This window comes from Hirundo rustica, chromosome 3, assembly GCF_015227805.2.
Source record: "Hirundo rustica isolate bHirRus1 chromosome 3, bHirRus1.pri.v3, whole genome shotgun sequence".
NCBI lineage: Eukaryota > Metazoa > Chordata > Aves > Passeriformes > Hirundinidae > Hirundo > Hirundo rustica.
In genome coordinates this window covers 60,858,772-60,930,860 of record NC_053452.1, presented here as the reverse complement: position 1 = coordinate 60,930,860, position 72,089 = coordinate 60,858,772, and the positions used below count along the sequence as shown (strand labels likewise).

General features: G+C 38.5%; 1 long non-coding RNA gene across 1 annotated transcript; it reads left to right on the top strand.

Annotated features, from left to right (window-relative positions):
• Positions 1–33,722: 33,722 nt before the first annotated feature.
• LOC120750569 (uncharacterized) lies at positions 33,723–37,227 on the top strand. The gene is made up of 3 exons (XR_005700049.2): positions 33,723–33,910; positions 34,192–34,341; positions 34,931–37,227. It is a non-coding gene; the product is annotated as an uncharacterized LOC120750569 (long non-coding RNA).
• The last annotated feature ends 34,862 nt before the right edge of the window (positions 37,228–72,089 follow it).

Genomic DNA, 72,089 nt, shown 5'->3' with positions numbered 1-72,089 from the left:
GGGAGAAAAGTGGTAGATGTCTTATATATACTGAAATAATTTCATTATGTGCTCATACAATCCATCCAAGAAAATACATGCTCACAGAAATTAATAGTTATACAAGAAAACAGGAGCAAGTGTATGTTGCATGCCTATGGTTATGAAACATGAAGTCCAATCAAAATGAACCCAGGAGTGAGAATCCTCATCAGAAAAGACTAAAAGCATGAATGGAATAAAAAGCATCAGGTTAAACTGAAGCAAGTATGATATGTATTACAATTAAGAGGAAAAGAATAACTAGAAATCTGCATAGAAAATAGATATTCAAAACCAGTGCTCCTCCAAGTTTTTGGAAAATTGAGTTCTTTCTGGATCATTTGCTCTCATGTGATGATTTACATTGAAAATATTCTTTCCTTCCCAGGGAGAATTACCATAATGTTCGTAATCAGCTCCTTTCTTCTCATGAGAAGTTACAGCCAAGGTTCACAACGCACTCTCACTTTCAGGTGAAAAATTCTGCTGCTCACATCTTTGTGGTCTTCTTGATGCTTTTTCATGAATTCCCACTTTCCTCCCTGCCACTGTATTCAAGGGACGCTGCTCAAAGGTTTTCAGCAGAGGTGATTTTAAAGAAAGGATGCTTAATTTTTGTCATGAATGATGTTGGTGTACCTTTTTGTACTACAGAGCAGGAGGACAGATTACATTGTCCATTCCACTCCATTCCAATCCATTCCACCTCTATTTTTCTGTAGTACCTGTGAATGAGATGAAGTGGCTGATATCATTCTTCATTAAACTGGAAAGCTCACTGATGAATAAGTAAACACTTATCTTAGGAAGGGCTGTAGGTCCCTGATTTGTCTCTTTCTTCTGATCAATTTTTAAATTTAATTCTATCCAAAAATGCTGAATTCTCTGGAGGAAAATAAGACTATTTTCTTCTTATACTAAAAAACTTTCTCAGTTCTTAAATTTAGTGTTTTATCAGGTACACTGGCTTTTGCCAAGGCTTTCAACTACCCAAATATTTTCATGGTAAGAATGAAGATTAGATTTTTTTCAATAGAATAAAGCATCTATCCTGAATGTTTTGGTGAACATCTACCAAGAAGAAATGTTATTATGAAGCATAATAGACAACATCCACCTAGATGTTTTCCCCTAATACAAACATTGATCTAATTTTGCAGGTGGGCATGGCAGAAGGAGGTGGTAGATCACTTCAGACTGCCTTTTTAAATGCACTGGTCTTTTTGATTTATTTCAGTGGAGTTGCTCTGATGCGAACTACAATGATAAGCTAGCCATATGTTCCGTATCTGGAGCTATATTCAAGTTTGATTTTGCTAATTTAAGGTCTCTAAGCATAATTTAAGGCTTACAAATTATTCTTCATGTGCTCAAATTTTCTTAGCTATGTAATAAATAGAGAGAATCCCACACTGAGGCATGCATGTGCTGCAGTGGTTTGTTGAAGGTGTAGAGTCAGGGGACTTCTACACCAAGAGCCTGCTTTTCTTCTTTCAGCTTCCACTAGGATAAGTCACAGATTTTCTAGCTTTATGAAGGCCAAAGCATCTTCTCCTCCCTCCAAAATCAGGGGAAGTCTATGTCCACCACAAAGAACACTTTTGAAATTCTTCTTCCCTCTTGTATGGTGGAAAGAACACTCTCTTCACTTTCCCCTCTGTTTTTAAAAATCGTGTTATTTATCTTTATAACAGCCTTGCTAAATGTTTTCCTTGAGGACGTAGAGACAACAGAAAGGATGCACTCAGTGTTGCAAATACATTTCTGAGTTGAAATTCAGAAATGCAATTCCAAAACTATTTCTGACTAGGGAGCTTGATACCTTTGACACCTGTATCCTAATCTCATCCCAAGCCCCCTTCAATTCCTGTCTGAATCTAAGTGCAGCCTGGATCCCTGTTACCACTTACATTTTTGTGCATGTTTAACTTTGCTGATGAGAATGTCTTCATCAGCCTCAGCAGGGCCACTTGTAGCAGAAAATTAGGCACATGCATAAACATTTCTAAGTTTGCTACAAATTGTGCTCTTCTCAACAGTGCCTGTACAGCAAACAGTGGCTCGTCTGAGAGTCTAATGGTGACATGACACACATTGTCAAAGCAAGAAATATCAAAATTTTGGTCATAATTTGCATGCAAAGTGTTGAAACATGAACAATGTTATAGTTTAATCAACAGAAATTAAACCAGATCAAAACCGGAGTTCTTCAAACCTTCTATTAATAAAACTCCTACCGTGACTCCCTGCCATTGATCTCACATAGAGATCAGTTTCTGGGAAATTGATGCCTATATATATATGTATGTATGTATGTATGTGTGTGTATATGTATGTGTGTATATATATATAGTGTCAATGCTTCAAAGGCTTATGTTCATTTACCTGCTCTTTATTTTATTATTAGGGAAGCATCTTCTCTGTTTTCTCCTTGCCTTGAGTGACATGAATCTATTTGCTTGTCTTCTGTACTATTTTTTTGAATAATTATGCTAAATACTAGAAATGCCAAAGAAAAATTCAGCAATCTGCTCATATGTTCCTAATAGCTCCCTTGCTGAGTAATGGAATAATACTATATTCAGAGTAATTCAAGTTATATAACTAATGGATACATAGCACATTAAAGATAAATCAAATCTTTGTGCAGTGTTCTGTGTTTTTAATGCCATCCTGGAACTCATATCAATGACAAATATATAACAAAAAGCAATTTTTTGGATTCTGTGTATTATTTTGAAAAATAGGAGGGAAACTGCTCAAAAGAAATACAACCATATGTCAATATGAGAATGTGTTCTTAAAGGCTGATAAACCTTTTCCATATAAGTATGATTTATAAATCAAAAGTTGAATGAACCTTCTCTCTTCCAAGAATACCATCCAAAGAGCACTCCTCAGCTACTTTCAAGGGGCTTTAAATAGGTTTTGTGGTTCACCCAAGAGAAACCTCAGTGACTTTAATAAAAATAAGCTGTACTGAGGCAGATGTCAGTGCTCAAACCAAGGATTATATTTTATCAACAGACCTCTTGGGTGCAGAAATAATTTGTTCATGTTTTCTTGAAGAAAATTATTTTCTTGCAGTACTTTCCATTCTTTTGTGTCCTGATGCTGTCTTACAGAATATTTTTTATTCACTGATAGAGATGATAAAAACTAGAAGTAATTAGCGGAGCATATCTAAATGTGTGCATTCAACTGGTAGAAATGTAAACACTATTTTATTTTCCTAGGGTAGCTTTTATCCATGCCAGCACTGAACTTCAACAAATCTTCAAGAAGCCACAGTCAAGTTAAAAAATATTATTATGCCTATAATACCTACCCAGGTGTAGAATAATAAGCATATGTGTGAGGGGTTAAAGCCTGTTTTGCAGAAGAAATGGCTGCATGGGTATCAGGCATATGTGGTGGTATTCCTCTGTGAATCAGTACCACAGCAGAAAGCAAATCCATTACTCCTGCCTCTGTCCTCTTAATTTGTTCACATTTGACTTATTTGACTTCTAGTTTAAGACAGAAAATAAAAATACACTGGGTATCTTATTGATCCATTTCTATATACATATAATCTAGCTTCAGGCCAGGGTTTTGATCACTTATGCCTTTTTCTGGAGACACATCATGGTAACTTCTGCTGCTTAAAACCCAACAATACATTCCCAGCACTATATTTTCAATAATCATTGTACAGACTAACAAATGAATTTATGAGTGAAGGCACATTTAGAAGGGAGAAGATGAAGAAAAATGGCCATTTTTTTGCAATTACAGAGCTCCCAAGACAGACATTCTCTCAAGCTGGCAGGAAGATTCTTTTCCTTTTATATGTACAGGCTTCACTTGCACAAATTTGAGTGATTATCGATTTCAGCAGGGAGGTATGTGCTTCACACTGCATTGTTACTTTCATCACACATAAAACCCATGGAAACTTTGGTGCTGATAATAATAAAGCCAATTATAGGAAGGGCAATAAGATTTTGTAGATGTTAAGGTTATATGCATTATTCATACACTATGAATGGAAAGCACTGAAGTCCTCAGCTGACTGTGGAAGCCTTGGAGGCTCTAATAGATGGTTAAATATTTTACACTGCATTCATAGGGTTAGCAGTGTCAAGTGAAATCCATATATTTTCACGAAGTTGTAACATTAGTATTATAAGAAATGGGTACTACACCAAGTTTCTTAACAATAGCTACTTTAGTAGTTAGTTTTCCACTCCCTGTAGCTGGTTCCCAGGATCAGCAGTGGCAGTTCTGCATGTATTTATCTCTCTTCACATGTCTCCTGCTGCTCATTGACCTTAATGGTCCTTAGAGAGGAAAGTGTCCTGAATTTCTCTACTGGAAGAAATAATTGATGACCGTGAAAAACTAACAGCGTTTAGTACTTCACAGGAGACATTTAAAAACTTAAAGAATAGTGTCCTTTAAAAACTGTTTAAGAAAAATACCTGATGAGAATCGGGTTGGCTTTGCATTTAAACTGTTTTCTGGACAAAATTTCCTTGACACTTCTTTATCCAAGGGTTTACCTGTAGTGTAAAACAAATTGGTAATCTAGGTCTAGGTTCACATTCTCCATACAGTCCCACCTCACAGCTGCAATGGGTAAAGTGAAAATTCATCTCAACTCACCCCATTGTAACTGTTGTTTTTATTGACAGGTTTTGACTAAGGAGTGATTACTCCAGGAGGAATGGAGGCCTCTACACTCTCGCTAAAGGAAGGGCGCTAGAATTTCTCTCACTCTTTCCAGGGAGAAATGTTCTTTTTGCCATGACAATAATCCAGAGAGTAATAATACCATATACAGCCCCGTGAGTCAGTCTTTTCTGCTTCCAAACTATGTAACCAACTTCCAGAACACACTTTAATACCCTTTACCTTCTCTTTTAAAACAACATATATTCTGATCCTGATTCTGATAAAAGGGCATAGTTTAAATCTCCAAATATAGCATCAAAGATAAATTTAAATTATTTGATAATGGTCAATCTGCTGTATTTTTCATAACTAGTGGCGTAAGACCTTTGGCTGATGACTAAGCCAGAATGTCTTCAGGAGTGGGATTTTATTTGTTGCACTGGGACTAGTTTAGGCTACCATTGTAGGAGATACCTGGGGCTTTAAGTCTATATTTTAAGGTACTTAGACCATGAATGCCAGAAGATGATGCACTGAGACACCTGACTCCGAATCATGGAGTTAGTTATTCCTTCCTCTTTGGCCTCATGGGCATCAGAAGGATCACTGACGTGAAGGTGCTATGTCAGTGTGTGAGACTAAGAGCCACTTCATTCCTCACTGGAGAAAGTGCAGACTTCAGAGAAGGTTGAAGGAGAACGAAATTTAGGAAGTCATGAAGTCCTTCTCGCTGCTGCCCAGACTGGCAAAGCCAAGGTTGTCTAGTGAGCAGATCAGGTGGGCACATCCCTGACAGAGCCCTGCCTGGCTGCCCTCAGCCAGGGAGAGGGGCAGCTGCAGACAGCCTCAGTCGCAGTCTCAGCCATATTTGTTTAGTAGTAGTCTGCTGGTTTTCTACTGTTTGTGTCACTTCTTATACATCTTCCTTTTCTGTTTCTATCTCTCTTGCTGGATAAGGTCTTGTAAGCTTTCCTCAAAGAGAAAGTTAACAGAGTACCTGCTCTTCCCCTTGTCTAATCCTTTTTCTGACTTCCCCTCCTACAATTCTCTTCTCTCACTTTCTGGCATATAAAGAGATGGAGATATCTGGGCTGCTTTCCTTTGCTTTCCTCATCTGCACTTGAACAAGTAACTTTCAGCTGCCCTTTTCTACTCACAGTTATTTCTTTGAACCCTTTTTACTCATGAGTCAAACCTAACTAAAATTGATCAGTGAGTGTGCTTCTCCCTTCAGGCTGTCTGCTCTTCTCTGTTTATATAGCAGCTCCTTGACTGTGCTGTGCACTGCTGTCCTGGCCCTCACATACCTCCATTTGGCTTCCATGTCTTGCTGCTTTCATTCACTGTTATAAAACTTTTCTTGAACAGATTGGGACACCGCAGTTCTCATTTAGAACTCTGGTAGTTTCACCAGTGGTTCGGTTCTTGTACTGAAATCACTCGGTTCTGTGGAAAATATTTTCTCATATGATCTGTATATTCCCCCATACATGGAGCCTGGTTGTCACAGGTCAAGAATGATCCTTTTCATGCATTTACAAAGCCTTTGACCCAATGGGATCATCGTCAGCTCTTCACAAGGGCTCCTGAGAGCTGCAGAAGCGCAACCTGTGCTCAGAATTAATTGATATGTGTTAGCTTTTTGCTTAGCATGGCCTGGGGAGGCAGATTCCATCCTTGAGACTTTCTCTTATGGTTGTAGGAATTTGCTGCTGCAATGTTTCCCAAAATCTGGACCTGGAACTAAGCAAATATTTTTATAATTGAAATCTTTAAACCACCATTAACTGTACTACATCCTCAGTAGTGATAGCTATTTTCTTTGAACTCCTCCAGATTAAACCAAACCTAATTTACAAGAAACTTTTCAGGTTGGTTGCTCATTACTGCAGAATTAGTTCCTTTTGAAATTTTGACAATGAGAATTCAAAGTACATAAACACTGCTGTGATTTTTGAAACACTGCTTGTGCTTCTATTGATCATACAAGAGAAAAAAGTGTGTCTAAGCCTTAGCTCGTTATGAAAGTCTCTGAAACTCTGGAATTTATTACTCCCATGTTGGCTAATTAGTTTGCATGTAAAATTTTAGCTTTCGTTACTGTCTTCTCAAACGGCAAAGTTTGCCTTACCACGACAACCATATTAAGTGGATTTTGTAATGCCTGACTACAAACAGAGCATTTCCTGATTTTGTGCTTCTGTGTTGAAACATTTGCTCAGCACTGTGTATTATTTTACCAGCATTGTTTAAAGAACTTTAGCCAACTCCAGGCCATTATTTGGAGCCATTTACTTTTTCAGCTGAGTGTACTGAAAGTACACAAAGAGAAGAGAAGATTCAGGGTTCCAGTAGGAGCTGTTTCTAAATGGTTTGCAAGGTTTTGAAGGCAGCTGCCTCCTGTGAACTGCTGTATGAAGGGCATCTGAGGGGGTGGCAGACATATACAGCCCTCCTGCATAATTTCTAGCTCTACCTTTTGTCTTGGCTCCTTCTCCCATTTACTTACCTTACTGGATCCATGACACTCAGAAAACAGTTCCAGCAGACCTGAGCGCTTGCAGTGTCCTCCCAGCTCTAGTGGTTATTACAACAGGCTTTCCAAAATAATTCAGCCACCTGCAGGCCATTTTCTGCAGCATTTGCATTTTCAACACACCATGCCTGATTCCTCCTATTTTCATAATTATTGGTCCTGCAGCCGTTTAATTTTAAAAGAAAAAAGCTTTAATTTGGACTTTTAAATTATGCTGGGAGTTAGCAGTGGGTGTTGGGATCAAATCTGCTCCGTCTTCTCATGGCTATCTGAGAAAAGAAACTGTTGCTCTGGCAGCAACATCTTTAGGCATGTTGGTATTTCAGCTGCAAGTACCAGCTTCTCCACGCCTGCACTTGCCACTGTGGGGGAATGAGAATATTCACACTCGTTGGAATAAAATGGAAAGAAGTATACATTTTTCTTTTTGGTTCAAAAGAACATAAAACTTAGCTCAGTTTCTCTGTTTACTCTACAAATAAGCCACAATATTTCCTTTATCAGCAACAATTATGCTTTGGTCTTGTATTTAAACAAACCTACTAACCAAAACTCTTGTATTTTTACAACATTCAAGTAATTTATTCTTATAGACAGAGTGAAATTGGGAAAAGAATGATGAAAACTAATTATGGAGTTTGGTTAATAACTTATCTAATGAAACAGCTAAGAGGTATAGTTAAAAATGTTAAGTATAAGCCAGTCTTAAGCAATTTCTTCCATCAACCCAGTCTGAAGTAAATATCCACAATAGTGGGCTATATGGTGTGGTAGATCTGGTCTTAATTAGATATTAACCAGCATTAATGCATGGAAAACTTTTACTGACACCTCTTCAGATGAGAGTCTGACTCTGATCTCCTAGAAATAAAATTATTTCTGTCTTGGGGAACAGGCTGACTTAAAAGGAAAATAATATACTTATAAGTAAAGGGTTGAAGAAGCCTAATTTGAACTGAGGGACCACTATCACTGTGTGTGTTTAATTAATTAATATTAATTCTATTAATAATAGGAAAACTAGCACCATTCTTAGAAAGAAGTTCTAATCCTATCACTATCAATATGTGTGTAATTTAGAGATTAAAACATTAATTCTTTGCAATTCAAATGACCTGCTGCATTCCTTGTGTCCAACCATAATGTTTTTCTCATGGGATAACTTTAGTGAGAAGTTCCCTGTCCTGCCTGATGAAATGCAAGGTCTTGTAATAGAATTGTGTCCTACTTTGGATTTTTTTTTTTTTTTTTTTTTTTTAATCAGGTGAAACTTTTCCATTTTAACATTATGTTCAGGGAAGAAACTATGCAATTTCTGGTCAGATGTGCTCTTCATGTGCTTAAGCTGGTTAACCAAGGCTTCATAAACAGAATCACACTAAGAACAATTTCTGTTCAGAATTCTTCAGAATTTTTCCCAGGATGTTTTGTTTCTGCAAAATGATATATGTACATTTTATTTATATTAATTATAAGTAGAAGGTGTGATTTTTCTAATTAGTAGAAATGTTTCACCAGCACCAAGCCAGAAGAGCTAGAAGTGCTGCATACTGTATTATGCCATATATTAAATTAACTTTGTTTCTTAATTTACACTGAGTAGGCAAATCTGTTTTGTCCAAGGCTTTCTCTTTCCTAATTTGCTAACTAAATTATCTCTACATTTTTCCTTGTTACTATAAACTAAATATATGGATAATTTCTAAAAAAAAAAAAAAAAAAAAAAAAAAAAAACCCAAAAAAACAAAACAAAACAAAAACAAAACAAAAAAACAACAACAACAACAAAAAAAACCACAATAAAACCCACAAAAACCCCAAAACCTCTCAGAGGTAACCAAGAGACTTAAAACATTTATTTTTCATGTCAGAAAATAGATGCAGACACCACAGACAATAGATGCAATGCATGTAAAATTTAAAAGATGCTTATATTGTTGCCTAACAAAGCTTGAAACCTTATGGAGCCAGACAGATCTAAGTTGTTTGCTACAAGCGTCTTTCATTTCAGGCCCAATTTATTCTGAGTTAATATTTAATTTTATGTTTTAGATGTTATCATCACAACAAGTTACAGGTATGTGTTTTCAGCGTGGGGATGGATGCAAATGACTTACAGTTTTTTGTTTGTTTGTTTCTTGATAAAACTGTCAAGATTTTCCTGAAACATTCTTATTGCATAAAAAATTCACTTTGATAAGGGTTTAATAAGGGCTACAAACTATCATTCTGCCCAACTCATGCCATAGCTGGACACAGGCAAAAAATAGAAGTGAACTTGATTTTTATTTTGTTTTCACTGGAATCATTGCTGATGTAGTCCAATATGTCTAGCTGGCTTTTCTATAAGTGTGTCTTGCTAATATATCTTCTCATACATGGGTGTGCGTTTATGTCAAGGTGAAGGGAAAATACATGTGAATTTAGTGGTGTTTTCAAAGTTAAAAAACAAAAAAATTTCCTCTTTGAACAATTGCAGTTCCCTTGAATTGAGCATGTGGCAGGGATTAACCAGCAAAATGAAATTAGTCAGAACAAAATGTATCTTCCACTTCCTTTATTTAATGTGGTTACCAGAATTCCCTAAAAAGCTTATTTTGACAGTGTCCAGAGTGACAACTGTATGTGTAGGGAACATACTATAAATATTACATAAAACTGACATGAAATGCTGCTTCATTTGGGAAGGAATTTTTCAGACCTATATGCTAGCACAATTAACTTTTGCAACTTTAGGAAATATCCTTCTGAGGTGTTGTCTCAGGAATTTTCTGAATATTGTTGCTTTGCAGATATGAGGGAGCTTGGGAAAAACACATCTGTCATACAGAGACATGTTCAATGGCTTTTCCCCTACACTTTCTGTGGTAGTAAAGGCAGAACTTTTAAATTATTTATATACCATTCCTCCTCTCTTGTTTGAGAAGACAAGTTAGGCCAAGATGTGAAGAAGAAACACTGCTTTGATTCAGGGAAGAATAATACTGCAACCGTGTTCTTGTTTGCTCTACACATCAACCCACCTCAAGACTTCCCTGCACTGCAGCCTTCTTTATAACCTTCCTAGCATCTCAGCACATGTGAAACCTATTACAGACTCTGAAAATGTCTTTTAAGTAATGTAGTAGACTGTCTGGTTTTAGAAAAGGGGAAATTAATTCCAAGGATACCTGTGACTTTATTTTAAAAGGAAAAAAACCCAAAACTCAAAAAGTCTTTAAAAGGAAGACGTCCTTGGCACTGGGCACAGTTAAAACACAACATGACCTGTTGTTTTGATGTTTGCTAGCCTGAAAAAGTGTGATCCACAGTTCATGAACATTTTTTCTTTATCTTCAGTGCACTCTGACTAGCTTCTAAGTATAGAAAATAGCTAAAATATTTTTCCTTAAAATAGTTACTGTGTATTAAGTATCTGAAACACATGCTCAGCACATCCTTTGTCCTAAACATAGTAAAATGCCATGTGTTCATGTCTGCTCCAGAGTGTGAATCCTTTTCAGTCTTACAGCTCTAGTCTCTCTCTCTTTTTTTTTTTTTTTTTTTTTTTTTTTTTTTTTTTTTTTTTTTTTGGCAGGCTGCTTTTTTTCAGATTTTATTCATGAAAGTATCTATAGCCTCAATTTTCCAGGGATCTGCCTTTCTGAGATGAAGATGGAACTGCATCTTCTGTCTCAACACCGTTAAGTACATCAGCATCAAGACAGAATTCGCAACAGAGGTTTGGGTGGTCAGATTGCTTAACGATTAAGGAGGGAGAGGTATCTGTAAGTCAGATCTTCAAAAACTCTGCCGGCAAGATTTACCATTGTGGAAATTTCTGGTATGTTAGTAGAGCCAAACTTCAGAGTATAACTTTCTTCCTGAGCAGGCTGTAATTTTCACTTCCTCTGGGTTCAGGTTGTTGCACGCCAGAGACACAAGTAAATGCAGAGTACTGACAGATGTAACCAAGAGGAAATGCCTCAAGAAGAGTGAAAAACCAGACCAAACTATTACTTTCTTGAAACATTCTCGGAGCCTTTGATACTTTACAGCTCAGTCTGAGATGAAGTCTTTGTGTCTAATAGATGCCAACGATTTCACTTCCATGTATTTGTTCAGTCACACACACAACCCAGTTTTGCTGCCTACAAACTGAGATGGGCAAAACCAGTACAATCTACAGAAGGGTAACTCAGGACACCTCAGAAAGCTTCTCTGTTTACTGATCAGTAGAAAGATACTAGGCCTAAACTTAGCATGCATGCATGTTCCCAGCTTTTCCTTAACATCCTGAACTTGACTCCGTCCCATCAAAATCCACATCAGAGAATAAATAGCAGCTCTGGCTTCTCATGCTTAGCTGAAGGCAGAGATCTTTAAACATTAGCTCAATGAAAGGATCTCGTAGGGAGAAGTGCATAGTGACCAGATGAGGTCACAATGAAATGAGATGGGAAGAGATCTCTTCCTGATTAGGACTAATAGCTTGAGCAGGTCTCTCTGAGAACATCTAGTGTACGAAGTCCAGGAGTGCTGATATGTGATGGAATTTTCCCACTGTGATGGCTGTACCTGGAATAAAAACAAAGTGATAAAAATCTACTCAGTAGCTTGATCCAAAGAGGTTGGTATAATATAGAAAAAGCACTGAACATACATTTTGCTGCCCAAAAGACCAAATTTATGTTTTGCTCATGTACAGACTGAACTGTAAATCTGTTTCTGTGTGAAAAACTGGCCATCCTAGTAGAGCAGAAGTTTGTATGAAATGAATTAAAACAGAACTTCCAATTTTTCTGCTAACAGGGCATAAATCCACTTACTTGACCAGTTAATCTAGTGGATATGTGGAAACATCAATTTTCTTTTTCTCTGATAGATTTTATATTTTCTAAAGCAAAGTGATCACACAGCTCCTTTCAGAACAACCTGAGAGGAAAAAATCAATCAAACCATTTATCCAACAGAAGGATGCAGAATGGAAATGTTTCAAAAGCTGAAAATACCTGGTATCCCTCAATACTTTAAAAAAAAAAAAAAAGGGGGGGGGAGGGAAGAAAAAAAAAAAAAAGTGTTATAAGGGGGTTTGAATCATCCTCCCACAGTACAGCTATTGCAGAACCAATGTTTGTTCATCTTTCCCTTTCAGCTGCTACTATTTTGACTAGTTGCATAGACAATCTGAACAATCACCTGAGCCAAATTTAGTTCCATTGCAGAGGGAGTATGTGATGTGAATATGAGAAGGCCCAATTTCATTAAACTGCCCTTTTTTCAGAGCAATTTCTGTTTCAAAAAGAGAAGAATACATGAGTAGTTCAACATTTCTCCTTTTATGTTGACATAGGTCCCACCTTCCTCTTGCTATCACCGATGTTCCTATTTATTCAATAAATAGGACATCCTATTTTCAATCTAAAGTGGAAAATAAGGAGGCCTTTTGTCTTTGGCCTAAAGATCCAAGTCAATCAGAGCAGTTCCAACTAGGATGAAATTTGTGTTTTACAAGAATAATTTTGCTATGAGGCTCCTGGATTGAGAGGGGAGGGGAGATGCAGGGATGAATAAGTTTCTTTTGAGAATAGTCTTTCAAGCAATTTGTACTTGCATAGCTGAGCCTCTCTGTTGCGTTTCTCAGGATGTCTGGCCAGATGTTGATTACTAATGCGTCACTAATGATTTTGCCCTAATAAGAAAAAAATAATCCCTCCTTGTCTGCCAGGAATACCACTTCCCAGTCCACAATTAGAGGTCTGGAACTTCAAGGGAGAAGCATCAAAACCACCAAAATTTGGTAGCAGGAGTAAACTTACTTTGTTCTGGTCTCATACACTGGGCATTGGTTATGAGCCACTCAGACTGAGCTGTGTCTGCAGTGTTGCCACTCCTGATTTCTGCAACTGACATCAACATGAATGTATGCAGGAGTTTTCTTCCAGTCTGTTTCCGTGTTTTCCTTCTATTCAATTAGTAAGAATAAGAATTTGTTAGTTATACCAAGCTAAAAGCTTCTAAACGTTTATTATATCCTCTGAAGGTCCCCAGTCTTCCCTCATTTTTACATTTCCCAACATGTACAACAGAGACAAAATTGTACCCCGATTTATTCTGTCTCTGTGAAAATGCTTATCTCTTACACGTGTTGATTTCAGAAATAACCCAAGTAACACTGCTCAAAGCTTCTTTGAAATCCAAGAAGTTCTTTTAACAACATCATTGGAGGACTGGTTTATTTTAATAATAACAGATACTGATACTGATATGCACCAGGAGTCAGTTATGGCTGGTCCAAATGGCTTTTAGAGCAAAGACAAGTAATTTAAGTAATAATTTGTGATAGGAGTGGCTTTGAGTAAAATTATCTCACATTTGCAGCTTGTCACTATTATTAACTGCTCCCTACCTCTGCTCTCTGCTGTTTTCTGAAAAGTAATTGCTACTGCTATTTTAAAGACCAGAATATATTTAGGTATTGTTGTTTATCATTGTTTTCCTCATTATATATTTTTCAGTTACATTATACATATAAGTTTGATATCTGCAGGATTTTAATACAAAGTAAATATATTAATATGAACCGAACTCAAGATATATTATTCTTGGGACTCCTTCTTTCAAAGCTGCAGTGGGACCCCATTTCCTGGTGGAAAAACATCCACATGATCAAAAACATCACCACTTGGCACTAATTGGGAGACCTTGTGGAAGTTTGGGCAAAGACCAAGGTTTTAATAAGCAAGTAGGATGAAACACCCACTCAACACCTTGCACTGGGTTTCTCCATGGCAGTGTTAGACACATTGTCAGGGCAACTGGTAGAAGTTGCACTGTAGTGCTTTCGATAATGAGAAGGCTTGTTTCCCTGGAATTGCTATTCTGCAACCTTGCACTAAAATCTAGTTATTCTTAACTCTGTTTCTAGGAGCTCAGAAAGAAAGGCAATGTCATTTTGTCAGAAATAACTCCAGTACAAAATTCATCAGCTACAGTTCATTGGAGACTGCTAATTAAATAATCTATATCACCACTCAGTATTAATTAGCGATTTCCAACATCTATAGACTAAAGAGCCTAATCAAACTTTCAGTCAGTTCCTACTGTGATTCTCTTGTGTCCTGAAAACTGCTCAGTGTTTTCCTGCCTATGAATTCTTTACTTTTCAATTACTTCCCAGTAAAGGATTTTAAAAATCAAAGTGCAGCAGATGTTTCAGTAGCCCAGGAGACCCCACAAGGATGCTCTTCAGCACAAAGCACTCTGCAGGACACATTCACAGAGAACTGCATTGCATTGGATGTGTGAGTGGATTTGTGTGGGAAATTATTGCACCTGAAACTTTCTTTTCGCTTTCTGCCAGCACTGAGCATGGCTTCACGTTGCATGAAAGAGGAATGCCGTTGCCTCTGAAGAAAGATCAGCCCAGTGACAAGATGGAGCATAACATTTCTAATATTGCCTGAAGAGAGCAGAAAGCAGAGTGCAAGGGCAAGGAGCTGCCACCAGCAGCCCTCCACTGTGCTGGGGGAGGGCTGGCTGGGGAGAGCAGGGGGGCATTTAGGCTGTATTTTACAAGAAACAGTGAGCGCAACTGACTGGCTGGGAGATATTGTTAGCTTTGATTGGTGGTATAAACATGCTTTTTAAAGAAGCAATTCAAGCACAAGCTTTTTAAAAGCATGTGTAACTATTCCTGGTTTGTTTGTGCATGTGTGGTTAATAGCTCTTGGCAGACAGAAAAGGAAGCAGGAGAGACATAAGATTAAGTCCTGGAGTTCCCAGCCACCACACAACCTGCTGCTCTCCTCTCAGGGGTGCAGCATCCTCACCTTCTGGAGAAGACATGGGCTTGTCTCCCATCAACATCAGTGTCTCCAAGCTCCCAAATTTCCCCCATATCTTATTACACTGATTTTTGCCTGCAGAGACAGCCTGGCTCTTAGTTATTTGGGTACTCACATAGCATAGATAAAGGCTCTGCTTCAAAAGAATCTGATCCTAATAATGCTCCTATACATGAGTAAACACAGACTGGGACAGAAATTACTAAATTGGTAACAAAGCCTGATCATATAAGTAGAGCTTTAGTTAGGATATTTTAAAGATATTAATAAATTTAGATTTTTTTTTTTTTTTTAATTACAGTGGTTCTGTCAGTGATTGTACCCTATCTAATCACTGTTTCCATTCTTCCAGGGGTGTGTCTGTGTACTTTAACAAATGTGTTATAACAAAACTCTTAATAGAACTTTTTCTCCTTAACAATAAAAAGAACAGTGCATGGAATACAATGTGATGCCTTTTCCTCCCTGCACCTGCATTCATGCCTCCTACACAAGTTGGCTAGAGTGGGTGCAGGAGATTTAGCTATCTAAATTATCATCAGGTATATTAAACTCTGCCACTGTGCTCAGGGCCAGCCACGCTGATTCACCAGTACTACACATCAGCCTTGCCTATGTTGGTCTGTGAGGGACATCTGGGGAGGGAAGCAAGGACACAAAGGCACTGGCTTTGTATGAAAGAAGTATTTATTTTTACCAATTTTCCAAGGTTGGTGTTTGTTTGTTTGTTTGTTTGTTTTGATGTGGTTTTTTTGGTGGTTTTTTTTTTTCCTTTTTCTTTTTCTTTTTTCTTTTTCATTCTGTGGTACTGGTGCTGGATTTTAATGTCAAATCAAGAAAACACCAGCACTTTGCATCAAATGCAATCATGCTTGTATTCATGACAAGGGTCATTAATATCAGCAGAAAAGTTGGGGTGAATATAGAGGAACTGATTTAATAAAAAGAGGGTGAGTTCATGCTAGATATAAAGAAGACATTTTTTATGAGGCATTGGAATGAGTTGCCCAGAGAAGCTGTGGATGACCCATTCCTGGAAGTGTTCAAAGTCAGTTTTATGGGGCCCTGAGCAACATGATCTAGTTGAAGATGCTCATTGCAGAGGTGTTGGTCCAGGTAGCCTTTAAAGGTCTCTTCTAACCCAGACTATTCTGTAATTCTATGATTTTCAATTTTGCAACTATTTGTAGTTTCTCTTAGTTACCTGTAGCAGCTATAACAGAGGGTAAGTCTTTTAACTCTGTTTTATCTTTAACAACAATCGTACATAAAATGTGGTGGTCCTTTAATAGCAATGTAACAATCAACCCAATGAAGTGTAAAATCAGTGTTATAAAGCCAGATGTTGTTCCAAATGAAGTTAATTTCAAAAGTGTTTTCTGTTGATTAAATATAATGTTATTAACTCCTGGGCCATAGACATACAAAAATAATGTTGACTCTTTACCAATAACAAAGCTTAAGATGTTTACTTCAGAAATATTTTTTCTATTCTCAAACAGATCTCTGACTACATCATGTTTGTGTTATGAAATCAGATGGAGAAAACTAAAAATTCTTGAAATCATCCCCTCCTGTTTTGAGAGAGATCAGCTAAGAGGCAGCAAACTGCACCAGTGTAACTCACCTCTCTGGCTGCACCAGTAGGGTCCTAGAGAGCCCAGCCTTATGTCTCCTGCATGGTGCTGTGTGTAATTGCCAGGCAGCTGACATAATTTAGAGTGGTCCTGATTTTGCCCTAAGCACTTGCCAAAAATATCTAAACCTTTTCAGAGCATTCTCAAGATCTCCAAGACTATACACATGCCCTATAACCATTTCTGTCCTGCCCAGATCCTCCAGATCTAATCTCTTTATTGTCAGGCTCTGCAGCAATTCAATGGTTAGGAATTGTCTTAGCACTGTTTCTCTTGGCCAGTTATCCTCAGTGGCATTTTCAGCCTCTTGATACTGGCGTGTCCACCAGGGAGGCTCAGTCCTGCTGGAGCTCTCCGGGCTGCCCTCTCTGCTGGCTGTACGAATGCTGCTGCTCCTGTGGATCTCAGGAGCACTGAGTTTGTTATTAAAAAGCCTGTCTTGGCTGTTTTCCTAGACAGTGCCACTATCTGTCTTCTTTTTCTGAAAGAAAGTTATTGAAGTCTAAAAAAAAATAGGAAATGCTGAACAGGAGTTTTAATGAAATAGACACCATGCAAACTTTTAGGAAACACAAAAGAACAGATGTTTCTAAGTGAGAGGTGCTTAATCCAAAATTCATCGCACTGTGACCATTGTTTACTTACCTCTGGTACTGAACATAACCATAAATCTAAATTTTGGAAATCAGGCAAACAACAGGAATAAAGTACAATACACTTTGTTTTGCACAATATGAAAAGCCGGAAACCTGGATTGTTCTGTTTCTATGTTCTTCACAGAAAAATGAACTGAATATTATGATTTCAATAACTAGGTTTTAAATAACAGAATAACCAAATAACTAAAAGGTGCAATATACTACTGGTAGTTATGAATTCACGCTACTCAGGCAATAAATGGTAATAGCAGGAGCAGCTGCTGTTCTGGCCACCTCCTGCTCTGTGCTCATGGTTGGTGTAAACTCCATCATCCCTCTTGTCCTGTTGGGATGACTGTTGTGGTTTTCCAAGAAATATTTACAACCCCAAATGAAATTACAAAACCAGAACCGGTGTCATGAGTGTGACAGTAGGATTGCAGATAAGAAGTGGGTTGTTCCTATTGTTTTGTGCACAGGCAGTTTCTTACCCGTATATTAGGAACTGAGGCAGCAGGCAAGAGCTGAGTAGCTGCAGTGTTCAAAACAGCAGCCTGTGGAGTGCAATATTGAAACGTCTGCTTGGCAGACATGGCCAAACTTAATGCTTCAGTGATGTTCCTTCCAGGAAACTTTGTATTTCCCTGCAGTGCTGGTTACTTGTAACTTTAGATCATACTCCTGGCCCAGAAAAAATGGTAGAGCTTGTGACAGTGTTCGCTGCTGAGCTGCAGAAAAACTGGTAACAAGGCGCATGTGGTGGCCTGCAGCCCCTTCAAACTCCAGTTCCTGCATGTAGACTCCCCAGAACTGCTTGGTCTGAAATGTTTGGGACTGCTTAGGATTTAGCTGTTCTAAGTAAGAAAAAGCTGATCTGGCTCTAACTTTTTTGCTGCCAGAAGGAGGGATTGTAAGGGGTACTGTTAATTCATTAAATGCTTATGAAAGTTATGATCACTTGGTAACTCTTTTCCTCCCCTAGTTGTCTTTACTTGTATCCCTGCAGCAGCAGAGCTACAATGCAAATATTAACAAGTATGAAGAAGCAGTCTTTTAAGAACAAAACTAAACTAATTTATTGAGTATGTGTCAGTGAAATTGCTTTCCAAAGCAGGTTAGCAGCCTTGAAATTTCCCAGAGATGCAATGACTGACTTAAATTGGAACTGAAAAGAGCATCCTATGAGACATATTCAGCATTAGGATTCATTTCCCTCCAGTACTTAATTTCAGGTTTTTTTAAATTTTCCAAGAATAAACACATTGTGTTTCTTGTCTTTCACATCAGGAAGTGAAGAAAGAGTTTGAGGATTTAGGATTGCTCCTAACTAGGTTTAGAATTATGACTATTTGTTCATCTATTAGAAATTTCTTTATTCTTTGAAAGGAAAAGAGAATGTTCCCAAGTCAAATTAGACATACTAACATTCTTTTACTCTTGTAGTGAGTGCATAAAGGTAGCTGGGAAATACACAGTTATTGACTGTGTTATAAGCACATAAATAAAATGTAGTATGTTTGGTGGCAGGGCTTGGTTTTGCAGTCATGTTTGACTGTGGGAATTCCAGGATAATTGGAACAGAAGGAGACATCGATGAGTTTTTGTAGTTCTCCACTGAGTACCAAATAAGAGAAATATAAACATTAAACAGTAAATCAAATGTTGAAAAAATAAATAAATATGGAACAGATGGGGAAAAGATGTGTCCAGCTGGCTCATGACACTCATTTTTTTCTTATTTGAGCAGTAGCCACATGCAAAGTGAGTTAGGTATTGGGCTGAAATTGTATTTTCCAGTGTCACACTGTGTCCACTTTCTTCCACAGACCTTTTGGATAAATCAGAGGAAAAGTTTCTTTAAAAGGATTTTATGCAAGTAATCAAATAGACAGGGTGTTTCATGCACCTCGCTTATGAGAAAGTTAAGTGTCAGGGCCCATTGCACCTTTGATGACTTGCACGTCATCATAATCGTCATAATTTTGTGATTCTGCCCAACTCTCTGCCCCTTATCGTGAACTTGTTGACAGTTCCCGTGTTCTCAAAATCTGTGCTCATGTGCTTACTGTCAGCTTTTGGTGGAGCAAAATGGACCTCCCCTCAGTACAGGAGCAGGCAAACCCCCCCAGCCAGGGGGTCACTGAGGTATTTCTTTGAGAACAAGTCTCCTTCTGCCTCTGCTATGGCTGTTGGTGGTGTGGATGTTTTGAGGGCTAGCGAGCTGAGGGCAACATCTTCAGAAGAACACCATGACTTTAGTGAAGCCTTGAACTAAAATTATGATTTTAAATTACAGAGTACAAATACTGTGAATCAAAGTATTTACACTACCTCTGTTGGAGAATTCACAGCATTATGTAGGAGGGTAAAGAACTACTTCAGCAAGACCAGGTATTTCTTCTTAGTGTTACTGTATAGACCTTAATTTTATTTAGCCAATCTTGAGAAAGTGAAGTGGTACAAAAGCTAAATTCTTGTTCCAAATGCAGTCAAGTAAATATAGTGCAACTGATACTAATGTTTGGCCTAGTTGTGCAAGGAATTAATGAGATGGCCCCAATAAGCATGTCATGTGATTTATAGACCTCAATTACAATCACTAAGAAACAGTTTGTTCTGATGAAGCCTTTTTCTGTGCAGAGAGGAACGAAAAACAAACACTCTAATTATGCTCATGACATTTGAGAATGTCACTATTTTTTTTTTTTTTCTCAAGGAGTATGCAATTTGATATACCTGCAGTGATGATTTCCAGTGTAAATTATTCTATGATATTATGATTTGTACATTAAAAAAGATCACTGAGCAATGAATTTAGAGAAGCATAACGTTGACAGAAAGACAGCAAGAAAGCAAATCTACAACTACAGTGCAAGAATTGCCTGATGCAGTTATCACTCTTGGCACGTTCACTTCTATCATCTGTCACTAATATAAAATGTGATTCGTACTTGGCTTTGTTAACAACTGAAAAGTTTATTATTTATTAAAAAATTTTAATTGAGCAGCATTCTAGTAAATTAAGACTTGAAGTCCAGATATGTTGATTGATAAACAATTTCAGATAAAATTTTGGAGTCAGACACGGCTAATGTGAATTCAGAGCAAGTACATCAAAGACACTGAAAATACAGACATAAATGGACCTCAGGGACATGCCCAGTTTGTCTTGAAGCCACTCTACTCTAGTGAGGAAACACTTACTAAAATCACTTCACCCTTGCCATCTCCACCAAGCAGATGCCTCATGCAAAAACAACTTCATAAATATCAGCATTGGCCTCTTTCTTTTAACCTAAAACTGATCCAGCCTTCAGTGGCTTGTGGTGAAATCAAACCAGCACTCCAAGATGAGGAGCACTCAGCCCACAGTCTATGATTCAATCCAGCCCTTGAGAAAATGACTCATCTGGCCCACTGGCCCTCTTTCCAACTGCCTCCTTTAGGCACGGAGCTTCAGGCACATGAATTAACGCTCTTGACTGCCATTTTTTCTCAGCAGCCTTTCCTGTATCTCACTGGGGGTTGTATGTGGGGCACAGGCTGCACAACATGTGTAAAGCTAAGCTCTCCTCCATGAAATCCCCAGAGAATCTCCACCTCATCTTCTGTTCCAGCATCTCAAATTTTTACTGGGAATCGTGTCAATACCTGTCACCAGCTGACTAGCTTATAAGCTTATCTTAGTCTGTGTTGAGCACAAATCTTTCATTCTTCCTCTAAACATTTGGTGGCATTCAGAGAACAAAAACAGGTAGAGACAATGCTCTAAACCTCTGATGAGAATATATGTAGGGGAGAAAAAAGAAAAAACTCAGAGGAAAGAGGATGATGCACAAATACACAAAGTCAAAATGAGTCTTCACTTATTTTTCTTGCTGATAAAGATAGTGCTTTTAAGATTTATGACTGCACATAGAAATGGATTTCACGCTTATGGGGATCTGCCTGCTCTGCAGTATGTACTTAGTTATAAATCCAGAACTCCAGATACTCTGCAAAGAGGTAGGAAAAAGCAACACAGTATTACTTTAAAAAAAAAAAAAAAAACCTACTTCAAAAAAATTTCCAGTTCAAAAGGTTACACAAAATAGACCTTTCTATTATATTTATGCACAAAATCAAAGACCCATGCCTTTACTTCCAAACCTACAATAATAAATTCTGCTTCATGAAGTGAATTTTATTTTTTATTGAGGTATCAACTTTTACACTTCTATTTTGCTTTGAAACATTTGCATCTGTTTGTTTCATATTTTGTCAGGCTTTTCCAACATTTACGTTTTTCAAAACTTTGGCTGCCATAATATCTGGAAACAGATTCTTATATTGACATTATCTTCTTTGTGTTCACAGTCTCATCCTTGTCAGATACTGGCAAGACAAGCCAAGTGATCCTGTTACATTTCCTCATAACATGGTAAGTTCAGCTCTATCTGCAGCACAATTCTCTGCTACATTTCTTAGCTCTTGCAATGGGGAAGACCACATTCTTCCAGGTTCACTGTGTTGATTGTTCTTTACCACGTGTTCTGTATCACAAATTTGTTTTACGTGATCTCATATTTCCCCAGTGGTGTTTTGTTGGCAAATATTTATGACTCCTAAAGGAGCAGTACCTGTGAGGGACTTTTCAGACTTCTGGGATCCTCACAGGGAGGAGCTACAAGCCTCCCAAGTCGTTGGAGGTGGGGAAATTCCTGGTGAGTCTGTTCAGAGACTCATCAAAAGGAAATGGTGTAACTTTGTTGAGAACAGTAATATTAGTGTAAGCATGGGGATCTGTGGGCCTGATACTTCTGGTCTAAGAGACTTTAGCCTGCTAGCTGTGCTTAACTGTTTCACAAGGGAAAAGTTCTCAGGAAAGCTTCTCAAAACAATCTTGGCAGACAACTATCCTTTCCCAAAACAATCTTTCTCCAGGTGGTGTTTTGCTGTTTCTCTAGTTTCACAAATGAGATTAGAGAGGTGTCGTTCCTCGTCACCAATCATGTTAAGTCTATATTGGAACATCTTATAAAAGGTGGTAAGAATTAGACAATAAATCCTTCTATACTCTTTCCCTTCTGAAATATTTGGAGTCTTCCGTCTTTCTTTTGTGTCCTACAGCGACAGGGATCCAGAGCAGTTTTTGGCACAGAGACAGGTCAGCCTTCTGAAAAACAGCAGATGATAAAGAGAGAAAACAGTGTGAAGAGCTGGACAGCTTTTCTGTGTAGGTGGTCATTTATATTCATTGGCAGGCATCATCTAATGTGAGACTGAGTTATTGCATATCACGGATAGTTTTTTCCATGGATTGCCCAGTCCTTCAAATAATGAGATGCTAGCAGCGCCGCAAGCATGTCCTTCGTACCCCTGCAGGGAAGTCACTTGGCTGCAAGGATGTCCAGGTTTCAAGGATCAGGCAGGGCTTAGCAGCAAAACCCCTTAGGCTGAGATTATGTTTTGCTCAGTCCCATTGTCATACCCAAGGACTGGGAGTACTTGAGGTGGGAGAGGTTACCGTCTGAACAGACACTTGGACTGCTCTCCTGTGGAGCAGGTGCAATGCAGTTTTTCCTGTTGGTAAGTGCCTTGAGACACAGACTGCTTATTGGTGGGGTTAGCTTGTCTCATGATAAAAATAAAACACAGATCACTTGCTGGAAACTCTCTTTCCTGCAGAAGAGCTCCCCTAGCATGACACTGATGCAGTGGGATGTCATGGCACTAGGCTTCGAAAGAGAATTGTAGTTATTACACGTAATGTTCAAAAAGCTTTGGTGTCATGTAATTACAGCATGGAATGGTCAAATAGTTTAGTGTTGTAATTCCAGCCATTTTGGGAATTGAATTACTTTTGTAATCAGTGGACGGGATATACAGTACAAACACGTTGCTAACACAACAATTTTATGACATTACTCTTCACTCCCTCAGTTTAGGCAAGCCTGATCATTTCACAGGCTGCAAGCAGACAAATCCTGATTGCTGTTCCTGTAGATAACATCTCTACTGCCACTGAGCAAAATGAGGGCCCTCCGTAAGAGTCCAGGCTACCTGGTGGTGCTACTCATTCTTCCACTTCCAATGATTTAAAACCAGGGTCCCCCCAGCATCTTCATGTGGGTGGGACTCACCACTGCCAAGTCACCATCCCTCCTCTTCAAAGCACAGAGAAAACGTGTGTACATGCTATGTAGCAAACAGAGGTTTTTGTGGTCACCCGATCTTTCCAGCGGGCACAGAGATCTGTGCATTATGTTGTAACAGAGCTGCCTATTGAACAGAACTCTTCAAAGAGAGTTGGTAGCAGAATGTGTCAGCAGCGATGGCTCTCAACTTGAACACTTCAGGTCTTCTCTTCCCAGATATTAGGAAAAAATTCTTTACTGTGGGGGTGGTGAGGCACTGGAATAAGTTGTCCAGAGAAGCTGTGGGTGCAACACCCCTGAAAGTGTTCAAAGCCAGGTTGGGTGGAGTCTTGAGCAACCTGGTCTAGTCAATGGCATCCCTGCCCATGACAGTGGGAATTAGACTGGATGATCTTTAAGGTCTCTTCCTACGCAAACCACTCTAAGATTCTACGATCCTACGCTTTTACTGTGGTCAGCTAAAAAAATAAATGGAAAAAAAGTATTAACAAGGTACAACATTATAAAGCACAGACAGAGTTATTACTTTCTTCCTCATTTTGTGAAATAGATGATTAAAAAGTCTGAACTCCATCTGTTCCAGTTTGAACTATAGCTGTATTTTCATGGAATGCTCAATACTGGAAGAATTCCTCAAACTTAGGTCTGTATTGGTAGTCCCCAATAGAACACTTTTTTAGAAGAATTTAGGTCACTAACTGAAGATTTCTAAAGTTTAACTGACATTAGGATCAAGATAATAAATTATGTGGGTGGCATATGTTTTCTACTTGCAGTGCCATTCTTACTGTGGTTAAAGGCAAAAAAAAAAAGAATTTTGGAAGACTAAAATATTCATTGGTATGCATATGCTGGAAAAAACATTACTTGGAATGATGCCAAGAGAATTTACATTATTTTACTCTTGTAAAATGAAGGAGGTACAAAAACCCACATTATTATTGTTCTTCTGATAAGGTTTTACAGCTCTTCAAAATGAAAAGTACTGAGGGAAAATTATGTTATTTATATTAGCCATGATATAAAGCATCACAAAAATGGTAACCTGTAAAAGCAGCGATTTGTTCACTGTATTAAACACTAACCAGCATATCTGGCTGCATGTTTTAAATCACGAGGTAATTGTGGATATTTAAATGAATGGGATATGATTAGATATACTAAACCTTAAAATCAAACACAAAGACTGAAAAGTAATTAGCAACTCATTCCCCCATGTTCAAATAATTGAGCGATGCACTCTAAGAAACAGAAGCATGCACTGTAGTGTACTTCACCATGGAGAACTGAACCTGAGACAGGCAATTATCATAAACACTCAAAATAATTGAACATTTAAAGAACACATAGATGCCTTCTAAAGGATCATCTGTTGTAACTATGCCTTCAGCTAGACGGTGTGCAGTAGATGTATACAATTTCCTTCAGCTGATAGAAAACATGACTCCCACAGACTGCTATGCTATTAAGTACATAAAAAGGCAAAGCCTCCCTTGTATTCATCCATCTCCTACACAGCTCAGTCTTTTCACAGCTTATTTGAAGGAAAAAGATATTTTCAATTTCGTTATTTACACAATTGTCTCACACAAGTTCCAAATGTATGCCAAACAGAGTGGCTGCTACGTGGTTAAGAGAAAAGGGCTATTACGAGACAAGGTGGTGAAGCAGTGACTGTGCTGGAGCCCTGCAGGCTGTGCTGGGCTGTGGGACTGACACCGGGAGCATTTCAGAACTTGTGCTGGATCGCAATTTGATGTGTTTTGGATTTACATCTTTTACCTTTTATCAGCTACTTCCTCACCAGCTGCCATCACCCCAGTGAGAGTATTCCTGGTTTTGAAAGCAACAGCCAGTTGTACCAAACAGACTCTTTTGTGACCCCTTGCCAGCCCTCCTTATTCCTCTCCCTGGAACAAACCAGCATAAAAACGGAATCACGAGAACACAAAGAGATAAATTTGGCACATCTTCTGGTCCAATCTCTATTATTCTTGTTGCTGATAGATTGCTGTGTACTTATCTAGGGCACTCTTTTTTTCTACTTCATACTTAACGCTTTCACACCTTATGTCCTGATGTGCTCAAACGCTCTTGCTCTGTCTTGCTAATTTACCAGTTCTGGAAGCAATCATGAGGGTGGAATGGAGGCAAAGCCAGTGGTGTTAAATCCAAGTTTAAGAAAGCATTTGGAGCGCTGAAGGGTTTGAAGGCAAATGTTTGTAGTCAAAAATTTAGCCATTACCTATCTGACAGTTCAGTCACATCAAAAAGGAAAAAATATTTACCGGAAATATTGAAGCCATCTCAAACAAGAAATATTTAAGTCGTCTCAAGTAAGAAAATTTGAGAAAAGGGAAAAAGATTACAGGACAGAGGAAAGAACCAATATGAAATCAGGGATGCCAGGCCAAAGGCTGGAAAAATAAGGGGAATGGGAATGACCTAGCCTGCGGTGGAAAAAAATTGAAAGATTTTAAATAAGGGAACTTCTCAAGTCTGCAGCCTACTGTGTAATGAAAGCAGATACCCAGTTGCAAATGCTTTTACTTTGTTAGACTAAGAAATTCTAAGGTTTTAGCACCAGGACTATTTTGAGAGATTCTCTTAATGCACAAAATATCTAAGTGCATCTAGCTTTAGGATGTCACTAAAACAGTTGTTAAAAGAGTGTGTGTGATGTGACTGCATGAGACTGCAGGCAAAGCAGAGGATGACCTCAGCGAATCAGGAAGTCTGTTCCAACTTTGTATTCCCATAGGAAATCTACTCAAAAATAAATCTACACTTTTGAAATTATGCATTTAGAGAAAGCTGCAAGGTTGAAATCCTCACTGTAAAAGGAGCATTTTCTGCAGTTCTTTAGGGATGGCAAAAAGAGAAGCAGAGCAAACACTGCAAAGCAGTATTTTCTGCACATCAAGGAGAATATCTGGGTTATCACTTTTCCCTGGGTTTTACCAGTCTCTGGTGCTAGTAAATGAGTAGCCTATCTTTAAAAGAAGAGAACCTGTCAGTTTATCCTAGCAATCATTTAACAAGAATAGTCTCAATCCCACACTGCAAATTCTAATCTCTGGCAAGACTGTGATGTGTAAATGACAATAAAAAATTCTTATTTTCCCATATTCTTTTGCATATATTGAGAAAGGAAGTTTGATGCCATTATGCTGATGAACACTGGTAGACAATAACAATTGTCTACCAGGGACACAACAGAGATCTGGTTGCTAACATCAATGAAACAGCTTAAAAGAAACCCAGAATGGTTTGTTTCAGTCTCTCCTTAAGAAGCTATTCAGACAGAATCAACATTCCGAAGTCATTGTACTTTTACAAGGTGCACAGGTGAGTGGAGGGAGAAAAATGGTTTTAAAATCTTGTCAGGATGAAATCAAAGATTTTATATAGGTAAGCTAGAGAAATCCGAGGACAAATGTAATGAGTGAATGTTTGAATATGTAATAAAAGCACATCATCTACGACTTCTTGCTTTTGAATTTACATTACGGACTTTGTTTCACAAGAGAATGTCAGCGGTTGAATTTCAATGCAAAAAAAATCGACACTTCCCTGCACAAATACCTACAGTTATGTTTTGGTATCATTCTTTGTTTCCTTTCTGCCTGCCCTGGAAGCTGGGATGCAGAGGATGGAAGCTCAAAGTGTCAGAGCCTGTGATAAGAATATTTAGTACATACATACACATACTCATATGCTCCAGTGTGCATGGGATATAAAGTTGCCCTTTATATTTTGGGGTCTGTCATTCATCACATTTTAATGTGCAAGTAGTAAAAAGACCCTTTTTCCTTATCTTCTTTGGTAAACATGGATTCAGAAATGGTGAACCACATTCGATCACCAAGGATTCCAGTTTCTAAACTCTCATTACAGTTCTCAGCTGTGCCACAGCCTATGGATGGGACAAATATCTATTGCTACAATTACTGGTGCAAAAATAAATATGAAAAAAGAAAGTCTGAGAATAATCAAACACCATCATATCATATAATACAAATCATAGATATATAAAAAATAGAGAGGATCTTAAATATGAAAAGAAATCCTCATACTTCTTGACAGTAAATAAATAACACTGATTTTAATCACAGATGGAAGACTGAGGAACTCAAACGGACAGATCTGATAAGCTTCAGGATGCATTTATATTTAGGAGATGCATCTTGTTGGTTTACCTTAAATAGAAAAGCAACATAATCATAGTATCTCTTAGTATAAAAAGCAATGAATTTGTGAAACTTCAAATGGTTTTGAATGTATATCAGAGCCCACATACCAGCCTTTCAAATTTGTTAGAGATCAACACACTGGAAGAAATAATTTAACAACTGAATTCTACAGTAATTATCCATGACATTTTTAAAATCATTCTTTCCTCTTTTGTTTAAGAAACGTTCATTCAGAGGCTTATACTTTTCAACAACTGGACCCAATATGTTACTCTAACTGTTGCTGATGAAAGAAAAGTATTTTTAATTGTACTTTCTGCTTCAGCATCCAGCCCTGACTTTTTAAACATATGTCGGGAGGAAAAAGCAAGAAAGAGAGTGCTCTTTGACACCCTGGGTACCAACAGAAAAACCATCAGTTCACTAAAATTTGGAAACATTTAGACAGTTGTAGCTGTGTTAGGAAAGTAAAAAATCTTTCTCATCATTCCATGGTAAAAAAAGCTGAGGGAAAAAAGTTATAATATGAGAGCAGGGCAGATTAAAAAAGTATTTTGTGGCCTGTTTTCCCCAGTACAGAATTACATACAAATGACTAAATGAATACAACAAATGCTTTTAATTTTTAATTCTATTTTAATTCAAACAGAAACTGAAAAGAGAGAGGCCTAAAGGCACTATTATTAAAAAGTTATTATAGACAAAAATTTCTTCTAGAAGTATCTTGGATTATATGGAATTGTGGGTTAAAACAGCTGTGAAGAATTGACTAAAAAGGTTTGTTATATCTCTAACCATTTAATCAGTTTCAGCTGTAATATAGATAAGTCTCACATATCTTTAAAAGGTGATATTAAGAAAGTTCTTTATAAACTGAAGACCCAGAGAAATAGGGTAGAAAGAGGAAAAGATGATTCACCTCGAAAGAAGATTACTCTGTGTCTTGTACAAAACCTTTTCAACTGCAGTGAAAATATTCCCTTTAAATGACAGTGCACCATATTGATCAACAAAGAATTGGAAACGCTACAGGAATAAGAGATAAAGTGCAATTTAACACAATAGGGGCAGACAGAAAATTGCAGATCCTCACAAATTGGCTAAAGAGTATTATTTAAATAACAGGCAAGGAATTACATTGCAGTAATGAATTACAAAGAAGAACTGAGAAGTACTGGAAAAACAGAAGTATCAAAACCTTCCTAGCACTGTGAAACTTCTATTTTCCACAAAGGAAAGGCAGAGGTATCTAGCTTGCTATCAGCAGAGTTTGTATTGCAAATCATGAGAGTTAATGTATAGATTTACAAATTCTTAATTTGATCTTGGGAATTCTCTGCAGCATCTGAATTTTTTTTTTTTTTCTCTCATCCCAACCTGTATTCACCACAATACTGTTTTTTAAGTTTAATATGCAAATTTTATAGTTGACTCATGAACACTGAAGAAGGCCCAAGTTAACACAGGCATCTTTCTGAGTGAAAATATAGGATCAAATCTCTTCCATTTTTCAGGAAGTGGTATTCAGATACCATATGAAGTGGAACATAAAATATGCCTGGTGGTATATAAAACACATCTTCCTTTAAACATCAAAAAATATTCTTTTTAATTTTTTAGCTTGATTAGCTTGGATTGTTTTGATTTCTTTCATGACACCAGCTTTCTCTCTTAGTGACCTACTGCAAAGGTGAGGCTGTGTTTCACTAAGTGTTTGAAACAGCTGCTACTGCTGAAGTGGAGCTGTGTTCATGCCATTTTTTAAGAAAACAACTTTTCGTTATATAATCTGAAAAACAGATGCAAGCCAGAGTTCCATTCTTCTCTCCCCAAACACAATCTGCTTTTAAACTGCAAATCAATCCAACATGTCTCAGATGTCTGCCTCCAGCTGACTTCTCCCTTTAAACACAAACAGTGCAGATTCCCGAGACCTGTTACTCTGACAACCCTATAATGCCATCCTTTAGACTCTCCAAGCTCTGTAAATCTTTGTTCCACCACAGCTTGAAATGGACCAGTCTATTTTCACTGCTCAAGATATGGAAAGCTATAAAACCAGTTTCCACCGTAAACTCATCAGCTTGCAAAATCGTTTCCGTCTGACCTAAGCACCCATCAATGAAGCAGCTAAGTTGCAGCTTTTAACATCTTATTTTATTTGCAATCTAATTACTCAGTGCTTCACATCTACAGCTGGGGAGGAAAACTCCATTAATTTCAGTAGTGACTCAGGCTGAAAAAGTGCTGGCCCAGTAGAAGGAGAGGTGACTACATGCACTTGTATGAGGCACACCAGGTGTCTGACAGATGGCCTTTCAGCATCTTCAAGCACCTAGTGATACAAGGATCAGGCACTTCCAAAACACATTGGTGCAAATCACCAAACTCTGACATATGGAATAGCATGGAGGGGGGTGTGCGCATCACAGAGCCATCTTTAGGAGGTTAACACTTGTTTTTAGCCACCAAAAACCTTGTTTTTAGCCTCCAAAGTTTCCAGTGCCCTGCCACAAAGAAGAGAGATAGCCATTCTTCACAGCAATGGCAGCCTACAAAAAGGTCACTACTTGTTACAATAATTAGCAGCTACAGGCTATATATCCAATGTTTTTTTTTTTTTTTTTTTTTTTTTTTTTTTTTTTTTTTTTTAATTAGAGGGGAAGGAGAGGCATTAATAATTTGGTGTGTTGGAAGCTGAGTGCTTTTTTCAGCCTTAAAAACAATGCAAAGAGAACACAGTTTATTTTAAAAGGGGCTAAACGCATGCCTTGCTAGCAGCAAACACGAAGAGCTGTTTCCATAGAAACAGAGGTTGGTATTATTAAAAGAAGAGAGGCTTTCTGTGGTGGGTTCTCCTGAGGGACCCTCATTTACAGCTAGTATTGGGTAAACTGGGTAAGTGAGTTTTACCACCTGTTGTTAAAGATCGTTAGATATGCCTCTTTAAAGCTTTATTAACTCTCTGCTAATTCATGACAGGAGTGTGAGGAAAATCATTACCCCCTACCTATAGGTTTTTCTGGAAGAAGATTTACATTAAAAATCAAAACCAAAGTCATATCCTCCTTTAAACTGAGTTAGCTTTGAAGGGTGTTACTTGCCATTATCCTGGTAGAAGAATATAGATATAATTGTATCTCTGTCTCAAGACCAAAAATATTTTCCTCCTGTTGAAGACTTCGAAGACTATATGCCTGAATAAAAAGACCAACAGGGAAACTTCTGAAACTTGAAAACAAAATAACAAGGCATTATTTCAGAAAGTTAGTGAGGATTTAAAACTAAAATTATGCACTGGCTATCTATTGACTCATATATCCTGTGGTTAATCTAACTTTTTAAAGCCATAGGTACTTTCAGATGTCATAATATTCAAGCCTATTTTTATCAGTGCTCGCTGATTTCTATACACTCATGTTGGTAAAGTCATTGCTGCTCTTGGCCTTTTCAGCTTTCAGGACTGACAGAGCAAATGAGACATTGGGAAAGGTATGGGAAAAAGTTCCCCATCTCCATGCTCTAAACACAGTATGCTAGGTGCTAAAAAAACAGCTATAATCAGTTATAGCATCCTGTTGTCCTACATAAAAAATATAAGGCTGGTTTAGTGAGATGAGGCTGGAGCTAAACATTTTTTTATTATCACTTTTCTTTCCATTTTAAGCATAATTTTTTCTTATGTTCTGCAAATCCTAAACTGAGCTGCCCAAGTGTTCCAGTTACACCCGAGGCCACAAGAAACAATGGGCTTGGTAAACTACACATTTTTACCAATTATGGACTATTCCACACAAGGAAGATGAACAACTTTTGCCAAATATGGGAACCACACAGCCACCATGCTCTGGCTATTGTTTCAAGATTTGTACGTAATCCAGATATAAATGCTTTGAAAGGCTTGATATAAAACACAGGTCTGGACTTAGCAATATAAAAAAAGTCTTTGAGCTAGTGTGGGATACTTCACAAACTACAAATCTCCTTTGTACAAATCTCTTTTGATCCCCCTTATTCTTCATTCATCTAAAGTGATACATTTTTAATAATTCCACTAGGACCGGAGGAGCTGGCATCACTCTGTCAGCACACTGATTATAGTGCACAAACTTCATATCTTGATGTTGCTTCTGGAAACTTTGTTTCAATGTGTTTCAAGGGAGGAGGGGGAAAAAAAAAAAAAAAAAAAAAAAAAAAAAAAGAGCTAATTTGGAGTATCTGCTGCAGAAGCCAGATTATTACTTGTTTTCTGTTTGCTGTCACACTTGAAAATGAGATTCATAGAAAGACAAGTTAATTATACACTTCCAAGCTTCTACTCTTCAGTGGGAAACGGAAAGTCAATGTGCACACCGAAAGGACGTATAAATTTTTTTTGTCTCTTCTTTTGCCCTCAAATAGCTTCTCTTTTCACTCAGTTTGCCAGGGCACTTAGCCAGCACTGTTCCTAAAGCTGCCTGTTGCAGCAGGAGTCATCTCTTTAGTCCTCCTATCTCAGCATGACAACCTCAAAGAGAACCCCACTAAGCTCTTCAAAATGCAAATTAAAGTTGACAAAGGCCAAAGCCTGGAAATGCTGATGCAAAATGGTAATGCAAAAGAACTTGGGTAAATAATAACAACAGAAAGTAACTGAGACTTGTACTCGCTCTGCATTATAAAATCTGCCCAGACTGGAGAGACTTGGCAAATTTTGCATGGCACTTCACTGTACCTGCTGGTTTCTGCTCTGAGGTTGCCAGTTACGGGTCAGAGGGATGAGCAACAGAACTGAGGGTCCTTCAGGAGCAAGAAGAGAGCTAGTTATCACAAAACATCAAATTGCTTGATGTGAGGTATGCAAGCTGAGGACAAATCTCTGTTCAGAAAAATGCTATCATGAAAAAGCAATATAATATGTCAACAAAAGAGAGAAAGAAAGTGAGGAGGCTGCAGTATTTTATGCAGTAAGTTTACACATGCATATGTGTATAAATCCCAAGTATATATGTAGTGCCTTCAGCAGGAATGGAGAGTGAACTGAGACTTACCTGTGTGTGCTTGAGACAGCTGGACATCCATCCAAGCTGCAAGAAAGGTAGGCAGAATGCAGAATGAGCAGACATGTGTGTTTAACACTTTTCTGCCTGCTCAGTGTAAGTGAGCAACACCTTCACTCAGCAAAAGCTGCTCCAGTCCGTGCCAACCAGCTGCTGCTTGCAGAAGAGTGCAGAGGAAGCATGGAGCACCCACCAGAGACAGCTGGGCTCTGCACACCCCTGCAGGGGGACAATGGAGAAGCCACCCCGCAGGAACATGGGGTGTGCCCAGATTGCTGGCTGCACATCAGACAAATTATGGGCAGGTACCAGGTGTAGGGGATAGAGCAGCCTGGTGATCCCAGTGAGCACAGCGTGAACCACAGAACTCCAGCAGGGACCTGTCCGTGCAGGTCTGCTCTGGAGAAAGGTGGCACACAAAGAGAAAAAGAGAATGAAAAAAAATCTGCCTATCCCTTCGAAAGGACACTCTTCAGGTTTAATTTTACATGAGAAAGTTTTCTTAAGAAAGCGAGGAAAAACTCTCTCGGGAAATACATGATTTCATTTTCAAAGAAGAACACCATACATAGCAGAACAAAATTTAGAATTTAAAAAAGCAAGCATTTGACATTTAGGGGAAGACTTAATTATTTCACTGTATGCCTACAAACTATGACACACTTTTATGATGTACCTTTTTTTTCTAACCTTCCTCTCATTCAGCTCAAGATTCTCATGCAGCTAGCAGCTATTTAATATTTGCTTTCTTCCTGTTTTTCAGCATGCAGCTCACCAAATGTCATTTATTGCACTCCATAGCCTCATCTGAAGGTGGAATTATCCTCTGTAGGCTGCATTTCTCCTCACTATGGTACCTGCGTGCCTCTTAGACCTGAATGTATTTCTTTAATACCCATGCAAGGTGGGAGGGAGTAGTTATCTCATCTTCCAAGACCTGGGCATGGGAATTAGTTTCCTAGGAGGATTAAGGATGTAATTTGTAGCATCTGCTTTTTAAATACTCTGCCATTTAGTGCCTGGCCCATCACAAACAGAGCAAAGAACATCATTAGCTAACCAAGGAAAAGTATTGGCAAGAGGGGAACAGACTTAGCACTGTTTTTCCAAGACTGGGAGATTTCTATTCCCCTCAAGATTCACTGTCAGGGATGACCTACATCTGGGATTAAATGACAGAGCACCTGGTGATGGATTCAGTGCCATTCTTCCTGTGTTCTGTAGCGGGTAGGTAATAGCTTTTATCTACACTAGAGAAATAAATTTAAATCCTTCTTCTGCATAACTAGATTTAATTTGGATCAAACCTAATTGGATATGACAGCAATGAAATTGAAAACAAATCTATCATGTCATAACATCACCAGGTACTGCAGCACTTGTAGGTTTATGTGAGTCATGGTTTAGAGGGTGTCTTTTACTTCTCATCCCCTCTGCTCTCCCACTGCCGGGATCTGGGAGCTGGCAGTTGCAGAGCTGAGATCTGATTCTGTGGATTTTTTTGCTAGGAAACTCTTCCTTCCTCCTCTCAAAGGCAAGGAATTTTCAAACTGAGCAATATTTCCGGACTCCTGATGCATGGATGCAGGAAGAGACCCTCTACTCTGTGCAGGAACACTACCTGGAGAAACAAGAGGGCTGAAGTCAATATCCAGCAGGTTTGGGCAGTGCAGGACTGGGCTGGGCCCCCAACTGGCATTGCTGACAGCAGAACACAATAGAGAAACAGAATACATTTATCATCAGAAGTCATTTCTTTCTATGGCATTTATGTCCTGTCCAAAACTAGTTTTGGGGGCCAGGCTTGCCTTGTGAAACTCATTTTATGCAACAGCTCTTCGTCAGATTAAGAGCTACAATTTACCATTCCTGTCTCCCTGATGCTGGCTTCAGTATCCAGAACCTCTCCTTTTTTATTAGAAATTTTGAATCAGAGCTGAGTTGTTTTTTTGTGGTGGTGTTTTGTTTTTTTTTTTTTTTTTTTTTTTTTTTTTTTTTGGGAACCCAGCTGAGGCTAATCTGTGGACCAGGATTTATGCAGCTCAGAACTTTCAAGCTGTAAGTTCTAGTTGTGGTTTTCTACACAAACATAGCAAAAAGAAGGTCTAGCTATGAACATCCTCTGGTTACTACACCTCTGAATATCTTCCTGTACTTTTCCCTTAGGATGCAGGCAGACATTTTACAGTAACGAGCATTTTGTAACCTTGACTAGCCACACTGTAATGCCTACCATCTTTTTTTCAGCATGTATGGCTTTATACATGGAAAAATATCTCCTATTTAATTCACTTGAGCCTGAGGTGTCAACCTGGAGTAACATGGTGAAACAAGCAGAGCTACAGGCAGAGCTGGAAAGGGGAACAAGCAATTGGGAGTCTCAAGCAAATTCTAACAAATTATTTCATCTGATGACTTTGGAGACAAAAATGGACGTCTGAAAAATTGCCTTTAATGCAAACTGAGGCTTTGAAATCCGCAGCAGTACTTTTGCAGAGCAAAGATCTTGTTTGGGCAGTATATCTTGAATTTAAGTACTTGCAATGTAATGACTCTTGAAGAAGATACTTGAAAAGAAATGAAGTAAAATAAAAAGGAAGACAGTAAACCATGACTATAAGTCTGACATGAAGGACATGGCATCATAAGGTATGTCAAGAAATTGAGAAAATTATCCGGTTTTTAAAGATGGTAGTTTAAAAAGACCTTTTGCAGAATATTAAATGACACTGAGACAGGCTCTACCCCGAAACAGACCCTCCTTAGTATTTTAGGATGATGGAAGAAAACAACAGGCATATTAAGAAAGGGTTCAGTGAGGGAAATGCCACTTGCCCTGTATGTTTCCAATTGCCCTATTGCATCAATGCTTTTGGAATAGAACAAAAATGATTTCACTAGTAGAAAAGTGCCAGAACAGGGGGAGGCAGCTTCACAGGAAAAAAGAAGTGGTGAAATACTGTGTTTGGAAGGTGATGATATTTTCATTCCAGTCTTATACTGCAAAGAGTGAGATTCAGCTAAACACTCCGTTCCATGGAAAAGCTGAGCAAAACCCCTGATCATAAGTAATAGCGTCTTGTTAAAGTGCAAAAAAGGGGTATACCCTCATCTGAAAACAGCATGTTCTTCCTCATCCAAGTTGTTGCATATGTAGATCTTGCTGATTTCAGTGACATTTTAGAAAATTTTTGGTTTATTTCTTTTCTTCAGAGTATACTAGCAGGATGAACACAGATTTCTCTCTCCCAACAAGAATCGGTTGCTGATGCAGACAGGGACAGGCTCTATCACAGGGAGTTTTTTCTCTCACTCCTTCTTGCTACACCTGACTGATCCTGACCACAGGAATTGTGGTCTCCTCAGACCTGAGTTTCATGTGTTAACTGCACAAACAAGAACCAGGTCAGTAATGGTTACTCTGTGAGCTGTTTAAGTGAATTCGTTTTGATTGGAGGAAATAAAGGTGCAGTTTCCACAAGAAGCAGTTCACACAGCAAGAAGAAAACAAGCAATCCAGCCACTAAGTCTGATGGACAGTAATTTCCCATAAAGGAGCAGAGCTGAGTGAACGAGGGACGGGTGGCCCTTCCACTTTTCCCACCACCACAGCTGGGTTCAGACCAAGGTAGCTACTGGCAATCATATCACCCACTGTCTCTTGCAGAAAGACCTGCACTTTAAAAGCATGATTTGGGGGTTTAAAGCTACCCAATTAGGCAATTTGGGGGAATTATTTTTTTAATACAATGATTATACCTGAGTCACTGAATAACAGAAAATTCATATCTTCTATGTTATTTCTATGCCACAAATCTCTTTTTTGCTACCATCAGAAATGTTCAGAGAGCTAATGTGGTGTGACAACAGTCCAAATGAAATTAAACTGCAAACTGTCATAGTAGCTTGAGGTTGACAAGAATTTCTTCCCAGCTGGAAACTGCAGAGGGAGAGCTTCTCAGATCACTGGGTCAGCTCTATGCCCCATTAAACAACACTGACTGATATCGGTGAAGGTTTATCAATCACCAGAGTCCTACAGGCTGTGAAGAGATTAGGAGTGGTACAGTTCAGTATGGAAAATACAATCCCTGGTGGGTTTTCTGCATCCCCCAGTCCATGCTTTGCTTCGTAATGAATTTTTAATAGGAGTTCAAGAAAAAAAGATGGAGAAGGAATGAGGGTGCATTTCTGTCTTTTCTCACTTAATCCCTTCTCTAATGCTTTAGGAAATTACTGGCACAAACAGATTATCAGAGTAACTTCTCTGTAATTGCAACTTGTGTAGTAGTGAAGGCATTATACTTTGGTATGAAACATATGCTTTCCTTCTGTTACCACAGCTGTATGTGGCCATAACTTTGCCCTGATTTCACATGATGAAGACAGAAAATTCTGCAGTGTTGTTCTATTTCACCTGGTCATAATGGCTAAAATGAATGTAAATCCTGTTACCTAATGATTGAAAACAAAAATTTTCCTTCTGCTGTTTCCATAGGTAATCTGTCAATGGATTTGATTTGGCATCAGTAATAAGTTAGGACCATTTTATTTCCTAAAAAAGCAGCTTTCATGCTTAAGCATGTAGTATAATATTGCTCTTTTAACTGTTTGAAAAATTATATTCAGATAGAAAAGTAAAATGTAAATAAATCAAAACTTGAATGTTTCACAAATAAAAATCAAACCCCCTACTTCCACTTCTTTTTTTTTTTTTTTTTTTTTTTTTTTTTTTTGCGGTTCTTTCTTTCACGTGGAAGATGACATCGCAGAAGAAGCTCAAATAAGAGATTCTAATGATGCAACAATGAAACACTAATTGCATGTTTAGAAGGGGTCAAAAGCCTTAAAACTCCCTAAGAAATCTATCAATTTTCTGCTTGAAAAGTAGTCTGAATCTGGGACTATCCCTTTGCATTGCTGCAATGTTAATTTCAGAACATGATTAGAAACATGAACTCCTAAGGTGGAGATGTCAGGTGAATGCCATTCTGAATCAGTGACAACAGCTTCTTTGGGAAAATACAGCTGTGCTCCATGTCAGCAAGCAGAATGACCACTGGCCCATTACCAACTTAGTTTACATTCTGGAACAAACCGAGCCAGGAGTTCTAGGAAGAATCACATTTACTAACAGAGAAAACATGCTGAGTTAAAAGGAGCGAGTTCCAATGCCTGTAACTGATTCTGCATATTATAAATATCTTCCCAATCACTACTTAGGCCACATTTTCTTACCTACAAAATGTCTGGTCTGTGTACAGGCACAGCTGCATATCTTTGAAGCTCAACAACATGCCATTTTACCATTCTAAAACCAAAACAGGAAGAATTTACTAAAAAAATCCCAAGCTTGCAGAAATAAGCATCTGATCAAAATGGATAGAACTGAAGTGGTACAATTTTTTATAGAGAATGAATTTTTAATGCCATTCCTAGTTTTAGTTTGAACTTTAGGTTTCAGAATCTTTTCATCAGTATCAGTGCACTCAAAATTGGAAAGGTTTTCAATTAAAGACAGTAGAAGGAAAGAACTCTTAACAAATGTCAGACCTCTCAAGGTGAGGATGAAGCATGTTTTAAAGATCAGTCTAGGAAAGCTGAATAAATGAGCTCACTGAAGCACCTATGTATTCCTTTTGGCTATACTTCTAAATGTACCCTCTTTCCATGAAGGAGGAAAGCTGTGTGAGCATCAGTGCACATAGGTCCATATGCAGTCTCCATAAGGAGATGGAGGTAGCTGATATCATTCTTCTATTTCCATGAAAAATGTGGAAGTCCATCCATTTCAAGAACTGACACACAGTCTCACCATTTGAAGTGTGTTACACCTATGCTTGATTCTCACAGTGACAGCATCTGACCCAGTGGTTCTGGTTGTAAGGCAATCAGATTTCTCTCTTTCACGGCACACAGGGAATGGAAGAGCAACCGAACTGATTGCCCTCAAGTTTTCGCAGCAATAATCATTTCATAAAGTTTTGACCAGACTTTTCAAAGCAATTTGATGTGATTGTACTTCTAAAGTCAACTCCAAATGAGCTCATCTCAGAAAACTGTGAACAAGTGAACAATGGAAGTTAAAATTCATATGACTGCCTGATAAAGTAATGCATGATTGCCATGAAGAAAGCAGCCAGTCTGAGCATTTATTTGATGTAATTTAGATATGCTGTAAAAATCTCTTCTAAAGGCTCCTTCTTTCCTCAAAAAATGTATAACAGAAAGACTGAAACATGTAGCTTCAAGCATGACACTAAGGTTGTTCCAACTGTACTGACTATATAGCAAAAGCTCTTGAGAGTTCTAAAATGTGCACATACGCTCTTTGGTATAGACTGCAGAAGCATGTCTGAAAAAGAAGCATATTGAAAAAGTCCATCCAAACAGATAAACTTTGATAAAATACATATTTAAAGGATAATTAAATTTAAAATATTCTTAGAAGTATTTCCCCATTTTTCAAATTCTTCTCCTTAGGCAGTAGAATATCATTTAACTCTTCATAATAAAGGCAATATAACATTTCTGTGTATTACAATAATTTTCAGGTTTTCAGGACTAAATCTCTTGTCTTACTGAAGGAATTATTCATCATAAAGGAAACACAATCAAAATCTCACCTATTTTTTATTGCTTGTAATTGATTTAGGAGGAAGAAAAAAAGGAAAAAAAAAAAAAAAAGGAAGCTGAAGGAAGCTTTTCTTTAGAAAAATGTGGCAAACATTTAACTAATGTATGAGTGTCTGGAAAACGCAGGTCATCAGCAGCTCTTGGTACCAGGTCAGCTTTAGGTACGTGTGAAAAACAGCAGTGATGATACTGCATAATTGCACCTGGGAAAGGCCAAGCATATGCATTTACAAGTGGGAAACAGCTGAGTGAGTTGACAGGGTTCTGGGAACACTCTCAGCCTTGCAAGTGTGTCTGCAGTGCTCTGCTCAGGTCTCTTTTGCAGAGCAAGATGATTGGTCCATGACTTTTGGCTGTTCTGTGTCAAAAGAATGTAGAAATGCAGTATTTCCACATTCATATACAGAGATCTAAAAGTTCTCCTTCTTAGAATAAAAATCTCTGTAGAAATGTACCATTCATCTTTGCCTATCGTTCCCTCAGTCACTCTTTAAAAACTGTCTGAGGAGAAAGAAAAAGACCAAGAGACTCTGCATTCTCCTTCAAGATGACAACCAAAATTACGGGAAGCACTTGAATTTTAGTCACTTCAACATTAATTTAGAAAAAATTCATTGACTAATGGAATTACAGTGGCTCTATATCAGCATAATTGAGTGGAATTTAGACTTGTGCATTATAATGTGGGCTAATCTTTTTTTCCTAAGTCATAAATTAGGGCTTATCCAACTGCACTCTAATAGAACACAGAGTGTTTTCCTCTTCTGAAAAGAATTAACGACAGGTAAACTTGCATACACTGCAAATCAGTAACAGTTTGCTAAAATTTGCTATGAGAAAGTCATTTAACGTCTCTTCAGCAAATATTTGGAGCTACTTGCTAGCTCTCGTACAAGTGATACATGCCCAAGTGCAATCTAGGTGACAATATTAGGCTACACTGAACAGACTTACGCCCACAGATGGGTTCATTACACTTCACATATGCTGGTTATGTAGCATTTAGCTGGAAAATTCCTTTGGCAGTGCTGAGAAGGGGATTTATATTACAATAGTCACTTAACACTCACAGTACTGTACAGAAATAAGCCAAGAATAGAGGGGGAGGAAGAGGAAGGACTGAAATAATTCCTGCATGCACAAATGCCAAGTAATAAAACTGTAATTTTTTGAACTTCACCTGTTTTGTTTCAAGGACATTAAATACCCTGACTGAACCCTTTGTTGTCTTACGTGTGTAAATTATTGGGCAAACAATACTCATTAAAGATCAACACCTAAGAAGTGCTTAAGACAAAAATAATATATGCACATAAGACACATATACTAGGAAACATCAGAAGTATAGAGGCACATAGAAATTATTGCTTTCACTGAGATTTATGTTGTACAAAAGTTTTGGTCAATTACTGTGCACATCCACATCTGTCAAGATAAGCACAAAAAATGTGGGTTTCAGCTCAGGCTTTGGCTTTTCTCTGAAGATCTTTTATGAAAATGTTACTTATATCTAACTGAAATGCTATATATAGCATTACTTATGTAATGTAATGTAATTACTTATGTTACTTACATCTAACTGAAATGCTATATAGCTCAATATGCTATAAAAATCTAATTATTCACTGGGGTGTGGCTTAAACATCCTTTTAGTCACACAGTGAATGAAAACTTCCGTAAAACCACTTAAATATGCACAAATGCAGAGGATCAGGTGCTCAAATTTACTATTTTGCTCACTCCTTGAAATCAGGTTTTAAAGACAGGATGTAATAAAGTTCATGAACTTTATTTAAAGATCATGTGTGCTGATCTCAAATGCAAGGGCCAATCACGTCTTGCTAAAAATGAGCCAAGGCATTTGCCAGTCTGTGCTTCTCAAGAAGACTTTGGAATTTAAGCTGGAAAACAAAACACTGGAATGAAAACTCATACTGAGCAGTGTTAATTTTTTGGATAATTTTCAGCTTCTTTTTTTTTCAACACAAAGTTAAAATAAAATGCAAAAGGTCTTTTGTTTTCCCATCTGTTCCAGTTAGTCACATGAATAATAGAACTAGTCCTGGTTCAACCTGTGCCACATTATCAGATAAATTCCCAAGGGCATAGGGGAGCAGAAGAGGTGACATTGAATTCCGTGGTTTTCATACTCAGCAATACATTTCTGTACAAACATAATCTGGTATATCTTTTCTACACATAAAATGGTACTTGTATCTGTAGTCCTCTGTGCCTGGATGTACAGAAATGTGGTACAGTACAAACTGTGGGCTGAATTAATTACACTGAACATTTGAATGTGCAACAAGTTGTCTGTCAAATTCCAGGCACAGATATGTGGGCGTGAAATCCTAAGGAAAATACTTAAGCCCTTCCAGAAGGAAATTCTAAGTCAAGGCTATTCACACTACCCATGGGCACTCGCATCAGAGGCACGGGAAGCCTGTGCTCATGTCATCCATAACTGTGAAGGAGTCATGCAAGGAGAAGGTTTGAGAGTAGGCTGCAGTTTCTGGGAACCCACGCAAAAACTTAAAAATGTAAAATTTGCACCATGTAGCAACTGGAGACTTTATTTATTCATAGTAAGACCTTTTCTTCTTCCATTCATCCATGAAAAATTGAATTAAAAGGAGAAAAGTAAAAAGAAAAAAGAAAACATATTTTTTAAAAAGTGCTATGAGAGACCTGTGAAACAAAGCTGATTCCAAATGATTCCCAGAACAAGTTAACTCTCCTCCACCTTCAGCTGCTTGTCACAGATGTACAATAAAGTCTCTGACTGAAGCCAATAAGGTAAGGGTGTGACCCAAAAATTGTTCCACACCTGTGCACACACATGCACACAGAGTGACCATTTCAAAACATCAAACAGATGGCAGGTGGGAAGAGAAATCATTCTATGACAGTTGGATCTGCACTGAGGCTTCTGGTCTGAAACACCGACAGGAGATATATGCTTCCCCCAAACCCTCTGACATACGTTATTAAAAAACAATCTTAACAATAATTTCTTACGCACCCATGCAATAACTGTTGTGTTTTAGACATAATTAGTAAAATAAACTATATTTCAAGATGCATATTATCTTTTTGACATATTTCAGATATAGCTGCTGGAGCCCATATGTCTGTCCTAGGCTCTTCAGTAGTGCTCATTTGGGCAGCCAGCATCACAAGTTCATCTGTTGTGAATAGAAGTGATTTAATTTTGTAAAATGCTGCTCTATATAACCAGACACTGATGATCCCATCTGATGATCCTGTTTAATCAGTGTCCAAATGTTAGAGACAGAAGATAAATTCTAGGAGCTTTTCTAAATGTTACGTTTTGATGAGGGATTTCACTCCTGAGCAGAGCTAGATCGGCAGGCTGGCTAGTATCTTTGTTAATCTTCTAATGCTGATATGTTTCAGGAATCATCTTGGATTAAGAAGAAACACACCAGCTGTTTTTTCCTGTGCAGCCTCCCCAAAACTAATCTATCTGTTCACCTGTTTCATTTCAGTTCTTTGCTGCCTTTTCCAGTTTCTTCCCTTGGGTATATCCCACTTAGTCATACAGCCAACACATGGTCTATGAAAGCTATTTCAAGCAGCCCACAAAAAATAGTGTATTTTTTTTCTCAATTGATCAGAGTCAGAATAATCCCTGGTGAACTATATGTCAAAGATCCTTTTGAAAATCTGAGCAACAAATTACATTGATTCAGGTAATGGAGACAGAGTGTGGGTAAATAAATAGCAAACAACACGAATTGTCTTATTCTATATTGCATCAAATGAAATGAAAATGTCTCTCTCCCTATTTTTGGTGTTTTCTTCTTTCTCATCATATTCTTCTTTTTTTCTCTTTCCTCCCTCTCTACTTTTCTCTATAACCACTACAGTCCTCTTCATCTTCCTTTCCCCTAACCTACTATAGTGCATTCCTGCTACATCTCCCTTCCTTAGTTTCGTAAAACACTTATTTGCACATCACACCTACTGCCCTGCTGCTAGCCCTTGTCACCCAATGGTGACAAAAGTGGTTATACCACTATTGAACACAAAGCTTCCCCTCCACAAACAAACTTCAGCTCTGCTGAAGGCTCCCTGAGAACATTTCTGACTCTATATCCACTTTTCCAAGCATCTGGAATGTCATGTCCATCTTTACTTTCACTAAACAGTAAGACTCCAGCCAGGACAACTGTGTTACAAGCATTTAGTAGAGACATCTGCTTTCAGAGCCCAGATTTTCCATGACTTGTTTCATTCACATAGCTAGAACTGCTGTCTTGCTCAGCTACAAGAATCTCATGATGCTCAAGACCAGCAGCAGGCAGTGGTGCTGTTGCCCACCCACCAGCAATGTAAGGTATCTTGCTTGTTCTTATCCTTTATTTATAGAGGATATTTTGTTCTGTGTCAAATCTACAAAAGACTGGATATATATATACAGATGACAAAGATTTGCACCAGAGTTTAAAATAAATGATGGCTAAATATTTAAACACCTTGAAGAAAACTTCTAAAGCCTTTTTTTTTTTTTTTTAATTATTTTGCTAAATTGTTCTCATAACAAATCCATTTATAATGCAAGGCATTTGCCTTCATCTTAAGTTCATGTAATTAATCCACACAAAAGTTTGAACTACTGTAGCAATGAACCATTAAGCAATACAGCTGTGTTCATTCAAAAATTATCTGTAAATGCATATGCTGCTGACTCACCCTCTGGACAGTATTTCACAGCTACACTATTACTGCAAGCCAATTTTGAAAACACTTCTGGGAGCTACAGGAAATATTTAACAGGTAAATTTTCCTAAACAGTATCTATTATAAGGTTTTGAAGCCCAGATTAATGCTCTGAGTTCTTCCCAGGACACACCAGGTCTGATCCCAGGCAATTAAACAAATCAGGACTTGCAGTTGCCTATAATATGGCAAAGTAAGTGGCTCATCTTGCATGGTCCTGCTTGTCTGGTCTTGATTTGACCTGATCAGGTCATTGGAACAGAGAACCATGGGTTGCTCATGATGTTATTTCTAAGTTCCTGGTCAGCCTCAAACCAAGTTCTTGCCAGATATAATTTTGATGCAAACAAAATTGCAGTTTATACATGCCCACTGCATAACAATTCCGATCCAGCCCATGCCACTGAAAGGTACAGCTCTTGTAACTTGTTTAAGAAGAAATGCTATAAGACAAATAAAGACAAATAAAGTCCTAGTGGTAATTAACAAGATTTCCATTAATTAAATTCTATCTTAAGTAAAATTTATAGTGTCCTTACTGCAAATGGAGGTTTATTTAATAGCTGTACCAGCAGTATAAACATCACCATACTTTATTTAATTTCCTATCTTTGCTGCAAAAGCACCATTACAGCTCTTGAGTATCCCAACAACCTAATGAGGAACAAACTGGGTTTTTATTATAAAGCAATTCCTTTTGCAGTTGTTTGAAGTCTTGAATTGGAGCAGTACATACAGATGTTTGTGTGAAAGGAAATTTCTGTTTTCAATCTATCATCAGCAAAGATGCACTTCCTTAGCTTTATCCATTAGACCAATTATGTTACAGGAACAAATCCTGCACACAAGATTTTCACATAACTTGAATATTTTCTTTTTATTATTCCATTTCTTGTTCCGCAGAACAAATTGAAACAATTGAATTAGTTTCATTTATAGACATTCATAATAGTATAGGCACATTATGAATCTGAGTCTGAAGGCTATTTTCAGCTGCATGAGTTTATCCTATCAGCCATTACAGAGTGTAAGACTATTTTAAAAGATTGAACAAAGTTCCTGTCTTTTCTTGGTGAATTTTTTAACTTTTAATTTCTTCCAGATTGAAATCAGATTGTTCACAATTTTTAAAGCATTGTATATTGAAATCAGGCGTAAAAAAATTATGTTTACACCCAAATAAGTTTTAGACAAGTCAAAGAGAATATTTTACTTAAAAAGTGTGAGTCAAGCTCCCTGTCATTTTCTAAGCAACAGGGTAATTACACTGCTCTAAGTGTCAAGAAAGGAAACATCAGCATAAAATTCAGCAAGCACTTTCCTATCTTTTTATTGTGTCTGTTTGCTTCACTTTTTACAGTCCAGGCACTTTAGTACTAATAGGTGTCTTAGTGAGGTGAATTCTGAAAAATGGCTCTCTCACGAACACTGCTTTCTTCCTGAGGACAGATAACTTCTCATCACACAGCTAACATTAGATGTGGCTTTAAAAAAGTACATAATATAGCAAAAATACAAGCTGACTTAAGAGCAGTGTTCATCTCTGTGAGTGGCCAACAACCTTTTTCAGTGAAACAAGGGAAGAGAAACATCTTGTGCTGTACAAGGTTGAAGAAAGACAATCTGGTACTCAGTAAAGGTAATGAGAGAACTTCAAGGTACCGTAAAAGTCTTGTTCATTTTCTTTTCTTCTTGGAATAGCATGAGCTAGATAAGCCAAAAGAGTAACCCCTCAAAAGAAGTGGGTGCATCCTGGAACTGTTTGATTTCAAGAGCAACACAATCATTGCAGTCACCATTAGGAACAAGTCTTGAATTTGTTGTACTCAAAAGCATCCTTCAAAGATGATCTCTGAAAAAATGTGAATGGTTTCTGATACTGATATTTTTCACAGATTATAAGATTTGAGGGAATGGCCTGCAGTTGTGTCAGGGGTGGTTTAGGTGGGATATCAGGAAACGGCTCCTCACCCGGAGGGTGGTCGGGCAATGGAACAGGCTCCCCAGGGAAGTGGTCACAGCTCCAAGCCTGACAGAGTTTGGGTTATGTTTGGACAATGCTCTCAGGCACATGGTGTGACTCCTGGGGATGGTGCTGTACAAGGCCAGGAGTTGAACTCGATGGTCCTTGTGGGTGCCTTACAACTCAGCATATTCTGTCATTCTGTGATGTGATTTTCATAATCCCAGCCAAGTGTTGTGAGCACACTCTTTTTCTTCCTGTACCCCTCTCAGACAGCTACCTTTAGTTCTCATTAGCCTTTGCCAGGAACAAATTGTGGCAGTGGACGCAACAGGCAAGGCAGATGAAGGGGGTCTGTACGCAAGTCTTCTGTCTCTCAGAGCTTCTTCCTCTTCTGCTGCTTGAGATATTGCAGGGTTTGTCTCCTTGCAGCTTCTGACTCTGATGATGTCAAAGGACAAGGCTGTATTATTGCTCAGAAATATCCTGCATCCTAATTCTGGTGCAATAAGGGCTAGAGCATCAACGTGATAGTCCACTTACAAATCCTCTCAGCTGGGCTAATTAACCTAGACAGGATGTTGTGTTAATGTGTACTGCTTTTGTGCCCAAGGTGGCTTGGATACACTCCCAAGCTTGGATATACTCCCAAGGCTCTGCACTGCATCATGGAGACACATCCAAAGACAAAACTTGAGAAATTATACAAGATAAAAGAATTATGAGGAAAGAAGAAGCATTTTGCTTCCAAATGCCATGATCAAAATCACTCAACAGAGCAAAAAACAAGAAATAGTTCTTCCACTGTCGACCCCACGATGTTTTTCAGAGACAAATGTGACAGAGCTGTGAAGAGAGGCAGTTTGGGAGGAAACATTTCAAACTGGATGAAGCAGGCTGAAGACTAGATATGGCCTTCAGGAAAAGGTTTTTGCAAGTAGATTTTAACATCTGTAAGAAAACAGATTGAGCTTTTCCTTTATTATATAGGTTCTGTAGGCATCTACAGAAAATAAAATTATAAGTTTACAAAATTGCAATTAAAAATTCATCTTTGCCCCTACAACTAACAACCAAATGTGGCAAGTGGGCTTTCTCAAACAAGCAATTAAATTGTTTTCCATCTGATCTCTATTTTTTGCTCTAAATGGAAGCAAAATTGCTTTCCATGTGGAACAATTTTTCATTGAGAAATGGATAGAAAATATATTTCACTTCTGCAACCTGTGTGTTACATTGAAAGATCATTCTGAGTTTTAAAATGTTATAATCTGTCAAAGAATTCGGAGTTCTATGATGTCTTACTCATTCTAACAGTCCCATCTGCTTTCTCAAGTGAATACAGATTAGAAGGACAAGGGATTTTAGCTATAGATTGAGAAGTAGGTTTTCAAGTCCTAAAATAATGAGAGCTTGCATAAAGAAGCTCATATGTCTTTACTAAGATTATGCAGGCACAATTGTTTTTCTTTTCCTAACGTGGTCAGATGTGTGATTTAGTAAAGATCCGGAGAGAATTATTTTTCTTTCTGAAGATTTTGCCACTCAAAATGTAAATACTACTTACAGATTTCATAGAGTGCTTAGGATTTTTGAGGTATTCATTTTTATACAATAATGAGTCAGATTCTGGTAGGGTAATGTCTGGGTTAGAGCAGATATTATGCATTAAATTATAGACTACATGTATTCTTGTATAATGTAGACTTTTCTGCCCTTTTTAAGCATTATCTCAAACCATCCAAAATACTTTTGAAACCTGCTTTAAAATCCATTATTTTTATTAACTCATTAGCTAGAAAACATTATCTTATATTACGTAAAATGATTAACTTTCCTCAAAGTCACATCTTAATACTGTAAAAACTTGAACCTTAACTCCTGTTTTGTAATGAATGTTGTTTATTTATAAATACAAATATTTTGCATTTCAATGCTACCTTTTGCTGAAGATATCAAGCACACATTTTAAGGCCAGTATTACAGTTGTCATAGGGCATAAATGTAAAGAGGGCCTTTAAGACCTATTTTGTGAAAAAAAATTTAGAAACCAACCACGCAAGACAAAAGCCCCAAACCCAACAACACAGAAGCAGGGAACAGACCATTTTATGTATAGTCCTTTGCCTTAAAATGTTTTAAAATCAGTTTAAATACACATATAGATACACTCAGTATTATCCAAAAATTAATAAGCAAACCCTAAATCATATGCAGAACCAGAATATTCTGATTTTGGTTTGGCATGATCTAATTCTGGTTTGGTTTAATTTTTATTAAATGGGGTAAAACTGAAGTTTCAAGCTGCTTCCTAATGTTACTTATCAAGATGATAAAAAGGCTTGAAAACACACATTGGTCATTGAGAAAAAAACCAACTATAGGAGTTCACTAACATAGCTCCAAGTAATGCATCAGAAGGATTTTTATCTGTTTTTGTAAAATTAAGACACCTTTAAGATTAATTTAAAATATGTTTTGATTATAGAGCTTATTTGTTATCAGACTGTCCCTTTTACCAACATGAATATGCAATGAGTTTATTTGAAATGTGTATGGCTGTTTTTGCTCAATGCCTTGGCCTTGAAAGTATTGGATTACTAAAAGCAACCTGGAAAAAACAATGGGGTCCTACCAGAAATAATATTGATATTAAAGGTTAGAACCGTCTAGGAGAGGAAACTCCTGACAAGAATTAGGGACATGGTAGTAGTACTATTCACAAAAAAGAAAATTTCATCACAGTTTACCAAGATATAAGCAGTGGAATTCACTATCTGAAAAAACTGCCTGATTCAGTGCAGGCAATGTAGATCCTGGCATTAATTCCAAGTGTGAGTCTTAACAGGATTGTGATCTGAAATGATCCTCACTTTCCTAAATCTGATACTGCTTTCATTTTACCTAGCTACATTTTTTTTTCTATTTGTCTGGTTTTATATGCCTGATTAATTTTTAATTTATAGGTCAAGTATATAAAATTAACTGCAGGCCATCTGACCAAAAATCACACCCAGCATTCTGTTATTCTACTGATGATTCAAGGATGTAAACGTTCTCCCCATGTGTCCCTATTTTTTAAAATTGTTTTCTCTGCAGTCTTACTGTCTAATTTATCATTCTGACCACGGAAGTTACATCCATTAATCAGGACTTAGATTCATCCCACAGTAACAGCACAGTGTTCATGCATATTCACTCATTCCAAATATTCTGAGCACGAATGTTCCCTTTGACCACACTGCTTCTAGAATGAATTGAACTCAGTTCACAATGTGTTTATTATCTCTAGAAGATAACTCTAGGAGTAATGTAGTCCTAGTCTTGCTTTGAAACCGTTGCCTAATCGACTGAAGTTTCATGAAGCAAGGCACAGCTCATATCAAGTGTTTATATAGCAGTACTGTAAAGCTACGTGCACATACGACTCAGGGAGTGATGTGCCAGTAAAAATAGCCCACAGGTCCTTTGAGAAGCATAAGTTATGGAGCCATGTAGAAGAAAAAGCCAGCAAAACAGGGCTAGTGCTGAACATACTGAGAAAAGTAAAGATGGGAGCTTGAAAGTATAACATGGTACCCAGAAATGTTTTCACAGTGAAGAGGAGAGGAAAGAAGTTACTGAGGGTGTCTGTTTAGATGGAATGAAAGGAAGCGTAATAAACCCAAGGCAAAATGAGATATGAAGCAGGATTTGAGAGGTTCAAAGAGGATTTTGGCACTCATATTTTCTTTCAGGAGATAGCTGACGTTTTTTAATGCTCTTTTTCATTACAGTGAGCATCATCACCTTGTCTAGGGTTTCTTGATAAGTTGAACAAATACATTTTGGTTTCTGCATTAGTTCTGTTTTTCACCCCAGGAATTTCCAGATGTTTGGAATTTCCAGATGTCTGGAATTTCCAGATGTCCAGAAGCCCTGGTGGAGGAGTAGCTTTCGCCAGGCTCCAGACATCTGGAAATCCCAAATGGACAGATACTGCACATGCAGAAATGACTAGCACAAACCTTTTGGGGTTTACTGTGACCTGGATGCACTGACTGCACTGTATAATGTTGTCTGGGGCATGCATGTTTGTTTATGCTTCAGACATACAAAGAGATATGAAAGCACTATTTATGTATTAATGAAGTATGGTAGAGGTTTTATGGAGGTAATTCTTGGAGAACTGTCATGGGTTAGTACAGTTTAGTTTTTTAGTTATAGAAGAATGTAGAAAGAATAATAAGTGTTTCAGGGAATATGTGGCCCTGTACTGAGCAAGAAAAAAGTGTTAACAGATATGCCAATGCTGTAGTTCGCTGTATTACTCCTATTTAGAATGATTGGGATTTCTAAAGCATAGATGAGAAATGAGGACCAGTCTCCTGCTTTTATTAAAATCAGAGGACTAGCTGAAGCCTCAGGACCTCTTTGAACTCATACTAAAGAAAAAGATAGTATATTTCTTCTGTAAATGCTGTACTGGTTTTCAGTGATGAAGAAAGAAGACAGGTGAGCTGAGGAAAACCATCTATCTGCTCATGACTACCCTGAGCATCTGTGTTCATCAACACTATCAGTATACCACACAGAAGCAACGCATTTTCAACTCCAAAGTGAAAAGTGTGGAGTGGCTGGAGTGAAGGATGAGGTTGATGGAGATGAGAGGGTAATCATCTATCAGCACCTGGCATCTGCAAATCAGGAAGAGTTGACATGAAGAAGAGAAAATGTAGAGAATCAAATGGTAAGGCCTACCCCAAGGGAACAGATAAAATGAGCAGAGTGCAGGTTGTTTGCTGGCAGCAGAGGGAAGTTGTATGAAAGAGAAGAAATCATTCTGTGGATGAGACAAACAACATTCAGTCAAGCAGGGGAGTGGATGTTCTCAAGGCTCCAAAATGTTCCTGGCAAGCCTGGAACAAGCCACCTGTTTCCTTTTTTTTTGCTTGCTCTTTTTTTTTTTTTTTTCCCTTAAGCTGTCCTCCTACCAGACATTGTTGGGTTAGGTCAGTGTAGGTATTTATCCACAGTGATTCATCCCTTGCAGAAACAGCTACACATACACATGTATATTTTTATTGCAGCCCAGTTGGTTTATAAATCTCTGATTTGCTAGCCTATGAATAAATACAAGGGAAGCCTGAAACTTGTTTTTCAAAGTGCAGTTTACCTATCAGGAAAGACCACTGGACTTTTCTCCTAGTATCATTTCATATCAGGGGCAGTCAGGACATGGTGCAGAGGTAAGCACAAGCAGGAGATCTCTCACCTGAGATTAGATAATTTGAAATGCAACTGAAATTTTGTTGCTTGGCTCCTCTCAGAAATGTTCAATGAAGCATGATGTGGAAATTCAGGGAAGTTTTAGAAGACTCAATCTCAGATGTGACAATTGTAAAGGAAAGTAAGCCCAAAAATGACAACAAAAATCAAACTAAGTAAAAAAATATTACTTGATCCTGACAATAACCTCCTTGGGTTTCCACTACAGTCTTATTTCTTATGTGTATTTTGCACACCAGTTCACAATGGGGTTCTCCTGCTTTTCATTTCATAGACATGGGGTCCATGAAATGCCTTACAAGCAGAAAGAAAAATTGATGAAAACACAAGGTGTTTGAGATTGTACCCTATGCCAGGAAAAGACAGAATGGCTATGTAAACAGTTGAGTGACCTTGACCACCAGAAGACCCTAAGTTCAGAATCAGTTTTACCTGCTCTGTGGTTTAGGACATACCCCTGAATCTCTTAATTTGCTCTCGCCTTAGATTTGGTGCATAAACTATTATAAGAACTTGGGAGTTCGAGCCTATCAAGTGTTAATGTTATCTCTTGTTATAGGTTGCTTATGCTCTGGTCCATAGCACAGGTTCCAGACAAGAAAATGTTCATTTCCTTGCCAAGGAGATGTGGCAGAACAAGGAGGAAAAGCAAGGAGGAGCCAGCCTCTGCAAGCTTTGTATGTGGGAAGCTGGAAACCACCCCACATGGCCTGGAGAGCCATGGCCTGCTGCAGTACCTGATTCTGCCTGGGGCTACTGGGAGATGTTCAGCAGTGCTGCAAGGAGGGAGTTGGGCATCCTCCTGCTGGGAAGGGGTCTGTCACCTCCTGTTGGAGTCCAGGGCATTCCTTTGGTTGCCCTGGAGGGTCAGGGACCTGGGCAGGGGGGTCTGGGACCCCAGCCCAGAGCTCAGAGAGACACTGGCTTTGATTTCTGTCCATGAGAAAAACTTCCTACACTGAGAGAAGGTTTACAGGCCACAAGAATGTGAGAAATAGTAGTTTAGCTTATCACAGAATGAGAAAATAGTAGTTTTAGGTTCCTAGCATTGAAGTGAATGGGGACAAGATGGAGAATCTGGGGCGTTGTCTCCTTCTTCTTCTCTTTCTCCTTCCCTCACTCCATTGCTGCATTGACGTGGCACAAAGTAGTTAGTGAGGATTGGGTCAGAGTAAAGATGACCTTTTTAGTAATAGTGATGGACATTGGAAAGAAATAGTAAACAAGAAATACGTAGTAATTAATATAAAAGATAAGGACAGCCCAGCTCGGGGGGAGACGTGAGGAATCCATGCAGCTGCAAACATCTTGTTGGACTCCGAGAAAATTGTAAGATAAGAAACCATAAACGAAGTATGCAACGTTGAAAAATCTAAACCTGAGAACTCCGTCTCTTCCTTCGGCTCAGCTCGGAGCTGCGCAGGGGAGCAAGGACCCTGAAACCACCTCAATGTTGGGGTAAGCCCCCGACAACCTCCCACCCTGGGGCCGGCTGCTCCCAGCCCCCTTGCCATGTGCCATGTGGTCAGGCACAGTCCTGACCCGGGAGGAGGCAATCTTTCACAAACCACCCTGCTTGCTGGCCAGGCTGCTGCCACTTGTGGATGTTTTAGTTTGTAGGGAGATTGTTTCCATCCACTGGTACATCCAGTCCCTGCGTTTATTCAAGAACATGTTCAAGCTTTGTTTTAAACAGTGCAATAAATCAGCCCAGCTGTCTGATTCAGAACAATCTGTTTACTTGCCCACATGTGGCTGAGTAAAGATTGTAGGAAATTAAAACATCTAGAAGTCGGAAGTGTGTCAGGGAAGAAAACAATTTAAATGTGGCACGTGAGCCAGTGCTGGCCATTTATGTCGCTGCCAAAACACACAGGGCTGGTTCTTCTTCCATCTTGACACCCTCGCTGCTCACCTCTCCCCAAAGGGAGGGCTTGACATCAAAATCCACCATGTTTCCTTTCCCCTCCTTTGGGGGGAGCAGGAGAGAGAGCCCAGTTACCATTACCATCTGGGACGGCTCATGTAATGATGTTTGGAACTTCGGTTCCTTCAGACGACATTACATCAAAGGTTTATTGAAAGACAAGCCCTTTTATCCAGTGTTTTGGTACAATGAGGATTATTGGTCATTTAGAACAACACCCCCTTCTGAATATCTTTACCAGTAAACAAGCTGGAAAAACACCAGGTGTCAAGAAGAGGATATCTACAAGGATTATTTTTGGTTCCTCCTTATGATTTCCCAGGCCAGAGTGGGAAAACTATATATTTGGCTTTTCCCACAGCCTCAAGCTGCTGCCTGAAGCCTACAAATCTGTTTTCTGACCACTGTCAGTTCCCACACCCAGTGAGGCTGCCAATCTGTGCCTGCCATGCTGTGTGTCCCTCTCACAGAGCCATCCTGCTTGAGGGTGAAGGACACGTGTCACCCTGCAGGCATCTGCTGTGCTTTGGGCTCTTGTGGCAGGAACAGCTGAGGCTTGAAGAGCCCTGTCTTTGCAGATTAAGCACCAAGTCTGTCTTACTTGCTACAGCAGCTGTTTGAGAGACTAGGTTTCCATCAATTCTCGGCAAATCAATACCCTTCCAAAATTTTGCCTCATAGGCAAAAGTGGTGCTGGCATGAGCTGGCACTTGTGGGTCTCTCCTCCAGCTAGTGGCACACCTCCTGGCAGACATTCAGGCATTTGGCCCTTCCAGGCCAGATTCAGTGCCTTTAATCCAGAGAGAAACACCTGCAGAGCCTCAGCAGGTGTGGAGAGACTCTGCTGGGAAACAAATCTTCCAGCACAAGGTAAGGAAAATCAAGACACTTTTACTTTAGCCTGGGAACCAGGAGTTTGGCAAGGATGAAGCACCTGTGCTGAGAGGACTTCAAACAGTGCTGCTGACATTAGAGATTCTGTGAATCTTAGGCCACACTTTATTCCTTAGGCTTTATGCAGCTGGTGCCCTCTACTCATGAAGCAAGACTAGAAGAACACAAAACTAGTTTACTATAGCATTTTCCTGAGTGAAGTCTAGTGCAAAAAAAGATCAAATAAGAAGTTAACACAGGTTTTGTGAAAACAATTACATTTCAGAATTTTAATGGACTAGAAACTGAAAAAATCTTCCTATTTCTTGTGGAAAATATTTTGTAAACAGTATACCTGGATGTTAATCTTCATTGTAAATACCCACTATATCCACCATCCTTCTGAAAACGTAATAAATCTCCACTAGTGTCTTTCACATCCAGTTCTTCCCCAGTTCAGTCCTGGTGAGCCCTGTATGAATATTTGTCATAAGAATAATCTTAGGAATCCTTGCAAGGAGAAGCTTGCACTGTTATCACTGTAAGAGTAACAAAACCTAGAACACACTTTTTGATCCTTTGATGGAAGGAGACCAAGAAAATTATGTTAAAAGGATGGTGTTTAACACACTGATATTCTATACATTTCGTAGATATATGATATGCTTTGGAATGGTAGCTCTCTCTTTTCCTCTGCTACAGAGTACCTTATAAAATAAACATCCTTAAATGTAGGCTTTTGATTTAACAAAAGTCTACATGAGTATAATATTGTTTATTTCACCTCTTTCCCCTTAAGCAAGTGAGTAAGTAAAGTTAAACTACACTGAAGTTCGCTTTCTAAATTGCCTTTTTTTCTTCATTCGTCTTCCCCAGTTTCTCCTCAAACTGCTTTTTTCTGTTCTCTGCCTTTATGCTTTATTTAACCATTCAGCTGTTTAGGGGAGTTGCCTTAAAACCCCACTCTGCACAGGTCAGATGTAATATTGGAGAAAAAGACAGTATTACAGTTTTCAAACTGGTGGAATCTTTGTGAAATTTAGACTGGTGATTTTTTTATTATAGTATGTATTTTGCCACTAAATGTCTAAGATACATGTGGAACTATTTAAAAACCCATACAATTTATTTACATTGCATAAAGCTTCTAATAATACTGCTAAGACAGTACTGAGAAGTCGATCATATAAGATGGACACTGATTAATAATCTAGTAAAATGAGGTATGAGGTACAGATGAGCAAACCGAGGAGTTAAGTGATGTCATAATCCTATGAGACACCTTTCTAATAATCTATAAAAAACCCAAATAATGCACTATAATCTTGTGTAACTTAGGCTTTTGTTTCAGCGGAACAATTCATGTTATTTTGGTAAGCAACATGCACAAGAGTATTCAGGCCAAGGACTACAGTAGCGGTTCTGTGAAGTGGACTTCCTAATTAGCACTGCACAAAGACAATATCAACAAACAAGAGCAGTCTTCCTTAACTGCAAGATGCAAGTGAGATTGTACAGAAGACAAACTGAACCCCAGGTAATTTTCATTTAATTAAACAGTGGAAGGTGAGTAGCAAGGCTGTGTAAATACATGACACAATCAACTATGCAGAGCTAGGCTAAGCACAGGGATAGCACACACTGCTATGAATATTGGACCCTGCCCTAAGGAAAACAGAGGTCAGTATTTATTAACACTTAGCAAAAAAACAGGGTCAGTGGCAATCAGAATAAGGATAAGAGTTGGATAAGGATGTCCTTTTCTCTGTCTGAGACAGCAGTCTTGCCCCACTGGTATCTGAAAGAGATGAATCTACACAGCAGGAGGGAGCAGCAGTAGCAAAGCCTCGCAGTGGTATCAGGGGACAACTTCGGCAGCTGACCCAATTTGCATTCAAAGCAAAAGCATCTGAGTTCCTTCATGCAGACCCTGCACTGCCAGAAGCAGCACCACATGGCTCCCTGTGAATTCTTCCTTCGTTTTTGCACATCCAGGGCAGGTGATGTCAACCCTTACCTTTGTGTCCAGGTGAACCACATGATTCACGAGGAACCAGATAAAGGCGCTAATGCGGCATAAGGTCGTGAAAAAACACCCTACGCACAAATTGTCTTTCAGGATTAAAACTGTATTATTCTAGTTCTGAGAGAATGTTAGAGAGAGACAAGAAAAGAAGAGCATTCCTTAAGCCTACTTCACTTAGGAGTCCTGAAGGACTTTAAAAATACTGATGAATTTAAGTCTTGCGTGGTAGCTCTGTCAAGTCAGTGCTGCTGTTGTTTTGCGTAAGTGAAAACAAAGGTACAGGGACTTAGAGAATGTAATTTTCTGCTAGTCTCAGGGCTGCCTTTAAGATTTTCAGTGGATCTTCAAAGTGTCAGCTATAAACACAAATGCACCATCAGTCAGAATTCTGGCACTTGAAATTTATTTTCAATACAGCATGTAACTAAATCTATGAAGGCATATAGAGGACTAATTTTATTGAAAAGAACATTTTAGAATGAATGAAATTTGTATGTGGTACTTCATAACTGAAGGTGAAACTTGTTTAAGAAGAAGAATTTTAGAAGTTAAAATGTATTTTTGCTTGTGTTTCTGTAACTAGTAATTCCTGTCCCAGACTCTTTAAAACTCAGAGAGAAGACAAGAGTCTGATGGAAACATTCATATCAGCTGGGGGAAAAAAAAAAAAAAAAAAGAAGAAATAATAAAGTAGTGGTAGCGAGCATGTCAGACAGGTGCTGGTCAGAATGTCCAACAGTGACCTGAGCACACTTTTCAACCAAATCCTGAATCCCTGGCTTGCGAATTTTGTACTTAACTTCACTTGGGATTCTGTACTTAAGAAAGTGTAGAAGTCTGGTTGGAAGGAAATTATGCTTTTTCTCTCACTTGAAAGAATTAGAGAGTCTATCTTGTCAGGAGAGAATCCAAACACTACAGCAATCATCTCTTGAAAGCTTCAAATGCTAATCTTGTTTTCATTAACAGTAATCTTGTACCTTAGTGATATGAGAATTCAACCAAAATTATGTGTGATGTGACGGTTTCATGTTAATAGGTATTTAAGTGAAAGGTAAGGCATTAATCAAAGATTAGAGAAATGTATGCTAAATTATTTTGATATATGTATAATTGAAAAGATGTGTTGAAAGGGCAAGAGATTTCTCTCTTGGAAGAACAAAAATTAAAACATAGAATAAGGTGGAGTCAAGGTAGAATATTTTTGAAGATGCGCTGAATGACTGCTTTTATTTTCTCTCTTTGCATTTTTCTTCTCCCTATGGGAAAGAAGCAATTTGTCTGGAACAAGTACTTGGAATTCATAATTTGATGTTATAAATGGAGGATCCAAAGGGAAGTTAGTCGGGGTTGTCTTGGTAGTTGCAAGGGCAAAAATTATCATCCAGGTTAAAACTAGTCACAAGTCCTTCATAATAAGGTCCCAAACTTGCAAATGCAGCTGTGATGGACAGTAACATGGAAACCTGAAGTTCAGTTTATATAGAAGTGGCTTTTTTTAGGAGCTGTGAATAAAGAAATCAGCTGATGCAACTTAAGGAGTAATTTTGGACATATCCTGCAGTGCCTTTGGCTGTTTTTGTACTGGGCGAGATCAGAGTTAAATTATTATTCTGTGGAGTTAAGTCCTTTCACTGTGAAAAGGAGATGAGTGGCAGCTACGGCCCCGTGTCCCTCTAATCCCTGAAGTGCAGTGTGGGCTACTGAGGACTGCAAAAGTACCCCAAAGCAAAACAGAGCAGCTTGAAACTTGTTCTCTCTTGTATAAGACAAAGATCGTCTTCGGATCACAGAGCTTTAAAAATAGTTTCAACCCACTTCTGCCTTTCTTAGCGCTCCAGTCTTATGACACAGGCTGTTGTGGCCCAGGGCTATGTCGCTCTGGAAAGGAAAGGCTCTTGCCTGAAATTTCCCTGTAGCTGGGAAGTGCTGTGCCTTAAGAAGGAGGATGAACTGGACAGAGGTGAAGAAAAAGCCCTTGTCTTGCAGCCAGCCCACTTCCCCCAGTACCAGCACCTAAAGCAAGCTCTCTTTTCAAAACTGGTGCTTTCCATGAAAACATGAGGCTCGTTGCCAGTTTTCTGTCAGGTCTCCTTCCTAATAAAGCTGTTATCTGAGTAGAAACCATCTGGTCACCTGCTTATCCCTGTGGGGGAACTGGCTGAATCTGAAGCCATCTTAGAAAGCTCATGGCAGGTGGAAAATTGAGTCCCTACTTCCACTTCCAGGAGATACCTCAAAACCCTAAAGATTCAGTCACTGCTAAATGCATGTGGTATTTTCAATGCTTTCTAAATTCCATTGTTAAATTCATGAATCTACTTCAAGCAGATTAATAGCTGCTATTTTGTTTACCAGGCTTGGGAGGACTGAGAGCCTGCAGTGGCACGCTGGGTTATATCGATCTCATTAGCATTTCATTAGTCCTTTACTTCTTCTCATTAAAATCTCAACCTCATGTAATTTCTCTGCCTCTCTCCACAGATAAGAAAGAAGGCTCAGATGCAGAGAGTTAATGGTGTCTGGCTTTTTCCCCTGTTTCAGAGGTACGCTCGCTACAGGCACTTGCTGAGCCCTGTCAAGCTGATATTTTTAATAATACAGTATGTTCTTATTAGTCCTCATGCCTGTGAATCACATTGAGCTGAAAAAAATTTCCAGCAGTTGTAGGCTCCGTGCACAGCGTGGTGTAACTTCCCTAGCAACGGGGATCTGATGTGACACGGCTTTGTGCAAAATGTAAGCTTCAAAAACCTTCACTGGCCTTTTGAAAGTTTTGTGTCTTGTGGGAGGACAACTCTGAGGCTGTGTTGGCTCTTGAGGGTCCCGTCCTGCTTATGCACTTCAAGAGGATTCAGCTGGCAGGGAGGTCAGGCCCTGCCTACCAGGAGAGTAGTTGTGATATCTGGAAGGATACAAGAATCCCCCATTCTCCTGATGTCCATCACATCCCCAGAAAAAGATATTAAAATGTGAAACGCCAGTCCAGGAGAGGCAGAGGCAGTACAATTCATCTGCTGGCTGTTGCAGTGTGAGAAATAACTACAGCCCCTCTTTAAAAAAAGGTACTTCAATGAAGAGAAGAATAACTTTTCCACAAAAAGAGAAGAGGTGCCATGAGGAAATTAATATTTTTGTCTTCTGTATGATGTTTTCTGAATATCTGGAAGTTCCAGGCAAAATTTGTAAAAGCAAGAATACTTTAGATTCTTTTGGGAGCAATGCAAAACATATGCTAAGACTAGATTTGGGGGTGAAAATTAAAAAGACTTTACTGAGATGAGACAATTAATTTTCTTCATAGTAGCTCATATGGCTCAGCACTTTAGATTTTTGACCAAGACAGTACTGATAACACATTCATGTTATAGCTTTTGCTGAACAGTGTTTGCAGAGTGTCAAGGCCCTCTCTCACTCTGTCCCCCAGTGAATAGGTGAGGGGAGTGCACTGGGGCAGGAGGCGACCCAGACTAACAGAGGTGAACCAACTAAAGAATATTCCACACCACATAATGTCATACACAGCAATAATAGAAGGGGGAAAAAAAAACCCCAAAACAACCCACAAACTTTTAGCAGTGTTACTCACCTTTTATTTGGGAACTGGCTGAGCATCAGTCTGCCCACAGGAGGTGGTGATTGATTCCCTCTGCATCACTTTTTTTTCCTCTCTTCTTCCACTTATTCTTCACTTGTTAAAATTTTGTTTGCTTGTTTTTTTTTATCTTGACACCCAAGTTTTCTTGCTTTTATTCTTATTATTATTATTTTCCCCTCTTTCACTGAGGAAGGTGGGAAGTAAGCTGGGGGCTCTGTGGTGTTTAGCTGACCACTAAAGTTAATCATCAACAAAGACTTAAGAACACTTTGCAGGTTTTCTACTGTTGGTAAACATTTCTTATGTCTTATGAACCTGCCCAACATCTTTACTGATTTTTCTGTAAGGAAGGATGCTAGGCTGCTTTCTGAGCATTTTAACACACTGCGGTCTTGTTTTGAACAGCAGGTTTTGTGAAGAGAGATGACTTCAGACTTGTTCTCTGGGTAAGAATCTATATAGTCCATACCAGGAATAATTTGTGGAGTTAGAACAACATGATTTCCTGTTGAAACTCTCAGGGGTTTATGTTTTTCAGCCTTCAAGAAGCCATTTACAAATAACCAATGAACGCTTGATTACAGGTTATTCGTCTTACCACTTATTTTGATGATCACATGCTTGCGACCTCCACAGTGAGTATTTCAAATGGGAATTATCTGGAATAGAAACTGTTTATATGTTGTGAGGACAGACTGTGGTACAAAAAGATACTGATCTTTAATAGGGCTTTAAAGTGCTTCCAGAATAACATTAAGTGGGGGGGGGCGGGGAGGCAAGCTCCCCAGCTTATGATTGTAAATAATCATAGAAAGGTAGTTATTTATATTACTCAGTCGGGAGTCATATCATAAATGTGTACAAGTTTAAAAGACAGGAAATTACAAGAGAATAATGAGAACATCAAACAATTAAACATCTATCTCCACTTGTGTTTGTTTTCTTTGGTCTGCTACTAATGAGTTGGAGGTAGATGAGGAATACAGAAAGATCAGAATTGGTTCAAGATGTTATCATTTAGAAAATGGTAAACATAATTTCTCTAAGTTCCTGGTGGTTGTTCCATCAGTCTTTATAAGAAGGTCATTTTCCCCCAAGTGAGTAATACTTTAATTCAGAGACTGCAACTGATTACATATTCCTGTATAAATAAAAGGCACTTTGCACTAAAAGGCAGAGATGAAAATACCCACATGGCAGCATCTGACAAAGGAATATGAGAAGCCATAATCATAACAAATTTCTGTTCGCTGATTGTGATAATTGAAGGGTAGTTGGAAAATTTCTATAAATATTTCAGTGTATGTATGTGTACATATAGACATTTAAAATACGAGCTTTTTGTGAACTCCTAATTATACAAAAGCAGTCCTGTGACCTTGAGTACAACAGTGTAGACATTGATAAACTGCTATTCTCTAGAGCTAACCACACTGCCATTTCTTTTGTTAAAAAATAACTTGTCAGATTAACGTCAGCTGATTTTTAATTCCATAACATGTACAACATTAATAACTATTATGGCTCTATCTGTTTGTTGGATGGCACAGGCAAATCCCTTCTTGTGCAAGATGCTAGTTCCTTACATGGAGTTCTCTCATCTGCTCCACTCAATCTATCTGCCTAGTCCCAAACCCACTGAGGTAATAAAAAATAATTCTTTTAACTTCAGTGGGATTCAAAACAAGCCTTGAGCAAGTAATTGTCTGCAAATGGTTCATCATCTGACCCACAAAATTTGTTTAGTATTCAGCTTAATGGAGTATTTAATTAAAAAGAAAAGCACCATTAAGATGCAAAATAAGGAATATTTATTGTTAACTGATTGTGTTTCATCTGAAAAAAAAAACCAGCAAAATCCAGATTTGAAAAACGTTGTCTCTTATGGTTGATAACTAAGCTTAAAAATCATTTCCTTCTCAGATCTATGCCAAAAATACAGTAAGATTCATCAGAAAATCCAGAAATACTCACTGGCATAAATGTTTTAATGTGGTATAATTTTCATGACTCTCTTCAATGATCTATTAAGGTGCATTGCTTAAAGAAATTACATGCTAGAAAAAGCCTGAAATATGATGCTTAAACACCTTCCATTCCATTTTGCAAGGTTTCTATATTAGGTTTCCTCCCAACAGAAGCAAGTTATACCGAAGGGTCTACCGACAGGGTTGGTTCTTGCCTTCTAGCAGGGCAGGGAGGCTGAGCTGGTGACACGGGTGCTACTCCCTCTCCCCAGTTTGCTCCATGTGCAGGGCACATCAGGCTTTAGGTCCTGGTGGCCTGTTCTCCCAGCTGCATTCCAGGCCAGAAGCAGCCATATAGGGTCACCATCTGCTTTCTGCTAGCCACAAGCCTTTGATAAATTAAGCATTCGATGCAGATATCCTTCTTGTTGGCTGAAAATGTAGGACATCCTGTCTCCAGAGGCACTTCTGGGGAGCACTCTGAAGCTCTGGGCACTTGCAGAGCTTAGTGGGGAAGTATGAGTTATGGGCACTGCATGCCTCCGTGTTGGTTTCCAGCCTCTGCCTACATCCCACTTGTAGCGGTTATATCCAATTCACTCCCTAAAATTGAAGAATGAGTCCTGCTTTCAAAGAACGGGGATTTGCCATGTTTGATGCTATTCTTTCTCTCTGTCTGCTCTGTTTGATTGCAATTGTTCTTCAGTTGAGCTGCTGCAAATCACAAAAGGCAGAAAGCTGTGTCTAAGCCTGACGGTTAATGAAGCCAGTTCATTGATTCTGGTGGTACACAGCATTCGTGAATGCAATTAATTTATATGAACAGTACAGGGGAATTTGTTCTTTAATTTTACTCTGTTGTTTTATGGAAAGCTCATGTGATAGAATAGATGAGACTAGTGCTAGCTCAAGGAAGAATACTTCCATTCCTGAGTATTTTAGGTCTTTGGCACAGACATGATGTAGGTTTTAATAAATGGAAGAAGCTAGGGTCCATTTGAAATACTTTGTCAGTTCCCACATCTAAAATAGTTGCTCAATTTAAAACTAGATGCTTGTTTCAGTTAGGATATAGGAGTTAATAATACTCACCGAGGCTCGTGTTCTAGCCATATTGAGCAGGAAAGACTGTTCATTTAACTGGAGCTCACATACTCAACTAGGGTGGCTCCTGGGAATTGGTTTCCCTCTAAGGGCAGCAACATGAGAGTGATGAAAGAATAATTAAGCACAGATTCCACTTAAGAAGAGTATCTATTAGTGTTACCACCACAGCTATCCTTCACCATGTGGGAACACTAAGCTTCAGTCTAGGCTGCCCAAGAGTTTTGTATTTGCCCTGAATAAGAATTTGCTAAACAAAGGATGATTTAAATTTTTTACCTGCTTATTAATTTTTTTTTTTTAATCCTCATTTTTGGAATATTAAGCCCTTACAGATTCTGGTAAAACAATCTCCTTCTTAGGAGATTTGGCACAATTACAGGTTTTAGAACAATAAACCTTTGGCTAAAATGGCAACGGTGCAACATTTATATCATTATAGTAAATTAAGACACCTGAGTTTAGTGTTAAGGACAGAGAACTCTGTAAGTTGGGCGTAAAAGAAAGAGACTTTATGACCTTTGAAAGAGGGGACAGACAATTCAGGAGGAGTGCAGGGATGTCACGAGGCTATTAATGAAGAAAATTGTAAGGGCCTAAGGCCAGCTAGAACTTAATCTGGACACTGCTGTGTAGATAAAGTGCTAATAGATAAGGTTCAGTGGTGGAACCAGCAGTGCTAACAGTTGGACTCAATGATCTTGAAGGTCATTTCCAACCTAAACTATTCTATGAATCTATGATTTCACTGCAGTTGAGGATGAAGGACACTCACTTGTGTGAGATTTGGTTTTATTTTGTTAATGTTCTTCGCATGGACGTGCGTAAAAAATCTTCAGCAAATGCTGCTGTGAGGCATTGCACACATCCGCTGCACAGGGAATGCAGTTGCCTTGTTGCCACTGCAGGAAGTTACTTCCATTCTGTGAACCAAATTGCTCTGTACTGCTCCCTCCATGTGGGCATAGACAGATGTCTCATTAAAATGGGAGGGGGTTTTTCTGCTGCTTCACTTGGGGATGGACACACAATCCCTGTAGGCTCTGGGGTCTAGATGGACACCTTTTTTTCCATCTGCTCAGCCAGCAGCCTTGTACCATCATGGCTGGCATGGGATTCTTCCTGCTGTGAGCCCTGCTCCAAATTGTGCAAGTCCACCTGCAGGCACAGGGGGACTGCTCCTGAGGGAGCAGAACCTGCATGAAAAATACCTCATCAAAAACAACCTCTGTGAAAATCTCCTTGGGCCTGAAAAAGAAGGATGAAATAATTTCCCTGTGTCTCTTCCCCGTAGAGTCTCCAGCATGATCCCAGACCAACAGAGATTTCAGAAAAACATTGCAGCAAATGTAACTGCCTTCTACTTTCACTCAGTCGTCATAAATCCCAGGCTGCAAACTCACCTGGACAGCTTTCAATGCCATAAGTATTTTACTTGGAGAATTCATGTAGGGAACTCTTCTTTTCTTGAGGTATTTCACAACAGACTAAAATAATTCTCTAGGAAAATTCAATTTTTTTTTCCTTTGCTCAAGAATTTCTTCAGAGATTTGAAGTCTAATAAGCTTCATTTCATTGAGCAATTTTTCAGCTAAGGTGGGCAAAAGAGCGTAAAACAACAAAAAGGTGAACTATGTTAACTTATTATGTGCCCACCAGGTAATTTCAAATAGAATTTAGAAGGTAATTTTGATCCTTGAGTTTTCTGACAGATAAAATGAGTGAACTAATAAAAAAGGCATAGAAAACCAAGTATGTGTCCAAAAGAAAGACGGACTGTAGAGGGAGATGGAAGGTTCATAAAACAGATGGAATTATCTTATAGGCTAGTGGTTTTCAAAAGTTTTTCTTACTACGAATGGAATACAAAATTCTTCGGAAAATAACTTAAGAATTAAGGATGAAAAAAACACTATAAAATAGCACCTACATGTTTATATAGAAAATCTGGGGTTTTTAAATTATTGTTAAAGAATGCAATGCAATTGTGGCAAAAAGTCATTTAACAGTACCTCATGAAATTTGTTGCAGAATTGTAAATCTCTCATCTCTCAATACTATGTTTCTTCTAAAATTTATTCCTATTTAATCAGTATTCATTTGCCCTTGAGTTCAACACAAGAAGAAGAGATCCCAGGAAGAACACATGAAAATATTGAGCGTACCCATCAAGTTAAAGAATCAGGTAAATTTCTGTTAAATGGGAGGATAAAATCTATTGGCATTGCACAGTCATCTTTGCAAACCTTATGTGTATCTTCTACCTCCTGTTTCTCTCAGGAGGATCACAGGTTTTTAATTTTCAGTGGGAGACTACCATTTCAAAAATCAAATCATGAGTACCACATAGTTTAAGAGAAATTGTCGGCAGTGTCTTTACTCAAAATTAACCACTTTAAGACATTTAAGAGAGTCTGCATTTGGGATTAACAGCTTTGGATTCTAGTGCTCATCTGTGACGAAATAAATTGCAATTTGAAAATGAAAGTGTAGAGAAGCCTTGGCAGAGGAAAGGAAGATAGAGCAGTACCCAAGCACAGCTCAGACAGAAGGCAGCATCAGTGCCAGGGGCAGTACGAAGAGAGTAGGCAGAGGAAATTTAAAACCAGACATGAAGAACTTTATATATTTTTAAAACTTCAGTGAAAAAAAATCTTTTTCTTAGATTAAAATGTCTTTGGAAAAAAAGGTTATTAGGTGTGGGAAATAGTTACTGAAGCAGCTCCAGTTAGAGGGGAAAAGCACTAAGAGAGAAAGAATATCCCTCCTGTCCTGCTTAGCCCAAGACTTCCCTGGGGATGAAGGTTTACCAGTGGGGTCTCCTCTGCTCACCATTTGATATTTTTACCTGTATTTTTACCACTGAGTTTTAGCAATAATTATCATCTGATAATTTTTTCCTTTTTTTTCAGTGAAAGTGCACTCACACTTTTTTTAAGCCCTCAGAAAAATGAGGAATAAAAATTCCAGTAATGCAGCTGCACGTATTACCTACTAAGTGTTTGTGCCCTTCTTAATTTATAGTAGTTATCATTAAGGACTTTTTAACAGCCACAATTACCTTTATGTACACAGTTAACTTTATTAGTTACAGAGAATCACTTTGCAGCAAAAAAATAAGTAATGACTAAATGATGGCATTTTTATTACAAACATGGTGTTATTTTGGATATTATAAAGTGTGGATCCTGCTGGATTTTTTTCGAAAAGAATTTTACCTTTTTTTTTTCCTTTCCCATTCCTGAAAACCGTTCTGTCTTTGTAGGTTATCTAGGAGCCAGAACCATCCTGTTAAATGCTTTGCTTTCCTTACTGAGGAAAGCAGGCTGCTTTGCTTTGAAATTTTTTTTTTTTTTTTTTTTTTTTGCCAGCTATAAAAAGAAAAAGCAGAAAAAACTTCTCCACTATAGTCTATCTACAATGCATATCCATATAGGGGATGGCTACAAAGACAGTTTGGTGCTCTTCTGCAGGTGTCTTGCTCTGCCAGAGATCCGTGACTTGACCCATGTGCCAAAGGGAACAATGAGGAGAGGATTCCCCACATCCCTCTGACACATGCGTGTGCTTACAGGTGGGAAGTGGTGAGTCTCCAGTAAGAAATCACCAATGAGGAGCCCAAGAAGCAGTTCCTCTGACACACGGTGGCATCTTGGCAGTCATTTCACCTGATTTCACATTGGAGCATTTTCTTCTTCCTTTCCTTTCTTGAAAGTTATGTATAAATTATGATGGAAATGAGTGACATAATAACTGAAGAAAATGTGCTTTTTTTAATAAATGCTGAGATTAAATGAATTCATATCTCTAAAGGGTTTAGCTTGGGTCTGCAACACCAGCTGTGATACAAGTCAGTAGAAGCAATGAGAATTCCAAAAATGGATCTCTTGGTATAGTCAAGGGAGTAGGTTGAGTGTAGATATTACTCTCCTCCCCTTCCTTGGCTCATTCTTTGTTAGAATAGCTGGTGTCTAGTTCAGAGAGGCTTGACTAAGTAGGACGGAGAACAAAAAATCAATATTAGAATTAGAATTAAAATTAGAAAAGCAGACACTATTTATTTCCTGGGGAACACCGAGCATAAGGCTCTTGGAGAACATTACCACTCTGCTGCAGACTGCTCAAGCATACTTTTCATTTTATTTTGTAATATTTCCAGGCTTAAATGAATGTTTGACATCTTGGTCTCTTGGCATATATATGGGAAACATATCACCAACCTGAATGAGGTCAGTATGTTCTTCCATTCAAATATGTAAAATATAGAACTGCAGATGCAGACCAGACAAAATAGCTATAAATCAGTAGGAACGCACTAATACAAAGAACAGTGTCCTTACATTAACTGATAAAATTTATCTTCACTCAGTAAATGTCACTCCTTGGGCCCATTTAATATTTTCCCAGTCTGCCAGTACTCTAGCTTCCATGCTGGGGAATGCTCTGCTGGTTGCTACTTTTCCATGCTGGTTGTCCTGAGCTGGGGAATGCAGACTTCTATGGAGGTAAGCATACCATATATCTTACCACATGCATTTGCCTGATTAAATGGGTTACTTAAATGGCTACAAGCACAGACTCTTTGCACTTGTTTAGACTGGAAGAACTTTTTTGCCTTTGCACGTTGGAGATCTATAGCAATACCATGTGCTCAGCCAGAGGAGACATACTGAAGTGTAGCTCAGGGAGGCCGCTGATTTCCACAGAGTTCTGATCCCTGTCCATTGCTCCCATGGAGACTCGCCAAGCTGGTGACCCAACTGTGCAGTCTTATCAGAGTCATAAGAAAGAAAACTGGACCAGGCACAATAAGAATCCAGATAAAGCTGGAATAAAATAATTGAGGACATTATAAAGAAATATTTACATGGAAAGAAACATTCTGTGTTGTGTGATTCTAATATAAAAGCTCTGAGATGTGACAGTGACTCTAGTGGGTTAAGGAAACACCATTAGATGTTATGGGAAGTGTGTTGTCACAAGATCATGAGCTTCAATTCCTTCAATACTTATTAGGTTCTCTGGTACGTGACATGGCACAGTAGCCTGCATGCATATAGCTGTGGATATATTTGAAGGAATCATGTTCTGTCACCGATTTAACAGACAAGGAGAATAAATGTTGCAAATCATTTGTCCACCATTATTTTAGAGCCATGAAAACTGCAATGTATTTTTTGCTGACCTAAAACCCTTATTACTTTGCCTCAGCAATTCTCACAGTATTATTAAAGACAAGAAGGCATTTTCTTTATATCAAATATACAATATGGGGGTCATATTTTTATTTTTAAGTCTCTCTGAGACAAACATTTCCGTGTGTTATCCCCTAAGAAAAATTCCTGACTAGATGGCCCATAAACTCCTCTTAGCCTAGCACTGTGCACAGCACTTTAGCTACATGTCTCCGGGGCTGGCTGCATGTGTTTTCAGCTAAATCAAAACCTTTGGCAATGTGCCCACTTAAATCATGAAGGCCAGTCCCCTACAGATAAGTATGTGCAAGTCAAAAGCAGCCCAAGGTATAGGTGAGGAAATTAGGAAATGCCTGAAACTGCTCCTTCCAAAACATTTTTAAGTATAAGTATGCTCACAGACACTGCAAAGTTAAAATCAGAAGCCAGAGCTCTAAAAGAAATGTACAGTCTAAAATGCTATCATTTTGATGCTGCTCTCAAAAAAAAAATTACATACCAAAATAACTTCTCATAGGTATGCTCATTTTCTGCTCTATTACTCTTTCCTCTTCACTCTGATTTGTTTTAATAATTATGCTTTGTTTTGACATTTTGAATCATTTCCATGACATTCAGCATATTATCTGATCCATGCTACAAGCTGTCACTGAAAATGTGCTGTGCAGTGAAGTTGGATCTGAGGTGACAAGCAACTGAGCTGCTTTTTTTTTTTTTTTTTTTTTTTTTTTTTACCTATAGACTTCAGTTTCATGAAAACCTCATTTCTCACTACATAAAGCTCTTGACAACAGATTGCTGCAGCGAATATTTGGCAAATCTTTGAATTTTCCCATGGCTTATAATGGTTACATAACAGTGTGTTAGTCAGACCCAGTTTTTACTTTCCACTAAATATCCAAGATCACCACTGTTTTTTCCTATCAGTTTTCAATTTGGAAATGTAAAGAGCAGAAGTGTTTGAGTGCAGAAGTGTTTGCCGACCCTTTTCTCATGTAATGAGCACCTAGATGCCTTCCTGGGGTTTTAACATCAACAGTGTATATATTTTTTCTCTTGAGATAGAATGCTTGATGGAAGGCTTCTTCAAATGAACGAAGATTCCCTGCTTCCAGAGGGTTTTAGATCAGACTGTGGAATAGCATTTGGGTAGCTGTTAGGCAGCTATCACTCTTTGATCATGAATCTGTCAGTCAAGGTTTTCTGCTTTTCACATTTGGCCAGCATATGTAATTGCTACAAGAGAGTGTATTCACTTTTACTGTTCTTTTGGGGTTTCTTGGAGGGATCTGTTGTCCATACTGCATTGTGTGGATGTTGTGCAGACAGAAATCCTGGAAGCCATCAGCACATGGGCTTTATTCCATGTCCCTCAGCTCTTTTATTTCAGGTACCTTCTTGAAAAATCAGTTTAAATTTGCAATGGTGAGGCTTAATAGAAAAAGAATATGGACAGACAGGAGTTTTCACAGCTGTAAAATTTGCATTTACAGTATGTCAGTTTGATTATTCCTATCTCATTTTTATAACTCTCATCTGTTCTGTTAACAATATAATGTATCTCTCTGTGGGAGTTCTGCATCTTGTTGACATATCCCTTTTCATTTACAAAATAAAATCCCCAAACCCCTCAATGTTTCCTTGAATTATTTCACAAAGTTTATGAATTAATCTTTATCATTGAGCAAACATACTGGGGTCCATTTTCTATGTAATTACTGTGACTGAAGTCTATTAATTCTCAATATTTCTATTTATATTCCAAGACGAGCCTTTCTCAGTACAGCTGTCTTTCCTTCAGATTAAGAGGTCTGACTATCCAAATTTTTCTATCACATGTCATTTCTTCTGTCAACCTGTCAACTTGTCATTCTTCAACCCACCTGTCATTTTATAAAAGCAGACACTTGGTTTTGGGGAGCTCATAATGAAAGAGCTGATTAAAAAATACAATGACATCAGACTGAAAAAACTCTTTTTCTGATGTTTTCAGTATTAGATCAGAAGAGGGAAAACCTATCTTGAATTCGAAGGGAAGCAATGCCAAATAAAATTCTAGGAAAAAGAGTTTGTTTGATATCCAATAGAATTTGGAGGCATGTGAGGGACCCATGTTGATGCATGTGTCTCTTAGATGAAGACTTTCTTACGTAATTTCCACAAACCCAGACCGCCTATGTTTTGTCAGGATTTTATTAATTTTCCAAATAAAATAATCAGATGCATTTTTGTAAAACATCTTAAGACTTTAGTACTAAAATAAAAACAATAATAGATGTAGAATGCCAATAATGTTAAGTTTCAAGTTATTTCTCCGAAGTGCCGACAGATCTAATTGAAATAAAGACGATTAAAAGAAAAGAAATGATAACTTGCAATGAAATTCCTTTTTTTGTAGAGATGTCCTCTAAAACACCACCTCTGCCCTCATTTCCCAACTTGCAAGAGATTTAAGATGCTAGAAGGGTCAGCATGGCCTGTTTTGTTGCAGTGCTGCAGACAAGATGAAATTCAGCTGTTCAAAAAGCAGATTTTACTAGCAAGCTCAAAGCACTGTAATTTGGCTCCTATAGCTCAACAGCTGGCCACAGCTGGCACGAGGGAGCTGGAGGGTTGCAGAGGGGATTGTTCTCCCTCCTCCTTTCCCCTGCTCCTGCCACCAGCAGCAGGAGCAGCTCTGCAGTCAGCGTCAGAAGTGCATAGTCAGTGAGGTTCGGACTGCCACAGGGGTGAACATGTTCCCCACATCCAGCTAATGCTGAGCCAAACAGTTGGACCTTAGGGTTTTGTGTACAGGTCTCTGCAATGAAGTTACTATCATAGTTTATAGACTCTGATAAGATTTTTCTTTCCAGTGTCCAGATTCCTGCATCTGTTTCTTTTTGATCTATTCTTCATAGGATAAGGAGACCTCTTAGTGGAAGTGTTTGCAGATCAAATTGTTCTCTTACTGAAGACATACACTCTCACTGTGATTTGATGGAAGAAAAGCAAAACAAAAAACAACTTGCTGTAACAAATGTTATAGCAGTGTCCCCTCACACCTGGCAGGCGCGCAGGCTAGCTCAGTTCTGCACTGCGACAGCGAGGATCCGTCGGGGTTACAGGCAGGGCGAATAACCTCCTCTTGGTGAGTTCTTGCTTCCCCACACCAGCGAGTGGACCTGATGGAGTTGCGACTGCGGCGGCGGAAAAAGGATCGACTCTCTTTAGGCAGGGTAGAAGGTTTATAAAGGGGAGTCAGGCAAGGAGCTCCACCTCAGACCTCTGCTGCCCAGAGAGAGCCGAGATCACAGCCTGATGGCCACTTATAAACAGGGGAGGGTTGACAACGGGTCAGCCAACCAGGGAACACAGGGGTGGTAACAGGGGTGTCAACCTTTGAACCATTAACAAATCACAGGAGGGTAGGAGGGGATTCCCCAGGCACCAGCCTATCACTCGACACCTCTCCTGGATCTTTCTAGAATCCAGGGAAGGGTCTTGAAGTGACAGACAGGGCGACCATGAGGAGAGGGGGGGGAATTGACAGGGACAGGTGCAGGGGAGAAATGATTGGCATATAACGTCTGGTTATATACCTAACTCATAAGGGGGAAAACCATTCCAGAACACAGGGGGGTACAGTAAACTGAACCATTACAAAAATAACTTTAAAATCTTACAAAAATAACTTAATAACTTAATAAAACAACTCTCACACCACTAAAAAAAGTCTCTTGACTGAGTCTTTTATTTCATGACAGTTAAATTAAAAATCCAGAGCATCAATGGGGTGGGAACAAAATGACAGGAGGGAAATATGAGAGAACTTTATAAAGAGACTGTGGAACACTGCACCACACTGCAGAGGTAACTCATGAAACACAAGAAGCATATTTATAGAAGCAATGCCATAATTTTGGTCTTTCCTAAACAGGAAAAAGATTTTCCCATTGTTCATCAGGCATTCCTCTTAAATTGATACGGCCAAGCATCTCATAAACAATACCTACTTGAGGTAGAGCAGATGTGTGGTAAAGGAGACCACATCTATCACCCATAGGACAGCTGAAACTGAGGAGGCTCCTATGCTCATTTAAATCCCAGTTGTCCTCACTTTCCCC